General features: G+C 37.9%; 8 protein-coding genes, 1 non-coding gene and 1 pseudogene across 10 annotated transcripts; 4 read left to right on the top strand and 6 right to left on the bottom strand.

Moving 5' to 3' along the window:
- The first annotated feature begins 9,520 nt into the window (after positions 1-9,520).
- Positions 9,521-10,850, top strand: LOC125187913 (stemmadenine O-acetyltransferase-like). The gene has a single exon (XM_048084571.1). It carries the CDS (start codon positions 9,657-9,659, stop codon positions 10,731-10,733), a length of 1,077 nt encoding a protein of 358 aa, XP_047940528.1. The 5' UTR covers positions 9,521-9,656; the 3' UTR covers positions 10,734-10,850.
- An 870-nt stretch (positions 10,851-11,720) lies between these two features.
- Positions 11,721-11,871, top strand: LOC125191465. The gene has a single exon (XR_007171147.1). It is a non-coding gene; the product is annotated as a U4 spliceosomal RNA (small nuclear RNA).
- A 573-nt stretch (positions 11,872-12,444) lies between these two features.
- On the bottom strand, positions 12,445-14,089 carry LOC125191195 (stemmadenine O-acetyltransferase-like). Its single transcript, XM_048088704.1, has 2 exons — positions 13,688-14,089; positions 12,445-13,512 (listed from the first exon to the last, which is right to left on the bottom strand). Exons 1-2 carry the CDS (start codon positions 14,087-14,089, stop codon positions 12,646-12,648), a joined length of 1,269 nt encoding a protein of 422 aa, XP_047944661.1. The 3' UTR covers positions 12,445-12,645.
- A 7,226-nt stretch (positions 14,090-21,315) lies between these two features.
- Positions 21,316-22,379, top strand: LOC125186059 (annotated as a pseudogene).
- A 1,746-nt stretch (positions 22,380-24,125) lies between these two features.
- LOC125190838 (GRAS family protein RAD1-like) lies at positions 24,126-25,894 on the bottom strand. The gene has a single exon (XM_048088245.1). The coding sequence runs from the start codon at positions 25,735-25,737 to the stop codon at positions 24,268-24,270; it is 1,470 nt and encodes a 489-aa protein (XP_047944202.1). The 5' UTR covers positions 25,738-25,894; the 3' UTR covers positions 24,126-24,267.
- A 2,260-nt stretch (positions 25,895-28,154) lies between these two features.
- LOC125187653 (30S ribosomal protein S21, chloroplastic-like) lies at positions 28,155-29,614 on the bottom strand. Its single transcript, XM_048084282.1, has 2 exons — positions 29,165-29,614; positions 28,155-28,595 (listed from the first exon to the last, which is right to left on the bottom strand). Exons 1-2 carry the CDS (start codon positions 29,545-29,547, stop codon positions 28,484-28,486), a joined length of 495 nt encoding a protein of 164 aa, XP_047940239.1. The 5' UTR covers positions 29,548-29,614; the 3' UTR covers positions 28,155-28,483.
- A 4,721-nt stretch (positions 29,615-34,335) lies between these two features.
- Positions 34,336-37,832, bottom strand: LOC125189308. The gene is made up of 7 exons (XM_048086597.1): positions 37,785-37,832; positions 37,556-37,681; positions 35,198-36,215; positions 34,991-35,101; positions 34,809-34,886; positions 34,554-34,708; positions 34,336-34,413 (listed from the first exon to the last, which is right to left on the bottom strand). Exons 2-7 carry the CDS (start codon positions 37,679-37,681, stop codon positions 34,336-34,338), a joined length of 1,566 nt encoding a protein of 521 aa, XP_047942554.1. The 5' UTR covers positions 37,785-37,832.
- Positions 37,833-39,144: 1,312 nt separating this feature from the next.
- LOC125186547 (zinc finger CCCH domain-containing protein 67-like) lies at positions 39,145-44,303 on the bottom strand. Its single transcript, XM_048082930.1, has 6 exons — positions 43,508-44,303; positions 43,351-43,416; positions 42,840-42,959; positions 42,208-42,480; positions 39,708-39,983; positions 39,145-39,500 (listed from the first exon to the last, which is right to left on the bottom strand). The coding sequence occupies exons 1-6, from the start codon at positions 44,081-44,083 to the stop codon at positions 39,345-39,347; spliced, it is 1,467 nt and encodes a 488-aa protein (XP_047938887.1). The 5' UTR covers positions 44,084-44,303; the 3' UTR covers positions 39,145-39,344.
- A 4,840-nt stretch (positions 44,304-49,143) lies between these two features.
- Positions 49,144-54,286, bottom strand: LOC125191174. Of its 2 annotated transcripts, XM_048088665.1 has the most exons (3): positions 53,599-54,286; positions 51,590-53,451; positions 49,144-51,458 (listed from the first exon to the last, which is right to left on the bottom strand). In XM_048088665.1, exons 1-3 carry the CDS (start codon positions 54,197-54,199, stop codon positions 49,269-49,271), a joined length of 4,653 nt encoding a protein of 1,550 aa, XP_047944622.1. In that variant the 5' UTR covers positions 54,200-54,286; the 3' UTR covers positions 49,144-49,268. The 2 variants fall into 2 exon arrangements, with proteins under 2 accessions (XP_047944622.1, XP_047944621.1); XM_048088664.1 differs by having other exon boundaries at positions 51,590-54,286.
- A 1,089-nt stretch (positions 54,287-55,375) lies between these two features.
- LOC125186437 (non-specific lipid transfer protein GPI-anchored 9-like) lies at positions 55,376-56,626 on the top strand. Its single transcript, XM_048082802.1, has 3 exons — positions 55,376-55,829; positions 56,063-56,119; positions 56,309-56,626. Exons 1-3 carry the CDS (start codon positions 55,499-55,501, stop codon positions 56,422-56,424), a joined length of 504 nt encoding a protein of 167 aa, XP_047938759.1. The 5' UTR covers positions 55,376-55,498; the 3' UTR covers positions 56,425-56,626.
- The last annotated feature ends 3,920 nt before the right edge of the window (positions 56,627-60,546 follow it).

Here is a 60,546-nt window from a genome sequence, read left to right as displayed (position 1 = left end):
TGAATTAATATGCGAAAAAATCTTACAGATAATTTACACTAGTTTCTAGTACCATTTGCATTCTTTATAATTCATGTACTATTTCAAAATCTTCACTCTCATAGCATTTTAATCATATAATTAATTACCACTATTTCCAATATCGAATTATACGAAAAGAGTCTTGATTCTCCGGTTTCCTAAGCAGAAAATCAATTTCCGACTAAGGTCATTTTTCTTGGGTGTTACACCCACCCCTAGTCACGGTTTCCCGGCTTTGCTATCCTTAGCAAAGTGCGGTCGTGACAACTTTACTACTAAGAAATATATTGACTTTTACTAAAAGGATAAATGACTTCACTACTATGGAACGTACTAAACTAGAAAAATGACTCCACTACTACGAAATGGAAGGAGTATAATCTTATTCAGTTTAACGTGTAATATTTTAAATTAGTTTTGTTACAATTATAGCTGTAAAGTAGGTGAGAAGAAATGTGTTGACATTTTACTAAAAATAGAAATGTCTCCACTACTATGGAACGTACCAACGATACTATGAAATTATTTTGTTTATTTATTTGGCTGGCGAGTCTTTTTTATTTTGTTTACCAAGAGTAGAGAGTCCATATGCTGACAAATCAAATCTTGCAATGCATTAGTTATAACACACAAAAATCCACATAAATAATATAAACGTTATGGCACTAAATCAGAACAAATTATTCAATGCACTAGTTCCTACATATAGACGTTTTATTATGTCATTAACCCATTCTTGTTCTTGTGAATAAAAATCTATTATACCATGGTGATATCATTACTCCTCTTGTTGAGATTATAAAACAAAAAACCTAGAAATACTAGTGTCTCCAAATAATATAGAGATTAGAGTCAATGGCTTCACGATAGTAAAACTCAATTAAGAAGCTAATTATTCATCAAGCATTCATTGTTACGAACCAATGAATTCCACAAATGAATACGTATATAGAGGAGATTGCAAGACTTAGATTAAGCTCTAATTGAAACATACAATACAATGTAACACCCGACTTTTTCTACCTTATTAATTGTTCTTAAAATGACAGCGTTAGAGCACCTGGAAATTTTTCGTCTTTGTTTCTTCTGTCGAGAGGTGGATATATTATTTGGGCCTATAACATTTATTCTTTTACAAGTTGAATTATTTGTTTGCGGAAACCCATTTATTATTTTTGAGCCCGAAAATTATTTCTTGTTAGAGCCAAAGAGCCAACCGTCAGATTTTGTTCTAATTTCATGGGATTCTTCAAATTCTGCTCCACGACTGACGCTATAATACAACTCCCCACGACTCCTTGCTTTTCAGATTCACAATTAAATCCCCATCGATTTTGACAAGTCCTTTGATTTCTACAATCTTCTCCCCAAATTTCACAAATTCACATCCAAGATTCATACCTTTCTTTCGAAGAGGGAGAGATAGAAGATTGGGAATTCATTCACAATCTACATAGTTCACAATCAATGGGAAAGAAATACGAAGACAATCGACAGCTAGATCGTCTCTCTCAACCCCACGGTTTTGATGAGGAAATAAGGGCTGATCCGGCTGGGGCGCTCGGGAGATGGCCACGACAGCGGCTGCTCGGCGGCGACGACATCGACTGCACCGTGAGAGCAGCGGCGCTGCGTACTGACCGAGGGAAGTGCAGTCTTAGCGGCGAGTTTGAGAGAGATATGATAGTAAATTAGGACTGCTTGGTGGTGGAAGATTAAGAGAGATAGAGAGAGGATGCGAGGCAGGATGCGAGGCGGCGGAAATGCAGCGGCTGTACTGCGAGGGCAGCGACGGATAGCAGCCGTATGCAGCAGTTCAGCGACGGCTGCGTCGGACTTGGACGGCAGACAGCAGCCTTGTGCAACAGACCAGTGACGGCGAGAGAGAAGGCAGACGGAGTGGACATTTTCACATCCCATTTGGAGTTTACGTAATGAGAAAATGAGATGTGAGTATGACCCCTTGTTCTATTTAATGTTTTGGCCATAAGATTTGTTTCAAGCAATACTGATAAATATAGTTTAGGATCAGGAGATGTTGGTTTTAATTAGGAGGCTTGGGCTATTTGTTTATTTGAGTTAAACTGGAAATAGAATACAAGAATGATGAGAGCTCAAACGGAGTCAATAGAAGGATGAAAACGATGTGCTAGAGTCGCAAAAAATTTTATAATTTCCAAAGAGAGATTGAAGGGTAAGATTTATACATGCATGCTTTGTTTGAATTAAATTTATTTCTCTTAAAGTCTAATTTTTAGCATATTATGTTCTTTCAAAAAGGGGATGATTTTGCATGCTATTTGAGAACGGATAGAAAGACAAGTTGAGGATTTTAAGCGAACGAAGTGGGCTTTCTTTTTAAATAAGGGCAATGCCCTAAGTATATTTTTATGTGAAAATGAATATTTGTGATGCCGTGTTTTGTTTTATCTATGGAACCTATCTGATGTGGCTTTTGCCATCTATGGATAATCGAATTCGGGTCTGACTAGGGAGTGAGTCCCTACTCAGGCTAGTGTACACCAATGGGGATTGTGAGCCGTCTTTTGGGTCGGCCGGTTTAGTGACTTGGAATGTGGCCACATTCCTTGTCATTAATGGATCAGATATGGTAGACATCTATGGGAAAATGGTTGATCAACCGACTTTTACAATGGAAATGATTTTAGTGTCTCGGGCATTTTCAAAGTTAAAACCCCGAGGGCACTCAATGGTGGCATGATAAATACTTTGTATAAAATGTTTTCGGCATGAGTCCACTGAGTGCATCAAGTACTCAGCCCTGCATTTCTTTTTAAAAAATGTGCAGGTTAAGCTGCGACGAGCGCGGTGGGTGTTGAGCAGAGCTGGTGAAGATTTGTGTTTGCTTTTAAATGTTACGAATATATTATGTCTTCATACATAATATTATTCTTCTCTCGAATGCTTCCGCTGAATGTTGTTTCTTTTGAGATCATTTATTGATGAGATATTGTATCCCTTTGAGTTGTCAATTATTGAGATGATACTCTGATTTTATTCGAACTATTCTCATTTATATCAAGCTTTGGTCGAATTTTGTTGTTTTCCCTTTTCTTCTCCGCTTCTTTAAACCACCCCTAGTCGCGATCAACCGTGTTTTCTATCCTTAGAAAATGCGGTCGTGACATACACCCTTTAATTTGGGAAACCCCGAGGCCCCCCATATTCCCCTTTGTGGCTAAAATATTAATCCTTACCTACAACCCCCCAGGGGGTAGAAAATAAGTTTTCCAATGGAACGGCTTCGATGGCAACTGCCTTATCATTATTCCCCAACCCAGTTTGCTAGGGGATCCCCGGCCCCTCTGGGGACCGTCTAGATGTCCAAAATGTCCTTCCCCAAAAGATCCCCCCTGGACCTTAACACTTAAACCCAAGGGAAAAAAATTGAGATCTCCCAAAACCCTTATTTAATTCTGAAAAGTTTCTCTTCAAGCTCTCAATTTCTTCCAAGTCATCCCCGTGATAATCATTTTCCCCCGACGTAAAATCAAGCAAGTGATTTTACCCCTTTATTCTTAAAAGAGATGACCCGGAGTTGCCCCGGATACCCTTGATCATTCCCCGAGGCTTTAAAACCCATTTTTGGGGGCTTCAACCCAAATAGTTTTTTCCCTTAGCCTACATCCTTCCCTATCTTGAAGTCTTTTGAAAAATCGGAGGAGCCTCCAATATCCTTTTTTTCCCTTTTTCCCCCCCTCACCGGGGAAGAAAGGCATTCGTCACATGGGAATTGGGGGGCCAATCTCACTTGCCCGGATAATAAGACTCAATTGTGTTCATTTTGGGGTTCGGGGAGAAGGTTTCAATAGTCTACCCCATAATTGGAAACCCCCTTTCCCAACCCAAAATTTCTTTGACCTCTCAACCAAACCCCAAATTGGTTCCTCTTGATAGTGAAGACCCATCGACATCCTACGGTGCTTTTTTTTGGGTAAGATCCTTTTCTCAAGTGTTTTTTGGGCAGGGGTCTATTTTTTTTTTTGCATTGCCTCTCCCTGCTTATGTCTCATAGCCTTTCCCCCAAGACGGGATCTCTTCTTCCTCATACCCTTTTTTTCTCAAAAGCTTGGGCCATTTTCGATAGATGACTCGTAACTAGTCAAACCCCGGAGAAACGAGCCTTCCTTTACCCCTTTTGGTTTACCCTGTATCCCACGAAGACACACTTGATTATACAAGGGGAAAGTTTGGTTTGTTCATGTTTCGGGGTGTGAACAAAAACGGAGCACCCAAAGACTTGTGGTTCAAGAGTTAAGGGTGGTGGAATTTTGGTGAAGGAGGATAGGGCTTGGAGTGGTGTTTGGTGTTTGAGGATACTTGTGGGTAATCTGTTTAAGAGGTAGGCTGAGGTGGCAATAGCTTCTGGCCAGAAGTGTTTCGGGGCTTTTGACTCAATGAGCATAGAGCGGGTCATTTCTAGGAGGGAACGATTTTTTCTTTCGGCTACACCATTTTGTTCGGGAGTATAGGCACAACTTGTCACACCCCAACCCCTATGACTTATGCACTTACTATAAATAAATTAAAACTTTAAAACAAATAACTACACGTCAAGTACATAAAGCACACATATTATATAATTTCAAAAACCACTATTTTATCAAGTACATATTTTAAAACATTATGAAAAGCAGTGGGACCCTCTGACCATTCTATATACTATAAATTTATCTACAAGCAAAAATGATGAAGAGGAGAAGGTTGCCAAAATGCATCAGCCGCCGACCCTTATAATAACTGTAACTCACATCAACCCACACATCATTGATATCTTATTCCTGAAAAATGTTAGTGGTTTATATGAGCCACAACTCAGTGTATATAAATATTACCTTTAATTCCACATTCCAGATATCAATATATTCTTTAACCAATATATAAAACAATAATCAGCAAATATTAAAATTAATTCCATATACGTATGCATATGTCACTCTGTTCAGTTTATTATTCTGTGACAAATCAAGCCTGGCATCTGCCCGGGATTCCTCTATGACCCGAAGGTCCCTCTGTAATTGGACTCATAGGTCCCTCTGTATTTGACCCGAAGGTCCCTCTGTAATTGGACCCGAAGGTCCCTCTATGACCCGAAGGTCTCTCTATGTTTTTTTTTTCCAGATCCAGGGCAAGACCGTCACAGATCCTCTTTAATCACATGATTCATGTACTTTCAATACCACATCATATTCCACCATCAATATCAAATAACATATAACCATTTCAGGCTCATATCATATAACTAAAATATTTACTCCAATTTAACACATGACAATCAACCACATAAAATATGTAAAATTAAAAGTGTGATTTATACACACATGGTAACGATAGATAAACTTATCGAACTTCTGATTCGACTCTTGATTTATAACACTCGATACGAAACTTTTTTCTCAACTTCTGTTTTCCTTCTGAACCCTTTTTTTCAATAGGTATATGTATATATATTTGTACGTCGGCCATTTTGCCTGACTCATACCAATTAAATGAATGTTATAATTACAAGTGTCTTGCTCTTATCTAAAAATGCAGCATGTACGTCAACCACATAAATAATAATATAACAATGTAGTAATTATATTAACAAAACGTACATAGCAATTTATTTAATGCATGTAACCTTTTATCCAAAAGCATACATATATATTATATTATAAGTACGTATAAGTACTAGTACTATATACACATGCACATATATTTAAATAATTATAGCATATACGTTAATTTAATTACATACTATATACACACTCTTACTTAAAATTCTCCTGAATCAAAACTATCTATATATTCAACTATACCGAGTCAATCATAAAAATAAATATATTCTCTATGATACACTTCATATCTCTGTAGCATAAATGACAATATAATATGCAATATGATGATATGCAAAATAATGTAGATTTCGGGTTAGGGATGTCACACAACTGGTTTGATGAATCAGGCCATTTTTTTGAAAAAATTGTTTCATGGCCGAGTTAACGAATTCTCTCCCATTATCTGATCTTATGATTTTTATAGAGTGTTGGTACTGGGTTTTGATAAGGTTAAAAAAGTGTAAAAAATGTGTATAAACCTCAGATTTTTGTTTCATAAAGTATACCCAAGTCATGCAAGTGCAATCATCTACAAAAACTAAATAATATCTTGAAGGAACTGGCAGCGGAAGCGTTGCGACGGATTAACATAATTTAACAATTATTAATCGCACAAATAAATCACATAATAATCAGATCTATTTAGCAGATTATTTAGACAAAATCTATTCGCGTAATTCTCACATGTATCATGCTCATAACTTGAATTAATCATGCTTTTAGAATATTGAAACCTAAAACATACTTTTCTACGGAGCAGAAATAATACCTAATTAATTCTCCAAAGAATTGAAGATGGCTAGCAGCTTCTCCACGTGACGCTTTGAATACTAGACCACAGATCATCTCTCTGGTTCCCGAACTGTACTCCGATATCAGTGTAGGCTGATCTCACCAGAATACTAGGACTTAAATAAAGAAGACAGAAGAAATCCTTTTTGGAATAGGAGAAATTTCGAGCTCCTCTTAGACAGAGGGGGACGAAAATTATAGTATATAAAATTATTTTTTCTGTCTCCTTTATTCTCCTATTTATATTAAGTTCCTTTTGGGTTCAGACAGGGATCTATGGAAGGTTTTAGATATGGGCTCATCCAATTTGCTTTTTACTAATTAAATTGAACCCACAATTTAATATAAGCTATAATTGGAATATTACGAGCAACCACTACAGAAGTAATATTGAACTCTCCCCATCCAAATCCGAAATTATAAGTAATCCGGGTTTTCGTTTTAACTTTCATTTCCCGCGCTTAAGATAAAAATGTCCATTAATTAATTAATTTCTGCTATGAACTTAATTAATTAACTTCTTATTAATTCCAAGAGTGGACTTAGCATGAAACGCTTATTTATTATTCATAGAGTAATCAAACTCCAACTAGCTAGGTTCCGAACAATAAAACCTTGTTTCGCGCTCCTCTTGAGGACATTATCAAACGAGACTCACTCGCGCACGATTCAATATAATAGCAATCCTAGCACCGCTAGATATTAATCACCACTACCCAATATATCGGGATCATTGGGTTACGAAAAACCCGCACCATTTGATAAGTCAAAGTAATGCATAATCAATACCGTATGCTCAATGCTAACCTACATGGATTAAGAAACAAATATTTATCAAGACCTCGTCTTTCAGTAGATAGCCTAAGGACAAGTCTTGCTGTTAGATCCGTTCAGTGCTATACCACACCAATGTCATCTTATTTCAGTAAGGCTTAGAAATATGCGGACCGACATTGCAACCTTCCTCGATGGATAGTCTAATTCCAACTAGGTTGTGAAATTCTTCTTTTTCTTTATTTAGGACTGACCGTGTTACCTTAAAGTGGACGCCGCCCACAACCGGTCTACTAAAACAAAGACTTAGACTTTGTTAAGTTAACTTATACATTTAAACATGCATAAACATCCATTAAATGTAAAACATAACAACATTATGACAAAAATAACCTGTTTTATTCCTTGGAAAATAAAATAAGAGTTTTACAATATTCAATCACTCGAAACGTGATTTCTAGTATACAAACTCTAACATATCTAAGACCCTGTCCCCGGGTAAAAGGTGCGGGCCCCCAAACATCCGAGTGAATTAAGGAAAATGGGAAATCAACACGAGTATTATTCAAAGGATAAGAAGTTCGGTGGCTTTTGGTCAAAAAACAAGTTTCACAATACTCATCATGTTTAGAAACAAATTCGGAAAATAATAGTTTTAAGACTAGACACTTTCAGCACCCCTTTTTTAAATTTGCCTTTTTTTACCCCATTTGGGCATTTACGGGAAAATACAAGGGGATCGTTTGCACGAAATAGGAGTTTGGGGTCATTGGAAAAAATTTGGGGAAAAGGTAAATTATCAAAATTTTGGGTAATTTTGGGAATTTTTGTAGAGTTTGGGGTTTTTTAATAAAAGAACCCTAAAACCCTCCTCCCCCCCGGTCGCGTCCCCCCCCAATCCCCCAAATTTGCCCCCCGGGGCCGAATCAACGTCCCCCGGCAAAAGGGCGGCCCGTGTGTACCGGTTGTGCCCCCCATGCCGCCCGGTTTAGTGATTTCCCCTTGTTGCCCTCGTGGCGGGGGGAGGCCCCCCTCCATTCCCCGACGGCCGGCGGACCCCCGCGCCGGGGGCGTGCGGCGGGGGGGGGTTGAATTTTTGGCATGTTTTCCCCCCAATGGGGATACCCAATCAATTAAAACCGATTTTTTGTGTGTTTTTCTTTCAAAGAAAAAACCCCCGTTTTGTCCCCTTTCCCCGCGTTCCCCACCCCCACCCGTTCCGCCCCTCGGGGCCACCGGGGGTTTGACCTTCTCGGCGTGAGTCCCCGTGCCATCGCCATGTTTGCGGCCCCCTTTCCGAATCTGGGATCTTGTTTCTTGTTTGATCAAAATTTTACGCAAAATCCCCGGAAGGCTCCCTTTTAACTATCTCCTCTTTGTTGATTCGTTTTGCCATCAAAGGGGGAAAAAAATTAACAATTCTGTTTTGGGCCCATTATCGGTATTTCCATATCCTGGGTATTTTGGGTTTGTCCACTTTTGGTTTTGACATCCACAATCTTGTAGTCTCATCCCTTCCAACGATTGACTTTTTTTCCATTTGGGTTTGATGTGCGGGCGAAACGGGGTTTTTCCCTTCCCTAAGGGCCGAAAATCCCCTAAAAACTTTTCTTTTCTTCAACACCCGGGGCCAGGGGGGCTCGATATTTTGTCGGCCATTAGAAAACATAATTGAAAGGGAAGAAGAAAAGAGAACGGTTGTTTGGAATAGGATGATGATTTCATTGTATAAAGCACCCTTTAAATAGGGATTACAAACAAGTAAATATGGTGAAACTTGTGCTCCAAGTATTCTTGAGCACCAAGTATTATAATTTAATTACAAATCTAATCACAATCTTTCCTTTTCTAACACTGTACTTGTACAATGGGAAGCGAACTATGCCGACTGTTACCGACAGTGGCGAAACAGTTGTGTAGCACGGCTGAGAGGCGGCATGCATGGGATTGGGTTGAGGGAGAGTGAGTGAGAAATTATGGGTACGTGTGGACTTTGGTTTAATCAGAGTTTTATTAATGTTTTACTTTATTCTTAAAAGTTTTTTATTAGTGTTTCTCAATTCAATTAGATACACATTTACACATAGTAGTAATATAATTACTACTTAAATGTATAACTAGATAATACAAATTTAATTAATTATAAAAGAGATTTAGTTTACTATAAAAACATTTTAGTTCATAATACAATTTTTTAAAATGGAGTAAATATTGTAGTTCTCATTTTAAAATGGAGCACTACAACATTTGAATATGCCGTCCTAGCACTCTTATAGTTATACTATGCTTATTTTAAATCATTCTAGAAGTGACAAACAATAGCCTAAGGTGACCCTAGCTAGGCTGGAAGGATGTATAATGGCACAACTTTTACCCATAAATACCTATAGATTTTTTTGATGGATCCTCTATATCATACAAAAATCAAATCTGCAACAAAGAGGAACTATGGCGTTAGAGGTGGTGATGGTGATAATCTCAGATGAGATGATTAAGCCTTCATCTCCAACTCCAATCCATCTCAGAAATCTCAAACTCTCCGTCTTAGACCAAATCTCACCTCCCATATATGTTCCCCTCATTTTCTTCTACAACCATCATCAACTAGAGCTCAAGAAACTCCAAATATCATCAGGGGTAGATGAGAAGGTGATGCTGAAAGTGAAGATTTGTTTCTTCGAGTGCGGAGGGATTTCCGTCGCTATATCTCTCTCGCACAAAATTGCCGACGGAACATCTCTCGTTGCGTTTGTCAATGCATGGGCCGCTGCAACCCGCGGCGAAACTCTAGAGTTCAAGCCGTCCTTCGATTTCGCTTCCGTTTTCCCACCCCGAGACCTCTCCGTGTTGGAATCCACCCAGACAGTCGGCTGTACGCAGGAGAAAATCGTGACGAAAAGATTTGGTTTCGACAAGGAAGAGCTGACGAAGTTTAAGATGATCAACAGTAGTGGATCGCAAGTCAAGAATATTCCAACTAGAGTGGAAGCTGTTTCTTCCTACATCTGGCGACGCTTTATAGACGCTGCAAAAGCGAAAGAAAAAGGCAGCACCAAAACGACGTCGTTTGCTGCTGCTCACGCGGTGAACCTGAGGCCGAGAAAGAGTCCACCGTTTCTGCAGCACATGTTCGGAAACTGCTGGAGGCCCGCGATCGCACTGTCTGGACCGGAGGCGAGTGAGGCCGAGCTGGTGGGGAAATTGAGGGGTGCCATAACAAGAATGGATGGGGATTTTATTGGACAGATTGAGAATGAACTCTGTTTGAATGTTCTGAGTAGATCAGTTGAATTGTTCATCAAGGGTGGGTTGGAAAAATGCCTTTTCAGCAGTTGGTGTAGGTTTCCGGTGTACGAGGTGGATTTCGGGTGGGGGAAACCAGTGTGGGTTTGCACGACGACGCTGCCGTTCAAGAATTTAGTGATTTTGATGAGCACACCATGTGGTGAAGGAATTGAAGCGTGGGTTAATATTTTGGAGGAAGATATGAAAATGTTTGAACAAGGCCAGGAACTCAACATCTAATTATGTCAATGAGTGTTCTGCTTTTATTTCTACCATCTAAAGAATGTGCGATGAAGTAAGAAGTGGTATGTATTTTAGATTGTTTATTCAAGAATTAATATATTTTGTGTATGTATTGAGTAAGAAGTGGTGTTGTTGAGATTAAACCACAGTTGATCAAGAACAGGCTAAAAACCCTCTGCACTGTGTATGGCGGTGCCTTGGTAACTTGGTAACTTTTTAAGTATTCAAAAAGCACAATTAGCTAGTACTTAAAAAATCTTATAAGCTTAATACAAATCTTGATAGTTGTAAAACGTCATGTTGTAGGGCTTCCACAGAAAACAATTACTAGTTCCAAATCCACAACTGCTTCAGAAATATAATCAATATTTAAGTAACATTACACAAATATATGTTGTTTAAATAAATTTAGGTGGGATAAGCTTATGTAAGCTGCTTGTGGTTGGCTTTACATATACTATGCCGGCTGCATAGATGAAGTAAACTTTGTGGCGATCATTCGATAATCCATTCAGAAGAAACCGAAATCTGCAATTTATTTTGATTAATTAACAACATAAGCATGTATTGAGATTGTTTATTCAAGAATAATGGTTGAGCAAGAAGTGGTATGTATTGAGATTGTTTATTCAAGAAAAATATCAGCACCAGATAAAATAATCTTTCACATGTTTATTGGTGCTCATGTAATCAGTTATGGTGATTGAGTTTTCATATTCTTTGAAAATTTTGTCAGTTTTCACTTTTCTGTTGCATTAATAGCAGAGAAAAACACTAATAAGGAGATTATTTAAAACGCAATTTAATTGATTGGCAGTAGGAGTAGTAGTATTTTGGTGTATGACTTAATGCACTGTCTGGAGACTGAGACTAATGTAATGTGTATGAAGCAAATAGTTTAGTATTTGTACCACATCGAAGAATTGAACATAGCGAGGAATGAAACATGCATATAAAAAGTGAGGGTGGGTTTAATTGAAAACTATCTTTGCGCTTGGGGCAATGACGCAGCTAGTGAGGTTCTAACCGAGGCGCGTCTATTGCTGGTTGAAAACTATTTCCAAACCCCCTCTTCTGCCTAGGCTTGACTTGGGCAGTTGAGAATTTTTGGAAGGGCTTCCTTTTGGGTTAGGCCCTACAATTCTCAGTAAAAGTTTTTAATTGGGTTAATGTGTTGTTTAAATGCTGCATATTCTCTTTTAGTCAGAAACTGTTCTTGATTAACATTGATATCGTTCAAATGCCAAATCTGATAGAGGCCCAATTTGATAGATGGCCCATTTTGTCATCACGTGCTTGTGAGCAACTTTTTGTCAATTAATCTCGAACTATAAAGTACTCCTACGCCACTGTATTAATTCATCAATCTATTGCCTTAGTTTAACTTTTAAATTTTTTTGGCGAAATGGAATTCGGAAAACGAGGTTCATGAAATTTATAAAACCGAATATTCGACAGATGAGGCATTTTAACTTGTCCACAACTAATATTTTAATTTAAAATTGATAATGAAATTTAAATATAACACAATCATGGATTTATTTTACACTTTTTGAAAAATATTTGAGTCTAAAATTCCATTCTACAATAAAAAGGCTAAATGATCAATTTTCTATACCACCTTCATAAAGAAGATAAATTTAAGAGCTCAATTAAAATCAACTAAGCCTTCCACTGCAAAGAAATTAAAACTTGGAAATCAGACACTTTTCTTTATGTAAATATGCGATATATTTCATCGATTTTTCCTTTCCAACGCCACGTTTGCACATGATCTTACTAATTTACTAGCACACACTCTTTAGTGCATGTATATGCTTATTTTAGATCACGTGTATAATGCACGTGGCGTTGAAAAGGAAATAACGAAGAAAATACATGATGAAGGAGTAATAGTTTTTGGATGATATCAAGCAAAAGCCGAAGTAAAATGCAGGAAACTGAGATCCCCTTGAAGCCTCTCCATAGCTTGAGGAGTCAAGACAATCCAGGCCTCCACTCCTCCACGCTCCGTATCCACACTATCAAACAGAAACACACAGTTCTTATTCGGAACGCCCGCGTAGCTCACCCAAACCGGCTTCCCCCACCCGAAATCCGCTTCGTAAACTGGAAACCTACACATACTACTAAACCTAAACACATCCACATTCCCCTTCGCTAAAAGCTTGCTAATCTCCATGAAATTCTCCTTCGCCGCCTCGAACCCTCTCTCCCCCAACAGCCTCGCCACGTCCAGCGCCACGAAAGCCGACCTCAGCTTCTCCGCCAGCCCTATCCAGCTCGCTTCGCCGCGGCTCTCCGCGAAGACCATTTGGAAGAGGTTTCCGAATGAGTTTTCCGTTAGCGACGGAATTTTTCCTCTGATGTTGACAGGGTGGCACGCCACGGACGCGTCGGATCCGCAGGCGGCGGCGCAGCGGCTCCACAGGAACGCCGTCACGGCCTCGACTCGGCTAGGGTTTGCGATGGAGGCGGTGGCCGTGATTTCGAGTTTCAGCGCGGCTATTGCGGCCGGGGTGAAGAGGAATGTTTTCATTGTGACTTCTGCTGCTAATGGGTGGACCGACGGACTTTTCAGGTTTGGACGGAAATCGGGCGTGTTGCGCGGCGGAAACACTGCGGCGGAGTTGAAGACGGGGGAGATCAGCGAGGAGTCATCACGGCGGGCGATGGCCGCCCAGCACTTGGTGAATGAGCTGAGGCTGTAATGGTCGGCGATTCGGTGGGAAATGCACATCCCGATCGCGATCCCTCCGCACGTAAATGAGGTAATCTGTGTTGGCAAACGAAACAAAAATAACTATAACAATATCTCATATCGATATCTATGAAAAAAGGTTAACTGAAACCACCGTGTAAGTCTATCTACATCGATGTAAAAAGAAAACTAGCACAATTATATAAATCTAACCCTTGTAAAGAGAGAACTGAAACCACTAAATACTGACCTGAACTGCTAATGGCTCTTGAAGAGTAGAAAGAAAGCCAGTGGTGGGAAAAGGGGTGAGCTTGTCCAAAACATCTGATTCGGGAGATTTAATGATGTCCGAAATTCTGGCGTGGGCTTGAGCTTCGACGTACAAGATTCCGGCGTCATTGCAGTCGACGAAGATCTGGCCTTTCATCCGGCCAGCCAAAGGGTAGAACTCTACTAAAGCATCTGATAAAGAGGTTTTCAGCCGACCAACCATCTCATGTTGCTTCATGTTTTCATTTTTGTAGTAAATAATTAATGGGCTGTAAACGGTAGGGATTCTCTCATCAATAAAGGAGAGTTTGAAGTCTCTTAGATGAGTGGGTGTAGGGATAGAAGGCTTAATCGCTTCTTTACACACAATTTCAATCTTCATTATGCAGCTGCCATGAAACTAGGGGATGCAGGCAATGTGTTGACATATACTATATGACTCTGTCAAAACCAAATAAATTAACCAATAGTTGCAACAAGAGCATGTGACTAATGATAGTCAAACATAATTAAAAGTAAAATAGTCATAGACAATTTTTTAATGTTATCTTAAAAGGAAATAAAAAACGATCCTTTCACAGTAGTTTAACGTGGAAAATTCTAAATCTGGAGAAAATCGCTATCCATAAGGATAAATTTATGACTATATGATAATCAAATTTATCCCTGATAAATATGTTATACTAGTTGTTTTCTAATTTTGTAAGTACTCCGTATTTAATTTCTCTTATTTTAATTTGATATCCTTGGTCACAAGATATAACTATTTCTATATTCACTGTGAATTATGCATGTACTCGTACACATGAAATGGTTTGGAATTTTGGATAGCATACATAATTGTGCGTCCTTCGAAGTGTATCAATGAATGATGGTCATTTGATGGTGATTAGGACCGTGGTGGTTACAAAAAAGTGTCAATTGTCCGGTCCAAGATAAATTTATACGTTTTCGTAGATAAGTGACAAGTTTTGGCCTTTGCACATAAAAATTTTGTTGGATTTGCTTCTTAATTTGAATCAATATGACAAAAATTAGAATCAATGCCCAACTTGAGCATCTAATAAAATAGGTACACTCTACACATAACAATAATGGTCGGCCTTTCCGAAATTATTTTATAAATCTTCCCCCAAAACTTGAAAATGTACTCCCTATAAAATTTTTCAATTATTTCTATTTTCGTCCATCCTTAAAAAAATTTCACTTTTCACTTTTATCAACTTTAGTAGTGGACCCCACCTTCCACTAACTCATTATCACTCACATTTTATTATATAAAACTAATATATAAAAATAGGACTCATATTCTACTAACTTTTTCAACTCAGTTTATATTACATTTATTAAAACTCATGGTGGATCTTGGGACAAATTATAAGAAATGGATGAAGTACTATACTGCTTGAACATTGGCCTTTCTCCGTGTTCTAGGGGTAAATGAATAGAAATTGTAAAGGTCATATCATGATAGACTTGAATATCATGATAGACTTGAATATGAGACTTTTGCTTTAGGCATTTACCACTCCACCGTTAAGCAAACACACATATTCCTTCTCACCCTCTATCTATCTTGCAAGAACTCTTGGGAGATGAAGAACAAAATATATACTCCTTTGTTTGCATAATTTAAAAGTCTAATTAATAATCATATTCAAAAGATATGAGACATTTCGAGTGCAGCGGAGATAGAGTATCATTTGTAATAATCAATTTATATAACACATGCTTTGTTTGCATAATTGCATAGTCTAATTTGATAGAAAATACTAAATCTCTCTAGTATATTAAGGGCCTTGGTGACCGGGTCGAGTTAAGTGCGAAGCTCCCTCCCTTTCCATGCGGATGGAAGGACACTGCAGTACTCTCCCTTCTTCCCATTCTAAGTGGAGCATTTTTTTTACACGAAATTTTATATAGTATTGTTTGTGAATTAAGCTTAAGAGCATCCATAACGTTGCGGGTCGGACCACAGCCTGGCGCGTTGGAGGGGAGGGAGACGCGGTCTAAGCCGCGGCTAGGGACTGAGGAGAGGCCTGGGGCCGCGCCCGGTTGAGTCACGTCCCGGCGTTGTTGTTGCTGGGGCCGCGCCCAATTGCGGCCCATCCCGGCGTTGCGGGTGCACGGGCCAGACCCAGGCCTCAATTTTCTGATATTTTTTGCATTTGAAATATAGATCTAGAAGAAGAATGGAAGAGGATGAAGATGAAGAAGAGGGAGAGAGTGATACGAGGTGAACTCGTATCGGGGGATAAGGTGGTTCTGCCACCGAGAGGACGGAGGATTGCTCCGTCGAAGTTACGATAATCACACGCCAACGGTTTGGCGGTGGAAGAAACTTGCAGAAAAATAAAGAAGAAAAGATAAAAGAACGATAAAAGATAAATTGTTTTGATAATTCTTGAATTGATTCAGAAAATAACAATGTTCTCTTATTTATAATAGGAGTATTCAAACTTAATGAACAAGAAATAAACCTAACTTACCGAATAAGAAATAAATATTCTATAAAGATATGATAACTAAATTACTAATAAGATATGAGGGATATTCTTGAAGATATTCCCGTATCAACTCCCCCACCGTTGAAATTCACCTTGTCCTCAAGGTGGAAACCAAGAAACAAGAAGGCACTGCAACTCCGAAATTAGGTTATCATGGAACACTTCCTGACACTCATGATGCTGACGAGTCTCCATCATCGGGCTAGCAAGTTGCAGATACAACTGCACGGCATCTTCTGGCGCGATTATCAATCCCAATCTACTAAAAATCAAGTCGGCACCACTTGGCACAACCACTACATTAGCATCCTTGAGACTATAGTGCTTGCAAAAGGACTCAGCTTTAGCTAAGAAAAGTTTGAAAATAGTCCCTATCTCCTCAAACATATCATTTAGTGAAGTACATATAGCACTATGGTTAACAAGACCCATCCCCTCTGTTAATTCCTTGCTGCAAAGACGAAAAATCTCTTTATCAATTTCAATGACTATTTTCCCATCAAAGAAACCTCCCGCTTGATCCAACTCTATTCTTCGGTCAAGGTGCAACAATAACGCCTTAGCATTGACATCAAAAGGATGAACTCCAATAATTGTCACTTGTGGGAGCACCCGCAGAACGTAGGCTTCAATCTTCTTCCACTCCCGAGCAAAGTTTTGAGATGTACTCCCTCCTGGATCAAATGCACAAGACCCATGTTTTGCACTTAATTAACCGATTAGGCGAAAGCGAAACAATATTTTCCAGAGGAGCCGTGTCCACCTTTAGGCAGTTAATGTGGGCTCGTCGAGCTCCAGCGGTGTCGGGCAGCGGTGTGGCTAAGCAGTCAATAAATCCAATGCACGAAGGGATCAACCGTGCATCCGCGTCAAGGAAAGTTGATCGATGATCAATACCTAGAACATTACCAACATGCCAAACAACATATACACAAGGAATTACCTTCTTCACTTCCTCAATGGAACCATCTTCGTCCTCTTTCAACAAATAAGAATCAATCTTGTTGCTCAACATTGTAATATCCACCCTATTATGCGACTTATATCTCTCAATTCCGCTCTCTACCTTTTTGTCACTGAGCTCCTTAGATGCCTCAATAGCATGCAAGGAAAAGGAACCCTTAAGAATCTCTGCACCATGACTGACATCAGGGGTGCACGATGAGGAGATTGCGGCTTGTAGGAGTTGGTCACCGTCTAATAATTCTCCCTCATCTCCACTGATATTGGGGCTGCACGGAGGAGTTGGCGGGGGCAGATTTAAGAACGGAACAACAACTGCAGCAGGTATCGGGGCGGCTGTGGGGGAATGGCTTGTCGGACTCGTTGCGGCATGTGGATCGCCCCGGCAACGTTCGTTTGCATCTATCCGAGACGCCAAGTCTTTTACAATCGCAGTCAGATGCTCTAGCTGTGAAACCAAGGTTGTCAACGGTAGGTCCGATTCCAACTCCGGCGTCATCGGATATTGCGGCATGCCGAGAGGCTCTGTACCAGGATATGGCGGTGGCTCCGGCAAATCGAAGCCCATATAAGGTGGCTGCACAGGCAGCTGGTCAACAGCCCGTTGCTGGTACGCTTCTAGTCGGTAGTAAGGATTCAGGGTCAGCTCGTCAATATTAGGATTCGAATGCTCAGGTTGTTGATACCATCTGGAATGACCGGCGATGTGGGCGTCGTGAGCAAATTGATTCTGGACTAGTGGGGCTGATGCTCAAATTGGTGGCTATGATACTCTGATGTTTGATAGGGCTCCGGCAAGTCCCAGCAGGTAGATGGCCAGCCGGTTGGGGATTCTTGAACATATGATCTGTACTCGTGCTTCAAGTGATACCAAGGCGGGTACATAGATATCTTCAAGAATATCCCTCGTATCTTATTAGTAATTTAGTTATCATATCTTTATAGAATATTTATTTCTTATTCGGTAAGTTAGGTTTATTTCTTGTTCATTAAGTTTGAATACTCCTATTATAAATAAGAGAGCATTGTTATTTTCTGAATCAATTCATGAATTATCAAATCAATTTATCTTTTATCGTTCTTTTATGTTTTCTTCTTTATTTTTCTGCAAGTTTCTTCCACCGCCAAACCGTTGGCGTGTGATTATCGTAACTTCGACGGAGCAATCCTCCATCCTCTCGGTGGAAGAACCACCTTATCCCCCGATACGAGTTCACCTCGTATCAACTGGTGCTTTCATTGAGAGCCCAAACGGCTCGGAGTGGTGGCCGGGCAACGAACTCGCCGTGACCAACGAGTGCGTTTGGGGCCGACTCGGAGTGGTGACCCACAGAGTGGTGGCCGGGCAAAGAATCCGCCGTGACCAACGGGGAACTTGGAGTGGTGGCCCACGGAGTGGTGGCCTGCCAAAGAACCAGCCATGACCAACGAGGACGTTGGCCCTTAAAGGAGGGTCGAATGTTACGGACTCAATTCCCACATCGGTTGTGTGAACAACTGGTGTGGGGTATATAGACTAAATGGGCTCTCTCACCTAATAGACTAGTCTTTTGGGCTGAGTTCTCCTATTTGATCTGTATCAGAGAGGCGTGCACAGATGTTGGGAAGTGGAGATTATTTTGATTTTCTCATTTTCATTAGGAAGTGGAGATTATTTTGATTTTCTCAATTTCATTTTTTTTAGTTTATACTATAATTTATAATTATATGTTGGAAATCTGGAAGTGAAGCTTTTATTTTGATTTTCTTATTTTGTTAAATTTTTTTAATTTATAATTTATAATTTATAATTTTCAAATTAAAAATGATTTTTTCTTGTTATAATTGTTCAACGTTTTCAATTTATATAAGTAAAATAGGTAGTAGTTATGAATAGTGCAATTTAATAATTGAGACTTGGACGAGGCCTTCATGGTTATAGAAGTTATGGTTTGGGTTTGAAAATTGAGAAATAATGACGTGGAATAGACTGGGCTGGATGCTCTAAATGTAATACAGTAGGATAGAATGACTTTTGCACCTATTTCACAAAGAAGAAAAAATCAGAAAAAATTTAAAAATCACATGATCCTTCTTTTCCTGGAAAGAGAAAACTGCGAATGCAGAGACCACGTGAATTTTGTGATATTTGATTATTTTCCTTTTCAACGCAACGTTACGTACATCAAACTACTCTACTATATATTACTACTAATATGCCATACCATCCACAGTTCCACACATATACATCTTATTACAATATATGTATATGCCATACATACCAAACACTTATTATACTCCTTATTCCTCCAATATATAAATATGCCGTACCTAGCACACACACTTACTCCTTATTACAAATTAATCCATCAATCCTATAAATATATGTGCATTTTTTTATTTTATTCGTCTCATAGAAATATATGCATTTTATTTTTGAAAACTTATCCCAGTTTATTACCCCTATACCTAATTTATTTATAACTTATATCACTATTACACTATAAATAATATGCGTTTCACTATCCACTTACACTATTTTAATCACAGTCTTCTCTTACTTTACTAATTTTGTCATAATTCTCGTATAATATCAATTGCTTGTACTTTGATAAGACGGGAAGAGTACAGTATGCCATACCTAGCACACACTTATTATACTCCTTATTACAATATATAAATATGCCGTATCTAGCATGCACTCTTACTATTATATACTGTATGCTTTTTTTCTAAATCACTCTAGAAGTTGCAGGTGAGACGTGCATAGAGGGGCAAATATCGAAAATAATACTCCTTCCGTTTTTTATAGTTGAGTCATTTTTTCAATTCGGGAAGTTCCTTTATAATTGAGTCATTTCCATATATGGTAATTTTTTTCTCTTTCTTACTTTACTCTCTCTTACTTTATTCTCTCTACTTTATTCTCTCTACATTTTCCTCTCTCTTACTCCCTCCGTCCCACAAAGATTGTCCCATTTTGACCGGGCGCGAGTTTTAAGAAATGTAATGGAAAGTGAGTTGAAAAAGTTAGTGGGATGTGGGTCCTACTTTTATATATTAGTTTTATAATAAAATGTGAGTAGGAATGAGTTAGTGAAATATGGGGTGCACTACCAAAAATGGTAAAAAGTGAAATGGGACAATCTTTGTGGGACGGACCCAAATGAAAAAATGGGATAATCTTTGTGGGACCGAGAGAGTACTTTTTAATCTATTTATTTAACGCATCCAACATTCCTTTCTAAAACTACGCGCATAAAAGTTTCGCCTCATCTATGAAGAAACGGAGGGAGTATTTGACAGAAGCTCTATTACATTCCTATATTATACTCCCTATATTATTACTCAATAAATAAATAAATAATACTCCCTTCGTTTCTGTTCAAGTAATTGATTTCTTTTTTATAATTGTTTTCTGAAAATGATAATAAATTAGTTAAAATTGAAGAGAAAATAAAATAAAAGAGAGAGTTGTATTTGCATTATTCTCTTACTTATTTTATCTCTCCACTTTAATTATTTATGACTCCCAAATACATGCCCAAAGCAGTCATTCACTTGAGATGGGATGGAGGAGTAATAAGAACTAATACTATATTATTGTAGGAGTATTTTTTAGAATCGCATGTTATAAAAAAAGGAATTAAAATATAAAATTTCAATTAGCCAAAGTTGACCCTAGCTAGTATAATGGCTCGACTTTTACCCATAAATACCTAGAGATTTTTTTTGTGAATGCACTTTCATATAGTATCATACAAAAATCAAATCTGCAACAAAAAGGAATTATGGCGTTAGAGGTGGAGATAATCTCAGATGAAATGATTAAGCCTTCTTCTCCAACTCCAAACCATCTCAGAATCCTCAAACTCTCACTCTTAGACCAAATCTCACCTCCTGTTTATATTCCCCTCATTTTCTTCTACAACAATCTCCAAAATCTCAGCCACCGACAAATCTCAACGTTGCTCAAACAATCTCTCTCCAATATCCTAACTGATTTCTACCCCTTGGCAGGGAGGATTCATGATAACTCATCCATCAACTGCAACGATCTCGGCGCCGAGTTCGTCGAAGCTTGTGTTCACACCCAACTATCAGAAATCATACAGAATCCGAACATGGAAGAGCTCAAGAAACTCCAAATATCATCAGGGGGAAATGAGAAGGTGATACTAAGAGTGAAGATTTGTTTCTTCGACTGCGGAGGGATTTCCGTCGCCATATCTCTCTCGCACAAAATTGCCGACGGAACGTCCCTCATGGCGTTCGTCAATGCATGGGCCGCTGCATCCCGCGGCGAAACTCTAGATTTCCAACCGTCGTTCGATTTCGCTTCCGTTTTCCCACCCCGAGACCTCTCCGTGCTGGAATCCACCCAGACAGTCGGCATTACACGGGATAAAATCGCGACGATAAGATTGGTTTTCGACAAGGAACAGCTGGCTAAGCTGAAGATGATCAACAGTAGTGGATCGCAAGTCAAGAATATTCCAACTAGAGTCGAAGCTGTATCTTCCAACATCTGGCGACGCTTCATGGACGCAGCGAATGCGAAACACAACGCAACCAAAACGACGTCGTTTGTTTCTGCTCAAGCTGTGGACCTGAGGTCGAGAAAGAGTCCGCCGTTTGCGCAGCACATGTTCGGAAACTGCTCAGGACTTGCGGCCACACTGTTGGGACCGGAGGCGAGTGAGGCCGAGCTGGTGGGGAAATTTAGGGATGCGATAGCAAAAATCGATGGGGACTTTATTGGACAGATTGAGAATGGAGAGTATTTAAATATTGTGAGTAGAACATGGGATATGTTCAGGAAGAGTGGGGTGGAGTTCTGCATCTTCACCAGTTGGTGTAGGTTTCGGGTGTACGAGGTGGATTTCGGGTGGGGGAAGCCGGTCTGGGTTTGCACGACCACGGCTCTACACAAGAATAGAGTGGTTTTGATGAGCACACCATGTGGTGAAGGAATTGAAGCATGGGTTAACATTGTGGAGGAAGATATGAAAATGTTTGAATGAGTGTTCTGCGCAAGGGTGCTCATTTTTCTTTTATTTCATTGTATTTTTTTTTACTTTTCTTTTATAGCCTTAATTATTTCAACCATCTAAAGAATGTGTGACAGTGTCTGTATGTCTCTGACCAAGCACCAAGTGTTATGTATTGAGATTGTTTAAGTATAAATAATAGTAGTACTATATTTTGTACTACATGTATTGAGATTGTCGCTCCTTCAACGGAAGATTTTGGAGCTCTGGCACTGGCAGCATAGGTGTATATAACTAATTTCATATACTAGGAATGTTCTTGCAAACTTGATCTGATCATTTGGAGCTAGACTGACATGGTAGCTGATATGGAGTTGCAGCTAGCAGAGTAGTGATAGATTCAGATAACTAATTGGGACAGAGAAATAAAGTGGAGAGAGTAAAAAAAGAGAGAGGGAGTAAAGAGAGGAATAGAAATTTACCAAAAAAAGAAATAACTCAACTACTTTAGGACAAATAAAAAGGAGAACAAGACATTATATTTTCTAAATTCATTGCGAATTATCCATATATATAAATGATTACATAATCACTTGTGTGTCCTTTGATATGTGGTCACGAGTTCACATCTCGCTATCCGCTTAGAGACTTTCGACCTTAATCTATCAAACTGATCGAGCAAATTTAGTCAGATTTCGCCAAAGGTGTGTTCGGTATACATGTGGTCAAAACAAAAAAAATGGTGATTTGGACTTAGGAGCATGGTAGTTACGACCTCCATCCCGCAATAAGAGTCACACTTTACCATTTGGGTCCGTCCCACAATAAGAGGCACACTATATTTTTACCATAAATGGTAAGTAGGTACGACATTTCACTAACTCACACTTCGCTCACATTTTATTATAGGGAAATTGGTCTCTAAAATCATGAACTTTGCTTAAAATTTGGTATTTCCCATGAACTTTGAAATTGGTATATAATATCACGAACGTTGCATTTTGTTTGGTATTTCCCACGGCATGTTTATTGCTATATTTGACTAACTTACGAGGCTTTTTTATCATACTTGACACAATTAAATCAACGTAGTTTTCAACGTGACTTTTTATGCTACATGTTATGAACTTAAAAAGTGGTTTCAAATATTATAAAACATATCAAGGTTGTCTATATTAAATAAGATTTTGATGAAAATATCTTATTTGAGTGAGTTTGGGAAATACCAAACAAAATGCAAAGTTCGTGATATTATATACCAATTTCAAAGTTCATGGGAAATACCAAATTTTAGGCAAAGTTCATGATTTTAGAGACCAATTATAAAACTAATATAAGAAAAAGTAAGTCTCATATTTCACTAACTTTAACGGCTCACTATTTTTTTGTCTTTCTCAAATCTCGTGCCCACAGTAAAATAAAAGTAGCTCCCAGGAAGGAGGGAGCACAATAAAGTGTCAATCACTCAATTGTCCGGTACAAGATAGATTTGTACGTTTATTAGTAAAGTGACAAGTTTTGTGGCGTTTGCACACTTCTTGAACCGATAAGCCAAAATTTTGAATCAATATATGCAAGTCCCGAATTGAGCATCTAATAAATTAGGTACAAATACCTACCAATCAAACTAATCTTAATTCTATAGGTTGAATAAAAATTCAGTTGACCTTTTAATATAATTGCCATGCTTATTGTGTGACTCACATACAGGTCGGCCAGCAGAGATTTTTTTAAAAGCGTCAAAACTTAAGATAGGCTATTAGAGAATGGTTTAAAGAAATCAAGAATAGGTAGACGCTTTAAAAAACAAGTATAGTCAACTTCATTACAATTTGGAAAGAAGAAATACAACCTAAGCTCCAACTAAGTGTCATCATCATCACTAGGAAAGAATCAAAGAAATGTTAAAAATCCACCACCGCCGTGGATCATATTTTTTGCACACCAAATCAACATTAAAAAATAAAAAAGGAAAGCAAAATCCAAATCCTGAAGACTACTAATACATGAAACAGTGATCCCAGGATTCCACCTTATTTTTCACTACTCCAAAGCATCCTCATCAAATGCATTATTGAATCCATGGAGGAATTAATTACCACAAATTAAAACCCCATATTTCAGCATTTCCAGCACGAAGCAGCAATAATAGGCTTAGATTTCCACCCCAAAACAACACACCCTTTCTCCTCCACAGTGGTGTATCCCTCCCCAGCATTGATGCTGCTCAGCCACTGCTTCGCCTGCGCCGCTATCTTCAGCGGCACGGGCTGGAACCCCGCGCGGCTCATCCTCCTCCGCCACTGGTCCACCCTCTCGTGCCTCTCCACCCTCGCCGGCCCCTCGCAGCTCACAATGTTCTTGATCTCCTCCGCGAAGTAGAACTGCTCCATTTTAGCCCGCCTGGTGTCGTACTTGGGCAGCACCGCGTCCAGCGAGTCGAATATGGCGGAGTAGTAATGCAGCGCCTCCATGAACCTCCCCAGGAAGAAGGGCCCGTTGTGGCTCGAGTCCTGCTCCACCACCACCATCACCTTCGGCGCCAGCTCGTGCACGATCTGCAGCACCGAGTTCAGCGCGCCGCGGCTCTCCTTCACCACGCAATGCAGCTGCAGGATCGTGTTCACCACCACCACCTCCCCAATCTCCACCTTCACATCCTCCGGCTTCAAGCTCTCCAAATTGCTGTGCACAACGGAGAACTCGAATTCCACCCCTGCCTCCGCCGCGCACGCCTCCAGCTCCTCCCCAATCGCGATAAATTTGTCGCGGGAGAGGCCGACAGCGGTGATGCGGAGGCGCGCGGGGGGCGCGCCTGGCCTTTTGGCCAGGCTATGAATTAGGTTTCGCCATTGGTGGCCATGGGGAAGACCCAGCGTCATCCCCAAATCCACCACATGAACTAATCTCTCTCCCTCAAAGGCTTCCAGTATCGCAGAATTCGCCACGAAATGGCCGAATTGGATGTAGGGGCATATGTCGTAGACGAGGCGGAGCGCCTCCTCCTTCTTCTCCGACGCCGCGTCCATGATGTTCATCTTCGGCGCGGTCGGGTACCCGGCGGCGCCGAGAGGCTGCACCATGGCGAGGCGGTCGGCGAGGCCCTGCACGAAGCAGGACGCGACGCGCTGGAAGGCCGAGCCGAAGACGAGCGCCTTGGCGCGGAGGTCGGAGAGGAGGAGGGAGGCGTGGGCGCGGTCGCGGCAGGCGACGGCCTCGGCGCAGGAGATGAGCTGCTGGACGAGCTTCATCTCGTCGGCATTTCCCTCGGCGCCGTCGCCGCCGGGGCCGTCCAGAGCCTCCGCCTCCTGGTAGAGCTTCCTGTACGACTTGATGCGGTCGCGGATTTGCGGGCCGCTGCTGCTCAAGCTGGCGAAGCTGCTGTTGCGCGGGATGAAGTTGTTGGTGGTGCTGCTGCTGTCGCTGAGCTCGCTCAAGCTCGGGGTTTTCTTAAGGCGCTTGAAGTCGCCGGCGGCGTCGTGCAAGGTGGGAAGCCAGATGGCGCCGATGACGTCATCCAAAATGGGGAAATTTTTGAAGTCGTTGTCATCAAAGGAATCTTGAGGTAGGACACTATAAGTATAAGCCATGAAGTTAAATATGTTGCGATCAAAGTTTATGCGCTCCAAATCTGCAGCAAAGCTCTTGAAAGAACCGCTTAAACGAAGAAGTGGCTTATATAGAATGAAAGAGTGGGCCCACCAATTTCTTGTGTTCGTGGATAACAATGATTTTGGCGACGGGCGAATTTTAAATTGTTTGTATAAATGGCTGTCACCTGTCAGGGAATTTTTATGCAAGTAGTATATAGCATAGCTCAATGATATTTATTCTACCTTTTTGTGTATTATAAGGTTTACGGTTTTGGTTTGTTGCGATTTGGAGTCGTATAAACATAGTATCCTCCTATGGTAGCACGCATATTTTGTGGATTCAAACCGTAAACTTGTAGGTTGTTAATTCCTAAGCTACTCGATCAATACTTTACTTTTATTTCTCTGAGAAGAGATGCTGCTCTGTGTTTAATTAAACGTCCATATTGTTCTTCATTTAGTTAGGCCTGCAAATACGGATGTAGGATGTCAAATAATACCCAATCATACTTGATACCCGATATCTGCAAATGGAAATCATGGTATTTATTGTACGTGGAATGTTAATCATTGGGATACCTTCGTCAGACTGTACAAATCTATCAGTAGAAACAACGCTTATTGTAATTGGTTACACCACAATATTCTTACCTATATTTGGAGTTAAACATACATTTTACATAATGATCATTTGATTAATCAGCAATGAGCCAGTGAGCATTTGATTTGGAACTTGGAAGTACGATCCCCACATTTACAATATGGCGGCTCATTTCTAGCCTACAGTTTGCACATTCCAGTTGTTTACAGACAGACACATCTATATACGCATACACTATGGTTCATGAGCAAGAAGATGCATCAACCAAAAATCATACACCACCTAAGGCACCAACCATGCTGAGTGAGTCAAGAAAAAGAAGAAATAATTAATTGAAATTGCAGGCAGTGAGTGAGGGTGATTCATTTTTCTTTACTAGTACTATAATTTGCCTGATAAAGTAGATCAGTTTTGAAGGTATGAGAGTATTTTGTTTTGCATCACATTCTGGAAAATACATGAACGGTTGCATTAGCATGCATGCTCGGATTAAATTGTGGCATATAAAAGTTTATTAATTAAATTTTTTTATTTTACTACTATTAATCTATACTAATTATATTTATTTCATAATTTAGAATCAATTATGAATATATAAATAGAAAGAATGGGGCACGGTCGAGCCCGGGTGCACCCATGAATCCGAAACCACCTTTTTTGTGCTCTAAATTTTTAATGTGTAGCAATAAATAAAATCGGTATAGTAAATCAATAATATTACTATGTTAACTTTATGATGATTTTAACAAAATTCTAATTGAATATGTTATATGAAGAAATTTGAATAGTCGCTATGCATTGTGATCTAATCAAAGGAAAAATACTACTTGTACTAACATAAGATTTTATACAATGTGATCCAGGTCATGCTTTACATGTAAAGTGATATTCTATGTTGGCGTTCGGTTGTCATGACTAATAATCATGAGACTATTCATCTAAGATTACGTTGTGGGATTATTTTAGTTGGAGGGGGGGAGGCTATGACTAATTATCATGAGACTATCCATCTAGGATTAAGTTGAGGGGGTCAATCTTATGAACCAAACATGATACATATTTAATCATGAGATTTAGTCTTGTCAACCGAACACCCCCTATCCCCTATGATCATTTCTTATAGCATTAGATTGATGTCCGTGTAGTAGAAGATGGTAGCAATAAAATCAAATTTCATAGCTGAGAAAAAAGGGAATTACCATAACTAATTTTGTATTAAAATTAGTTACATAGCATTATTCATATACATCAGATTGGCATTTCATCTATGTGGCTCTCATGTGATAACACGATAGCACTAGGCTAAAAACACTCTCTTAATTAGATGATAATACAACTACTAATTTGAATCATTAAATTCGAAACCTAATGGCCATGATCATAACAGATATTATCAACACGTTAGCATATGATCATTACAATTCCGCCATGGATTAGAGGTGTATAGATAAGCAAAATGAATACCACATATATGACGTAGCAATGATATCATAGTTCTGTCAGCTACCTCGTCTATGAAAAGAAGCTTCTTTAACGCAAATTAACTATTGGAGAATTAGTCATGTTTATGTTGTTAATTAATCAAAATAAAATGCAGATTTGGATTCTTCTGAATGGAATATCGAATGATCGTCACAAAGTTTACTCTTCGTCTATGCAGTCGGCATAGTATATCTAAAGCCAACCACAAGCATCTTACTTAAACTTTTTTTTTTCTCTATTTTATAAGAGGAACAATAATATTATAATGGTGTTCCCCATTACAAGCGATCATTCACATCTGAAAATATAATAGGCAGCTGGATAGAAATTATGCAAAAATAAAGCAATACTTGGCCATAAACATGGTAATCCCCTAAAATGAAGAGTTCATGCAAAATCATAGAGTGATGAAGGAGCAAATTACATCAGAGATCAGTACTACACGACCACAACGAGTTAGCAAGCACATTTTCAACTCTCAGAAACGAAGACGCCAACAAAGTACATTTTCTCATAGCAGAATTTGTTTGATTTCATAAACAAGTTATCAACATATAATGCCTTGAGTTAACACGGTTGTGGTAGTTACCAGCGAAGTCTCTGCCCTTTCGACAAAAACACGAGCAGTTCCAGTTGCACCTTTGATTTGCAGAGTAGAAGTCAACAATAGGGTAAATCTATGTCAAAAAACTCCCAGTTATCATCATCGTCATTGGTATCTTGTGTCTTCTTGTTTGAAGTCTCTGCTTTGGCCTTTGGCTGCTGTGGCCGCCTGATCACAGACAAGTTCGGGATTTTAAAGAACTAATGACATTCAATATATCGGAGACGTACAATACAGAGTGAACTAAATAAGAATACTAAAGGTCCATTCTAAAATTGTTTCCTCATGTTTGCTACCTATCCTTTTTTAGTTTAGCATAAGAAAAGGGCAAATATGGAGTATATACATAGGGGAAGTTAAAAGCAAGAGATAAATAACAAAACTAATCATGTAAAGTTCTTAGCCATAGAATTAACCAATAATCCTCAAACAGCCATTACCAGATCAAGCAATTTGGTTGTAAAATTGATAAGTTACTCAAGGGTGCCATGTAACTGTATCACTCTATTGAATATAACTCATATGGTAACAGAGTGATGTTTACCCATTTAAATTCTAGGATCAGAATCCAAAATTCTAGCAGCCAAATTAAACCTTGACAAAATTCACAAACAACAAATTTATGTAAAAGAAATCAACTACTGTTCGATATTAAATCGACAAAACCAATACAATTAAAAAAATTTAACATTTGAATCAATTAACAGAACCAAACAAGAAATCGGAACCAAGCGAACCTTTTCCGGTTGCGACGCGCCGCCTCGCGCGACTTCCGCTTGCGCTTGTCTTGGCTGCACTCGAAAAAGCGGCGGCGTCTGCACTCCCGGAGCACGCCTGCTTTGAGAACCTCACGGCGGAAGCGGCCGATCAGCTTCTCTTCGTGCTCATCTTCACCCACGACCAGCGTAACGTTGGAAGCGAAGAAAAGGGTGTTGGAGAATGCGAGCGCGGGGAAAGCCACCGAGAGAGAATGGTTTAGTTGTTGATTTTGGTGTTTGAGAGAGAGAATTGAGGGGTCTTTCAAGGGGAGGAGAGGAAGATTTGATTTTGGGGGTCGATTGGTTTCAGTTGGATTGTGAGGGGAAACCCAGAAGATGTGATCGAGCTTGGAAACCGCCATTCATTCCGATCGTTGTTTCCCATGAAAATATAAGTACTTTCAAATTAGGGAAGCTGGAGTAGCCAAATTCGATTTTTAGATACTTTTATTTGGATAAACATATGATTGAGTTGATCTTATGATGGCAGTATTGTTAAATTATTTAACTTAAATATGTTAATACTACGTAAGAGCATCCACAATAGCGGCTAGCCGAACTATTGCAACCGGCCAGCTGAGAATCGGCGAGAAAATTGACGTGGGCTAGCCGATTTGAGGGCGGCGCCGCCATTGTGGCGTGCCGATTGGCCAGCGATCGGCCAGCGCCAATTTTCGTTTTCTTTTTTTTAAAATTTTTTGAAAACCTATATATACGCGATTTTAGTTTCATTTTCATTTGCACCACTTGTTTTAACGCGAGTTCTCTCTCTCTAAATTTGGGGGGAACCGGGCGGGATGCCGTGGGGGATGCCGGGCGGGGTGCGGAATGAGCGGCGGGCGGCGAGCGCCGGGGTGGGGAGGTATGCCCCGGATGCAGCGAAAGATGATGCAGCAGATGATGGAGATGATGTGGCGGGGAGGGATGCGGCCGATATGCATCCGCAGGATGCAGGGGGACCCTTGGGGGGACACGGTCTATCGTCCCTCTCTTGATTTTTGACGGCCGTTTCACACGTCGACCCAGTGGAGACGCGGTTCACTAGCGATGACCTTTTGTCATTGCATGAGATGAGGATCGATCTCGGGGAGCCGGAAACTTCCCGTTCCAGGAGTCGGGCAGCGCCGAAGAAGAAGAAGGCCAAGGGGAAGGGGAAGGTGGTCGGCGAGTCGTCGCACCCGACGACCCCCCCGCGGGAGGAAGTGGACGGAGGATGAGTACGCCGGCGTGGCCAAGGCGTGGTTGTCGGTTTGCGACGATCCGCTGGTTGCGAACAATCAGCGGATCGTCAACATGTGGGCGAAGATTAGAGCGGCCTACGAGAGGAACTGCCCACACGGGAAGGACTATAGCGGGGAAGAGTCCGGAAGGGGTGGGAACGGATCGGGCCGCGGTCGGCCAATTTTCGGGGTTGTACGCCAACGTCCTCCCGCCAGCGAACTAGTGGGCAGAATGAGGAGGATACCCGGAGGATAGCGGAGAGTCGGTTCCCCTTGCCGGGGAAGTATAAGGAGTTCACCTTTTGGGAATAATATGTGTTGCTGAAAGACTCCGAGAAGTTCCGGGCGGGGTGCGACGCTGGGTGACCGAAGAAGCAGATGCTTGAACTATTCCGGTGACTACAGCGGCAGCTAGCGGCGGATCTCACGACCTCCCCCCGGATGCTGAGGAGTTTTCGTCCCCTCCGTCCTCTACTCGTCGCCCTCACCCGGTTGACCAAAAGCGGGCGCAACGGGCAGCGAGGGGAGGATCCCCCTATCGCCCCAGGAGGTCATCTCGGCACCCCCCCACGCGCGTACACCTTTTTCTCGCGTGCAAAAACAGAGGAACGGATGTTCGCGGTCTTCCAAGAGTGGAAGGCCGCAACCGACTCCACGGAGAAGAGGTTTTTCTACTCGATGCTCGAGAACATGCGGGTGGATTTGGATGCCTTGAGGGCACCGGTAGGGGGTTCAGACGCTGGCTCGAGATATGCCCCTGGTGGCGGCGGCGGGACGGCGGCGGCGGCGACGAGTAGTAGAGAAATGGCAGGGCTCGTGTGTGGAAGCCCTTTTTTTTAAAAAAAAAATCATGCATTTTTTTTTATCTATGTACCTTTTTTTTAATGAAATGAATGAATTTTCCCATATATGTCTCGTAAATTTAATTCTGTAATTTAATCATAAATTTAATTCCGTAAATGTAGTTGTTTTTGAATTATTTTTATTACGGCTGGCTTATGGCTGACCTATTTGAGTAAATGCTGATGTGACAGGTGAATTTTTAGTGCTGCTGATATGACAGGGAGAGAAAATGACTAGCTTATAGCTGGACTATTCTTACTGTGGATTGCTCTAAGAAAATGTGAATTAAAAGTAATTAATGTAAATTACACTGAATATTGTTAAAATGAAATGGAGCATATAATAATGGACATCCTAAAATAATACGGCAAAGGAACATACATTTTTAATTTTGTAACTAGTAGGAGTACTTAAAATAAGACAAAGTTAACACATTTGCACAGTAGAACGATATCATACAATAGAGTAAGGTCAAAATTGGTCTTAAACTTTTGGATTTTATGGTTCTGAATATATGGTAATTTGATCATTTTGGTCCTCTGTTAACATTTACGTTAGAACAACGGATTTAAATCCGATTTTGACCAAATTTAAGTTTTAATCTGTTTTTTTATTCCTTAATTATAAACACTAACTATTACTCCCTCCGTCCCAAATAATTCGACCTAATATTCCATTTCGGGTTGTCCCACATAATTTGTCCCACTTCACTTTTACCATTTTTGATAGTGGACCTCATATTCCACTAACTCATTCATACTCACATTTTATTATAAAACTAATACTCCATCCGTCCCAAGGAAGATGACTCCTTTTTGGGCGGCATGAGATTTTATGCAACTTTATTTTGTGTGTGAAATGAAGAGAGTAAAGTAAGAGAGAGGGGATAAAGTAGAGATAAAGAGGTTTCCATTTTAAGTAATGAGTCATCTTGATTGGGACAAATAAAAAAGGAAAGTGAGTCATCTTTAATGGGACGGGTGGAGTATTTTAAAAGTATGACTCACATCTCACCAACTTTTTCAACTCACTTTTCATTAGATTTCTTAAAACCCGTGCCGGGTCAAAGTGCCGGGACGGAGGGAGTATTAAAAATATTCTTTTAAATATAATTAGAAATTAATTATTCAGGAATATTTTGAATATTTTGAATATTCAAAATATTTTTTATTGACGGATTTGCAGTTAATCTGAACCCAAAATTATTTTAAGTTTAATTGACGGATCTGAACCCAAAAAATATTTTGAATATTTTGAATATTCAAAATAGAAAATGACTGAAGTTTAATTGACGGATTCGCTACCTCGACGGACGTGGTGAAGAAGGCGGAGGGGAATGCGAATCTGTGGAAGAGGAGATTTAACGGGGCGCCGATTCAGACATTGCAGATCGGAAAGACTGATATTGCTGTTTCTCTACCGCCGACTCTGACTCCGTGTAGAAAGAATTCGAGGTGATAATCACCTCTAATTAATGAAGATGTAAATGGATTCAACAAATTTAGATTCCTTTTATTTTTTTATTTATTACTTATGATTTTAGATTATGCTATTGTCCCATTTTCGCAATCATAGTGCAGTAAAAATTTTTTTTATGAATTTGTAGCTAGTACGCGATATTGAAGCTAGTTGAAATATCAAAAATATATTTTTGCAAATTACTTAGTATTTTCATATATTCACCACCAATTAGTTTTTCAACTAATTTTATGGAAGACTAAAAATGAAATACCCAAGATCATTTAGTTTAGTTCTTAGTTATGAGAGTTTGACGATGATTTATCGTGATATATATGTTGGATTAATGAGGTTATTTTTGTTCCCAATTATGAAATTTATTTGAGTAGGAAATCTGTGTTATTTTGTTCCAAATGAAAAATAGTAGTAGTAATTTGTACTAGCATCTAATTAGTGAAGTTGAAGAGTTTAATATAGTGATGACGAAAAATTAACGATAAATATTCAAAATATTTAATAGTAATCTGCAGTTAATCTGAACCCAAAAAATATTTTGAATATTCAAAACATTCCGGAATAATTAATATCTAATTATATTTAAAAGAATATTTTTAGTAATAGTTAGGGTTTTTAATTAAGGAATAAAAAAACAGAATTAAAACTTAAATTTGGTCAAATTCGGATTTAAATCCATTGATCGTTCCATATGTTCAGGACCACAAAATCCAAAAAATAATGTTTAGGACCAAAAAACGTAAAATGATCATATATTCAGGACCAATTTTGACTTTTACTCTTTACAATATTCATTTAAACAAACCATAGCAGAGTTTCGTGGACTCTTTATTTCTATTTCATGCGTCTATTTCCTCTTTGTTTTTAACTAAAATAAAGTAAATGAGAAATATGAAAATAAATGCATAGCCCTTGTGTCTAATCATCTCACGTAGAAAAAGGGCATACACATTACACAGATAAGTATGGACCAGTCCAAAATATCGACACAGTAGCATCACCAAATATCAGGGAATCAGGTGCACTAAGAAAAAGTTGCTACAAGATCCGCATTGCTTCATCTAGTACTTCAACTTCTAAAGGCTAAGTTAGCTGCACAAGCAGCTCTGCATCACTCAGGATTCAACCAGATCCATGTGTCACGTCGACTCTAAAGACACACAATGAACTATCTTCAACTTGAAACCGGCATTTGTCCCCAGGCTTAATGTTGTTTTGCTCGCAGAAGTTAGTCCAAGATATAACAGAGCTGATCCGAAATAACAGTACTGAATACCCATCTAACTTCTATCTGCAGTTTGGCGTGGTTTTCAACAACGCAGCATAAGTGGCTCAATGATGATGATACTATCACTAATAAATTGCAACTGATGTGAGTCGGAGCACCAGAGCAAAAACTTTAATTTTGTTGTTTGTACAAAGCCAAATTTCAATGCTACAAATAGGGACTATTTCACATCATAAATATTATGATCAGAGGTATGCAATGTCTATGTAAGACGATAACAAATACCAAGGGAGTTAAATGCAGTTCAGAATACCACAAGATATAACTATATTTAAACCAAACTTTTTAGAGAAATACTATCTCAAGAGAGTTTTCCGCAATTATCCTCAAGGATCATAAATGCTTTTTAGAGGTTGCAATTTAAGAAATATGATAAGCCCAATATACACATCTTTCACCATCATCTATCGATTATATATAGCGCTAATGATAAGGAGCAATCAGGGGAGAAGCCATGATGAGGCGAAGCCATCGATGCATTTATATGGGTATTAATAGCAATCCACAATCAATACGAAAGGAAAGGATGACAAAAGCAGAATACCAGGTATAGTTTGCTCTCTATTTCAGCTGAAAATGGAGGTAAAAAGGGATTGGTAGTATCCAATTGGTCTGTTTCATATGGCAGATCAGGTTCAGTTTTTACTACTAGTGGAGAAATCATCTGGGGTTCGTTCCATGTCATTGGTGGCTCCTTTCCTGCAGCTCATGGAAAAAATGTACAGACCACATAGAACATATATGCAAATACATAGAAAAAAACATTACATAATTAAAATGTGAGAAGACTAGAACGCACCACCACTTGGTAATTGAGGAAACACATTGTCTTTGTCCTCCATCTTGATACCTTTCGTAATAGTAGTAGCATGTAGTCCTGTATTGTGTATACTGTTATTAAACCAGTAAATGCAACTTAAGACATCTCTTCATAAAATGAGACATGTATCATTTCTCTAGTAAGTGAAACAGAGGACAAACCTAATGGATTTTTGACAGTTGAAGTGGAGACGGAAGCATGTTCCCTTTTTGCAATCTTTATGAAAGGAGATTTGCTTATGGGTTGTGCTTTGTCTAGTGCAACAGGTATCACTGCTCAAGGAAGAATATCATAAGACATTAATTGTATATTATAATATGTTAAAAACAGAATGAACCTGAGTCTAGTCTAAGCACAAGTTGCCCTACCATCTTGGAAACTGCAAACATTATCCAACTCGCCCTTCTTCATTTTTCTGTTATCAGAAGTTTTCTCATAAAACTTGTTCTTGAAATCACCACCAGACTGGCCACCCTCTTGATGTGAATGCGGAGCCATTTGAGTGTCATCCACATTCTCTTTAATCTCATTTCCATTTACTGTATGAGAAAGGGCTGTTTTCACATGCAAAGCTTTCACCAACTTGTCACTAGAAAGTTCAGCACTGTTACTTGTGATAAGAGTTTCCTTGTTCACAGCCACTTCAGCATTCTCTGCATATGTCTTAGTCTGCTCCGCTTGAGCTGGGTTGGTCAGTTCCAGAACCTGATTATAAGAAAGGGATAATTTTGGGCCTGATGCATTATCTAAGTTGGCATCATGCTGTTCAGTTTCAGTATGAGGGTCTAACATTGTGATTACAGCTCTCTCACATTCCTTTGCATCTGATGTTTTGTATTCCATCTCAAAGCTTAAGTCATATAAGGAATTCCTATGTTCTTCGTGATACCAATCACTATTGTTGATTATACAAATTGGATCCTCAATGTCCACAGGTATCGGAAGAAGTTCTGAAACCCCCAAGCCAGCACTTTTAACCACATGCATGGTTTTACGGTTTTGAAATTCATCTCCAGTGATCGAGATTAATTCATCGCTTGAATTTACACCAACTATCCCACATGATTCATCTTCTGAAGCTGTTCCAGGGTCTCTTCCACGTTTTTTGCCCTGGCGAGCCATGTTATAACTGAAGTTTGTTCTCTCACGGGCGCTTTTTCCATAGATTTGAACAATAAAATCACTTTCCCCATAGTACTCAAATACCAAGAACTCTCCTGCTTTGAGACCGTGGTCTTGAAAAAACTTTTGCCAACCCCTTTTAAATGCAAGGGAGCCTTTGACAAGGGAAAGTGTTACAGACCATTTCTGCCCATTTACATCCACAATTTGTGTTTCCTGATTAGTCAAGTGCTTCATTATTTTTGCAGATCCCGGAGGCAAGCACTGCAAAAGTTAAGAACTTTATTTGTTCGTTTCAACAAAAAGCTCACATTCAAAATGCAAGATTAAGCCCGTAAGGGCAGTACAAAGTAATCCTTTTTAGACTCTAAAAGATTCATAGATTTTAATCTGTGTGGGATAGGCATGGACATGGCAAAAGTATCTTGCATAGCACAGTAGACACAGTTCTCAACCATGCAACCTATTTAAATGTGATCGCATGACCGGACTAGCATCATTAATAATTGAGATACGGAGCCCTTAAAGTTTACAATGATTCTCAAATGCACCTTAAGTTTGTGCTGGGCCAAAAAAAGTCCAAACCTTTACATTAATACTAGAATTACACCAAAAAGTTGACTGGTGCAAATGGCCAATAAATTCAAATTTTTGGAGTTCTTTATTGGATTATAGAATTTAAAGCATGTATTTTTGGAAAAGCTCGAGACCGAAGATACGCACTTTGTAGATACATGTCAATATGTAATCTTTTATATTTCCCCATGCTCTAACATATTGAAATCAAGCAGTAAAAAAATTGTGATAATAGATACTTAGGGCTTTTGCTGATAAGCTAAATGGACAATGGGATTATGGGAGATGCTTTTAACATGAGGTAGCCCCAAATATAAAAATGTAAGTCACATGCAAGATCCACAACTCATTTAACTAGTAATAAAGTCAGTATTTTAATAACTTATCAAATTCATGGCAACAATAATAAGCCGATAAATAAGCCAGTAAATAGGAGATTACAACCAGCCATGCAGGGGTAAAAGTAGAACCAACGCAAATACTTATTTGATTGTGCTAAGTAAGTTCACATTAAACTGTGTGCAATAGAACATATTTAAACATAATGCATTGATGGTCTCTCTCTATAGAGAACGCAAAATAACATACTCACAAAAGCACATAATATAAAACAGAATCACATAAGATCCTTAATACCCTCAGTCCCAGTTTGGAATGATACACTTTTCCATTTTAGAATGTTTCACATTCCACTAAATTAATGGAGTACATTCAAAGTGACACATTTTCGGATTTTCCTTTTCGGTAGTAGTATAGCACATTCGAAGTGAATCATTTCAAAAAACAGAAACATCAATCTCCCCACTTTATTCTCTACAGCTGAAAAAAGAAATGATCCACTTTAAATGGGATAGAGGGAGTGTAAAAGTAGAGCTCAAGCTTCAATTATTTTTTCCACTTACTTTCTTTTTGTTATCTAAAATCGCACTCAAACTTCAACAATTTTATCCATCCACTTTTATTTTACATTTCTTAAAACTGAATCAAAGTGAAAGGGACATATTAATAGTGTGTGTGTGTTTTAGTACCAGAAATTGTGAGCAGTCTTTGCCGAACATGATTTTAAAGAAGCGGTCGATAAGTGTTGGCTGCTTCCCGTGAGATCTCTCGCATTTGATGGTGCAGTCAACACATGCTATGCCTCTTGAAACCATCTTCTTCTTAAAATAACACATTGTTAAATTGTTAGCTATCACATTCCCATCCTACACTGTACAGCAAAGTTGGAAAGTAAAACAAAAATCTCAACAGACTCACCGTTATCCGGCGACGACTTCTGGGATGTTCTGCCTGCACCGGTGACGTGACAGGTGGATTGAAATGGGGGAGTGTACAGCTGTAGTCGCTAAAACTTAGATTGGGGTAAAAAGTAAAAAAGTTAATTTGGGCTCTTCGTAAATTTGGCGTGTCAAACAAATCAAACGTTTTCCCTCTAAACTGTATAATAAATCTTGAATGGATTACTTATTTTAGAAATCAAGATCATTAAATGTCATGAGCTTGGAGAAATTATAATTTTTATCATATTGAACTACTCCCTTCGTCGCGAAGAGTTGAAAAAGTTAACTGAATATAAGGTCAACTATAGTGAAATATGACAAATTTCGTAGAACGGACGGAAATGGAAAAATGGAATAAATTTTTTGGGAGGCACGAAAATGAAAAAATAGGACAATCTTTGTGGTATTCTTTGTGGTATTACTCTATGTTTGAATCAACCCAGAGTAGTGTAATACTCCCTCTGTCCGCGAATAGGAGTCTCGTTTTTTCATTTTAATCTATCCGCGAAAATGAGTCCCGGTTTATTTTTACCATAAATGGTAATAAGGTCCCACCTTTCACTAACTCATTCTACTCACATTTCAGCCTTTATTCCACTCATTTTTTTTCACCTGCTTTTCTTAACATTTCTTAAAACTCGTGACGCTCATAAATGCGACTTTTAATAGCGGATGGAGGGAATATTTTATTAGTAATCAAATTTTGTACTTATATGCCACTCTATCTATAGCATTTGATATTATCATTAGATCATTTGAGAAAGAAGATAATCCTTCTCTTCAAGCTAAGATGACACTATTTATTAGCTGCAGAAATTATCAATAGTCTTTGCATATATCTCAAAATTCCAATCCATACCCACCATCCCCAAAACTTACACATTTGTCTTACACACGTTTTAAGAAAATAAATAGTTGATGGATATGTTTTGAGTGGTTAAAGATTATTAGCAAGAAAATGTGTGATTTTATTTTGTGAACAAGAGATGCTTTTAAAGTTAAAATATTGAGTACTAGGCCATGATTTAAATGAAAGATGTTATACTACTCCGTTTCCGAGGAACATCAAATGTATACTCCCGAGGAGTATAATTTTCAGAGACAGCCTAACCCTATAATTTTATCAAGTTATTCGGCTCGAACCCTATAATTTTATCAAGTTATTCGGGTCAACCGATGGATTTCAAGCTATAATTTTATCCAGTTATTCGGACAACAAAATCTACATTTCTTGTTTCAGTAACATCTTTCTTTATCTTTTGGATTCAGGCCAAATCATCATTAACTGCAAACATTCACCGTACTTGGGGTTGGTTCATAATCTCACAAGGCTAAGATACACGGTGCAAAGTTATTCTGTTCATAGTAAAAGTCAGAACCAAGATCAAATATGAAGTGTTGGTGGTCACTACAAAACTGTATCTAGGTAATAACACAGTCAAGCAGAAGTTGCATGTCCAAAGTTTAAAATCTAGTGTGACATGAAAGGATTAAATTAAGACGTGACAAAAAGAGTGGATAGTTCTCTAAGTTAGGCTCAAGCTTCTAAGCTTTCATTTCCTTGCTCCAGCATTACAGCCGGTTGATCAAAGGGAGTCGGCAAGATGGCAAAGTTTGATGGGTGATCATATTTACAAGCTGGTCCATACTTGCAAATCCCGTAGCGGTGATAGTGCGTGCAGATGGGCTGATCCTGCATTGTTAACAAGAGCAATCAAAAGTATTTTCAGATAATGATATTATCAGCAAGCTCCGTCATCAGTTGGAGATAATGAGAAAGATGCTTCCAACAAAACCTAACTTCTAGTTTTCATCTTGGATGACGGTTGTTAAAGGCACAAGAAAGCTTTGCTTAGTGTGCCCCTAAATGGAAAATTCAATTGAACATAAAAAATCTTACAGGTCTAAGAGGCAAGCCTTTGTCGCTGAGAGTGTAAGTGTTTGGTTTTCCCTTGATCACACGGCTTTTTGGGTGATGAAATTTGCAATTTGATCGGAATTTGCAGTCGCCAGTTTTTATGAAGAAACTGCATTCTGGTTCACCAGGACGCTCTGGATATTCTTCAACTAGAATATCAGGCTGACGACGCATGGGGAAGTTTATCTCAGCTGGTAGATTGTTCAGGGCAAAGGCTGGGGGTGTTGGCAGGCCCTCAGATGCGGAGTAGGTTGCAGCCTCAAACAAATCAAGAATGAAATGGAAGCAGATAAGACAGAGCTAAAGGGGGCATTATACGGATAAGCTATAAAACTTTAAAATAAACCAACTGGCCACCACACACAATCACATAAAACACATAAAAAATTAGTACTATCATTCAGTCAATAGTCCTATCACCTTCAAGGGAGAGATTAGGAGAGGCGACATATACCATCTAATCTTTATCTATAATTCATAATATTGTGGAGTGAACTCCTAAGTTAAGACCATTTATTGAAGAATCATTAATTATCTTTTCATCTAACAAATGGCCCTCTGTTTTACATCGACAAATACTGCTTTAATCTTTTACCTGATTGTGGACTCTTCAGTTAACACCATTTTCAAATCTAACTCAGAAGGTATTTTCACTGAAATCCAGGTGACACAAAATGACAAAATAATCAAAATAAAGAAATCTGACACCATGTTTAAGTTTCAAACTCATCCATCAACCTTTACAATAGGCTTATAGGAGCTTAGTGCTTACTGAGAGCGTGAAAGAAAACTAGACTATATAGACTTCACCAATGAATCAACCACAAGAACTGTATTTCCACTAAATAGTACTCCCTCCGTCCCCGATTAAGAGTCACACTTTTCCATTTCGGTCCGTCCCCAATTAAGAGTCACACTTCATTTTTACCATAAATAGTAAGTAGGTCCCACATTCCACTAACTCAATACACTCACATTTTATTATAAAACCAATATAAATAAATGGGTCCCACATTCTACTAACTTTTTCAACCAACTTTTCTTTACATTTCTTAAAACCCGTACCCGGTCAAAGTGTGACTCCTAATGGGGGACGGAGGGAGTACTCCCTAATAAACATATTCACTTTGTTTTTCCCTATTCTGCTGACTACATTCCAGAGACTCTAGGAAGACTCACTTGTGTATCTAGAGCATATTGCCATATTCTACCAAACAAACCATGTACTAGTACTACTAACAAATGGAATAACAATCTTGTTTCACTTCAACAATAAGGAAATTAGATATTGTAGGAGAAACCAAAATAACAAAACATATGGATAGCAATTCTGGTTATTTGTGATACCAAACCTACTTTCCGGTAGACTTTCATACTATTCATAAAATTAACTTACATCACTTTTATGCACTCAATTCTTAATAGATAAAATACTGGTATATATATTGAAACTAAGTAAGTAAACTAGATCAAGCAGAACTGAAACTATATTGTTTCCATTTAGCTATAAATAATTTCTAGATTCCAAAAATGGCCCACCAAGGTGACTTTAAAAGCTAACAAAAAATTATTACAAATAAAATAGAACAGATATTTTATTCTTGACGATCTCTACTTTGCTAAATACAGCAACTAGGTGTTTTTTGGAGCTAAGTGAGCCACTCATTTGCTAGAGCGTTACGGCACACCAACAGATATAAAAGCAGACCAGCCAGAGTATGCATATCTACTAGGAATGAAGGCAACACAACAGATTCCTAACTTCTGCATAAATTATCGCTTACAAAGGACATCCGGATAATACTCGTAACTCCTTAATGAGGTAGACTACACTATTTACTAAACTCTTGCTGATAGAACTAAGTAGCATTGGGAATATCAATCCCACCTACCACAAATGTTTTCAGCAATTCAACCAAAGAACAACAATAATATTCCATACATGACTTTGACTATCCAAGAAACAGGCCTTTTTTTAGAAATTAATGAGGTCAGTTAAGAACCAAGTACCACTTGTTTGATGGAAAGAGGGATCGATTACTTTGTGTGAGTTTAAAGAACACAACCACAACAGACACAGTAACAGAGAGTTTTACACTCCCTGACCTTGACAAGAACTGCAATTTTTACACTACCATCTAAATAGTACTCCCTCCGTCCCACAAAAGATGTCACACTTGAGGGACGGCACGGGATTTTAGGAGGTTTTATTTTGTGTGTTAAATGGAGAGAGAAAATATTGTTTTTATATTCATGTGAGAAAGAACTTTTTCCAAAAATGGAAATGTGACATCTTTTGTGGGACAAACTAAAAAAGGGAAGTGTGACATCTTTTGTGGGACGGAGGGAGTAAATATCTTACCAAATAATTGAAACAAAAGTAGTGGGTGGTTATCTGAAAATAGTATCTGCGCAAGGTTTAAAGAAAATAGAAGACATATACCAAAATACTGAACCATGTAGGATGATAAGCAAAAGTTACCTGATACCCGTTCCAATCCTGGTTTGAAGTAGGAGCACCTGGGGATGGTGGAAACATAACTGGTACGAATGGAGAATTCTCATTAAATGCTCTTGGTGAAGACCATGAAGTGGGAGATGATGAGGAAACAAATTGTGATGGAAAAGAACCCCCATTTCCATATCCAGAAGAGGAATCACCACCAACAGTGACTGGTTCAGGATGATGAAATCTGCAATTCAATCCATATTTGCAGGACCCAGTGCGCATGTAGTAGGGACACTCCTTTTCTCCCTGTAATGAAGATTACTATTACCAACAGACTGAGTCGAGCCAAAAGAAACTAGTCAAACTTTGCTTTGGATATTGCTTAAAGTTCTCCATAGCATCACAACTAGATATGTCAGTCGAATTTTTCCCGTGCCTAGCTACTAGGAACTAACAGCGAACTCTAAATTTTTAAGTGCCTAATTTAACGAAACTCAACATTTTCAGCTTTAATTAGCTGCATTCCCTATTGATCCTGATTCCTGAATATATCTATGAACCAATCAAATGCCACTAATTCGTTTAAATCAAACCAAAGCCTAGATTAAGGTAACAAAATCCAAATATGCATGAAGAACATTTCAAATTCTGCAGAAGAGACATACAATTCGAATTGGCAACCCTAAGAAGTTGAGCTCTGGTGTTTGGCTTGTCGAGCTTCTGTCTGAACCATGAGAGTATTTACAGTCCTTTCCATATTTGCAACCCGCTGATGTCAGATAATACTGCATTACATACAAATAAATTGCCACATCAGATAACAAATTACAGGGAAAACTCAACCTGTGTATAATAGAAAAAAATATCATCAATATAAAGCCTCATGCATCAGGCAAGAAAATAGATAATGGCTAAGAGAAAATTTTATGTTCGATTATAAATGAACCAAACCTATGCTGTATATTATTCTAAAAAGCTTTGTCTTGGTAGCAAGATGAAAAGACTCAGACTATCACACTGTACATCTAGTGTCCAAATGGCAAGAAGTTATCAGGAGCCATATTAAAGAAATCAAATTTACATGGGCCCTGTCAGGAATTAAGATCACATCCACTTGAAAAGCAGATAAAGCATTTTCCACAAAAGTTAAAAAAGAAAAGAATAACTTTTAATAACCTTGCACTCAGTCTGCCCTCCCCTCCCTGAGTTCTCTTCCCTGTGATTTGTTCTCTCCTTAACATTCTGCAAAAAAGTAAACATATTTATGATTATAATGAACGGTATATTAAACATTATTGGCATGATGTGGTCTAATCCAACTACACAAACAGACCTGGTTCTTTCTCCTAGGAGGATGATTAAACTTGCAATTCAACCCAAATTTACACGACCCAAATTTCATATAAAAGGAGCAATCCTCTGCATCAGGCCTCATAGGATAGTTAATCCTCCTTCGGCTATTGTTCTGATTAAATCTCCCAAACTTGGACGCTCCATCACCAAAATTAACAGCTACATTACCCTCCTTATCCGCATCACCTTCATCAATATCATTTCCACCTTCGAAGCTCTCCGAATCGTTGCCATCCTTTTGTTTTCCAGCATCATCCCCTTCGATGCCCTCCAATATCACGCTAACCCCCTCGATGTGGGCTTGCTGGATAGTAAGCTCAGACAGCTCTCTCTCAATTGCATTTAGAAATTCCATCTCTTCATCGAGGGAGGCGGTTTCATCAAACACCTCCTCCCGCTCCGCCTTCGGCGGATCACTCCCTCCACCAGGGGCATTTTCAGGAATTTCAGGCTCGGGATTGATCGGATCGGACAGAGGCGCATCTTCGAGCAAAAACCCTAACCCTACCTTCTGGATTGGGGGTTTTTCAGAGGTTGATGGTGGTGATTCAGCCATGGCGGCCCCTCCGCATGTCAAACCCTGGATCAAACGCCTCTCGCTCCAATTCGAGTGATGAATTGATCGAGAAAAGTCAATAAACCGAGTGAGAATGCGCGTTGAATGGAAATATAAGTGTGGAGTACAGTATTTACTGACTGGGGACGGAGCTTAAGCCTTTAATGGAAGAGACTCAAGCTTCCACTTTCTTCTCGCTCTACACATATAACCTATGAGTAATTTTCTGGTTTTATGGGTATAAATATTCGTAATTTGAGGTTTTATGGGATAATTACAGATGAGAGACATTACGTGTCATTAATTCCCAACTAAATATTAACTAACCTTTATCTACACTTTCTTAAAAAAATTAGTGTTATTTGTATTGTAAAGGGCGAAATGATTATTAGTATTTTATTGTGAGTAGTGTCAAAGTAGAAAAATAAGGGGTAAAGCTAATTTTCTAGAATGGACAAAAGGAAAGTGTTCATAATTTTTTATGAACGAAATGGATACTGTGGAAAATAGATTTCTTTAACTATTCTTTACAAAAAATCTATTGTTGACAAAATTCATTATATGAGATTTTCCTATTATTTTGAAAGCTTGTGAGTTATTTCAAGTTTTGTTAGTTAGTAGGAGTATTTATTAGTCCCTTTGCAAACGAGAAAATGTTCTATTTTGTCATGAATGATGCTTTTCTTTTTCGTTAAGTAGATTACTCAAATTTAGAACTTAAGCTTCATGCAGATGGCATGTAATCTTAATCATTCCAAAGCTAAAATCGTTTAACCACAAATAATTAATTCCATAGTCATTTTATTATTCGGACCACGGTCTACTTATTTAAAACGTAAATTAAGTTTATCATATGCAAAAATGCACAGAAACTAAAATTAAGTATATAGAGAAGACAAAGATAACTTGCAAAATTAAATGTGAGAAGAGAGAAGAAGTACTCCGCGTAAACTTTAAAACGATACTAATTTACTGCAAGATTGGTAAAGTAAAAAAATAAAAAGAAAATATATTTCAATAAAAAATGAATTCCATCTTATTAAAAATAAAAAGTTTTTAATTTTAAGAAATAAACAAAAAATTTATAGTTTCTATTTGCATATGATAGGTTTTCGAGGGAATGCAAGTGCAAATATTAAAGTTTATTTTATGCTGTAATTTTTCATGAAATGAAAGTTTAACTCGTGAACATCGAATTTAATCTGAGTATTTTAACCTCAAACTTCAGTTGGGGTTGGGTTTTCAATTTTGGTTCGGATTGAATCCAAACCCAACTGATTTAAACACAGTATTTTGGTAGAAGTCGCCACTCTACCTCATCACCTGCACTTTCTCCGGCGGGCGCCGCCGCCTGCTCCATTGAAGCCGATTCCACATCCCTGCACCTTCTCTGCCGTGGGGCCGCACTCCGCCCCGTTCTTACCGATTCGGTACTGTTCTTTCGTTTTGTATTTCAAGTTGTGTGTTTGTTAGTGAGAAAATGTGGAAAGATTCAAACTTCTGCTGAGTGTTGTCTTGATTCGTGAAACATATGAATGTTTTCGGTTAAAATTACTAATGTCTCATCTCGAAACTTCTTTACTCAATTGAGAAGGCCTGTAGATGTTTTTAGATAACTATACCTAAACTTATTAGAGAGTGGAAGGCCTGGGAACCACCTAGATAGATGGACTCATCGTGATTTTGCTTGAACTGCTTGTTGAGAGGCTACATAGTAGAACTGGCATCTTATTCAAAACAAAGTGAAAAACATAATCTCCCATGACTTATCAGAAATAGTTTAATTATCAAGCAGCAGATTCCAACATCTTATAATTGAAGGCATAGTTCTGCTTGATAATTGAAATTTAAAAACATAACCCCCCTTATCATAGGCAAAGGAATAGTTCTGCTTAATGACTGAAAATTTTATATATTTTTCAAAACCGAAGTATATTTGTCAATAAGTTTTTTTTGCCTAAGATACATGTAATTCAGTGAAAGTAAACACCAAATATAGTGATGCACATTAGGGCAACTAAATTTTATTTCACAAAACTGTGTGGAGTGATATTAGTTTGATGTTAAATCAAATTTCAGTATCTCATTTTGTGATTTTGTGCAAATGGTTTTAATGTTAGTATGATAGACTCCTGAAGAAACGTGGGTTGGCCATTTCTCAAAGTAAGGACAAACATGCAATAGTATTTGGCATACCTTAATCTGAATTTTCTTTTTGACATGTTATAGCCACGTCTGTGGGCTTGACACACCTTTTATTAGATAAGATAAAAATGATGTTAGCTTATCAGCAAGACTCCATTACTGGACGTTTAAATTGATACCAAAATGCAGGCCATAGTGTTCTGTGCTCAATATGATGGTTGTACCTTAATCTGAATTTTCCTCTTTTATGACTTATTTTTTCCCTTGTATCCCTTCAGTTTTGCTTCATCAGATGCATCACACAAAATCTGTTTTTGTATTTTTTTTCTGGCTTAGTTATATTGTGTATACCATGATTATGGCTTTCTGAAAATGCCAGCCTCCGGATTCATGAATGTGAAAAAAATCCTATTTTTGGCTCCATGTGTTTCGAGTTAGTTTTAGTTGACCATGGTCTTTTGTCACCTCTGTCTGCTGGTCCTTATTGCATGTCCGGTTTCATGAAAGAATTATTGGCTTAAAATAATTGAATTGTAAATGTTCTATTTTTTTTTTTTTTATATTTTTGAAGTCCTCTTATAATTGATTCAGTTTCTTTTCTGCATGCAGATTGGTTTTTGCTGATTTTATTTAGAGATTTTGCTATTAAAATCTCAAATAGTTTTGTCAGAGATGTATAGGAAGATACACTACCATATCTTTTAACTTCTTTTGTTTGAAAGAAATTAGTACTAGTATTAATTTTCAAGGACAAGCTCTCAGTTTACACTTGGAAAGTGATTACGCTTTTAGTTGCCGCTCAGTTTTGGAGCTAGAATTCACTCTTTATTTGCATTCCATCATTCATTGGTTCACATAAGGAAAACTCTTTCCTTATATCATGTAGTTAAGAAGCAGTCCGGGAGTCTGAAATGTGTAATAAATCAAAGAAGCTGACCTACGCTGTGAGTTGTACGCTTTATTTCACTTCTTTATATGGTTTACAAATTTGATTATTTTATTAGTTATTTATTTATGTTAACTATTCTTTTGTTTCATTTGTATAGTGAATCTGTATAGCTGACTTATCGTTGTAAAGTCGTATTTAGTTACTATGCTATAGTTTACTACACTTTATTATGATTAATGGTGTTCTGAGTTGATTAATTTATTATAGTTCTGCACTTCTGCTTTAGTTTCATTTGTGGACCTGACATGCTTTATAACTCTTTTCATATTTCGCCTTCAGATTCATGGACAACAAAGAGCATATTGAGAAGTTCAAGAAGTATGAGGCTGAATCTAAACAGTATTTGATGTCAAAATACTTCTCAGACAAGACTATTTTTGGAGGTAAATATTGATGCAACTAATAATAGATAGAGACCTTGATTGTAAATGGAAGTATGCATTAGATACAATTAGAAATAGTAGAGGAAGCCACTTAGTGCTATTTGTTGCAATGTCTGCTCTTACACACTTGATCTTATCTGATAAATCTCTTGTTGACATGATAAACGAGGCAAGAAGTAAGGACTTTTACCAATACATATCACAACCTTCAATTTCCTTGTTATCTTAAGTTATCCTCTAGCTCTCTGTTTACGTTTTTTGATTTCATGATTGTCGTCCCTTATATTTTAAGTGTTGGAATTTTAAATGCTAGACTTAAAATATACATCAGCTAGTTAAAAGATAAGCACAACGAAAGGGTGATGGTTAAAAGAAGACATGAATGCAGAATGATGTAGAAGGCCCATGATAACTTCTATGTTAACTGGGTTCTTTCTGTACATAATCTATTTCATTTCATGAATGGTGTTTAAGTTTTAATCTTAAGGAAGAAAAATCATTTTTATACATACTTTTTTGCTGACCCAGTAAAATCCGAAAGTAATTTCATTGTCGGAATATTATTGACATTATTATTAGTGCTACGAGTAATCAGTTTGTTGTCTGCAGGCAATATATTCGATGTGAAGATGAATATAGATGGACAAACTATTACTGCTAGCAGGTAGAAAGGACTATCTTTCCCATTCCAATACCTTAATTTATGTTGATTTTTGCTAAGTTTATTGTCTGTGGTGTAGGTTGCCACCATACCAATCTTATCTCGATCCTGCGACTTTTGATGAAATGATAAACAAAGGGTCAAGTTCTTCAGCAGAAACTCCAACAACTAGTACTTCAAATGGGAAGCCTTTGACCTAAGGTCACTTACATCTAACTTCTTGTATCCTGTAGTTGATTTAAAATGGATATTGTAGCAATGTTTGTGAATGTTGTTCTGGTTGCTTATGTGAAGCTTATTGTTTTTAAGCAAACTCATGCGAAGTTGTTTTCACGTATGTGATGATACAGTCTCTATCTTTGCAACTAATTACTTGTGCTAAATGTGCAAAATCCGTCTTATGTTCATGTCATGATATTGGTATGAAAGCGTATGGTCGAACCAAGAATTTTGTATTTCGATTGAGATAATGCTGGAAGGGTCTTTCTACCTTTCACAGACAAGGGAATAGAAAGGAGACGTGGCTTGTATAGATACTGGACTAGAACATGGTTTCTAATGTTGGAATATGATTCCTTTTCCTAGGTGCATTTATTTGACCAATAATTCTGGCATATCCATCTTTCGTCTGTATTATTGTTGATATGCCTTCTGTATGTAAGAAATGGGCTCATCGAAGTATAAGTATCCTTGGCTGGGCAAAAGTTATTAGTCTAGACTCCATTTCGTTAGAAGTGTATCATTATTCTTGTCCTTTTCCCCCTCAAATAACTAGTTGTGACCATAGATCTTGGAAATCCTTAAGGGGTGACATACTGACATTGGAATATTCAGCAGATCTATTTATCTAAGAAGAAAGACTAATTTCTTCGAAAAAAGAGAGACTAATTAATTCGATGAACAAGAATACAAAAATAGAAAATTGAACTCAAGTGCAGTGTAACTTAGAAAGAAGAGAGGGAAATGAAATGAATTATATTTGTAATAGCAAAAGCTACTTCCTAGTTGAGAGGAATCTAGAGAAGGAGAAGCAACATTCCCCAGCTATCACTCTGCGCTGGGATTAATTATGAGCTTAAATCGATCACTTTTGGTCCGTAGTTGTCCTTGCTTCTCCAGCTCCATCTTCCGGGCAATGGCAACCACATATTCAGAAACACGATCAATCTCCAGTACCTCAAGGCTTTTCACCAGTACATATGGAATTTCTTCAAGCTCCTTGCACTTCTTAAGCACGAGGCATTTGAGCTTAGGAAGAGGATTGCCTGACGCTGTCCAAACCTCTAAGTCCGTGCATTGAATGTGCAAGAATTGAAGAGAAGGGAAGCTGCTGCCAACTGCATCCCACAACTTACCCACGAATGCATTTTCTTTCAACTTGAGCACCTCAAGATAACGAAGCTCCCCCAAAGTGGACATATGCTTCCAATCCAGAAATGTGGATGACAATTTCAAGAATTTTAGATTAGGAGGGAATCTGTCTGCTCGAGGAAGACGAGGCAATGGTTTCAAATAGTTCATCTCAGGATAAACATCATGTACCAGCCTCAACTTTTGAAGAGAAGTTAACTGTTTTAGATTAGTTTCTAAAACAATGCTTAGTTGCCCACGAATCCCCAAATCCTTCAGGTTTAAGGCCCTGTTGAACACATCCTCTGTGCAACATTGGGCCGACAACAGACTGAGTGTCTGTAGATTCTTTCCAGCTTCACCTTTCACTTCCTTATCAATAACAATGGCTGCTTTCGTCTTCAAATGCCTTAGCTGCATCATATTCCATATGTCTGCTTCTATATCAAGTGTACGCGACATTGTATCAACTCTTATAGTCTGTAGATTCCAAAGCTCAAACACAGCACTAGGAAGTGCGGTGAAGTTGTCACCACATAGAGAAATGTACTTTAATTGAGTTAGCTGAGTAAGCTTAAAGGGAAATTTGGTGAACTTGATGGGGTTCACATCTAACACCCTCAGCAGATTGAATGAATCAGGAATCGATGAAGTGTACTCTGGTGGTAACGTGATAGTTTCCTTGGAAAAACACAAAAATGACACAACCCATGGGCCTTTTGGCCTTTTACGGAGGAAGTCGACCACATTGGAATGGATACATAGACGATGATAGTTCCTTATTTCAGAAACAGATGGATTGAAGACTCCTTCACTTGATTTTTCAACCTCTTGGAACAAATTGTGTTTGGTAATGGCAGCCTCATTTTTGCAGAACTCACGTATCATATCATGAACACGACATGTTTTGACATCGCCATTGGCCGCTGTCTTATCAACAATGACTAAGTTTCTCTTTATAAGGTCCTTAAGATTGTCCTCTGCCAATTCTTCCAAGGTTTTCTCTGTATTTTTCTGTATGAATCCTTCTGCAACCCACAGACGAATGAGTTTCCAAGTCGGGATATCTGCATTTTCAGGAAACATACCTAAATAGAGAAAGCAATTTCTCAAGTAACGAGGTAGCTGATCGTAACTCAATGCAATGATATTCTCAACAATACTGTCATACTTGAAGTACATACTCAAACTAGCTGATATATTCTCCCACTGAATTTTCATATCACTAGTTTTCGGGTATTTTTCAACAAGAATTCCTGCTATAATGATTATTGCAAGCGGGATTCCTTCGCATTGCTTGGCTATAATACTCCCAATCTCTTCCAACTCTGGTGGGCACTCATCAAGCTTACCAAACACTTTTAGCTGGAGAAGCTCCCAACTTTCTTTGGAATCTTGGACGCGTAGCTTGTGGGGTTCCCTCAAGTGATTTGCTTGCCTAGCTACTTTCTCATCGCGACTTGTTATCAAAACTTTTCCCATTCCATTACTCCTTGGCAATGAATTTTCAATAGTTTTCCAGATCTCAGCTGTCCAAACATCATCCATGAACAACAAGAAATTTTGCTTCTCGAGATAGAACTGAACCTTCTGAGCTAACTCACCTTCAGTTAAAACAGACATGTCTAGCTCAGTGAACCTTTCTAGAATGGTAAGAAACACTTTCTTCATGCTGAACTCTTGGGAAACGTTAACCCAAATCAGAGTTGAGAACTTATACTGAATTCTTGGATCCCGATAAATCTTCCATGCGAGAGTTGTCTTCCCGAAACCAGGCATCCCAATGATAGATATAACTTCAAGCTTCTCCGATTCTTCATTGAGATATCTGATGAGAGTGTCTGCCTCATCTTCAAAACCAACTACATTTTCTTGGCTCCAGGAAATCTATGTAAGAAGCAGAATCATATGTCAGAAACTAATGTAACTGATTGTCACCTATTCCTATTGTACTGAAATGAAAAAGGAAAAGGATAGACAAAAGCTGTACTCATGTATATGTTTTTCATCTTTCTCACCTCTGAAGGATTTAATCGAAGTTGAAAGTCATCATATCCAAGGCTCTCCCGTTCCTCTGATATTTTTTCTGCTGATATCTCCAGAGAACTACTACAGTATTTCAAGTCAATAACTTGAAGAGTTAATATCTCGGCAAAAGCCATTGGAAGCTCCTTCAGCTTTAAGCGTCTGAGATGTAAGTGCTGAAGAACTGGAAAATGGGTATGTTCTGCTTCCCAAATCTCCAACTCACATCCATGAACCAATAGGAACTTCAGTCGACAAAACTCTCCTTCAACTGGATTCCATTCTTGGCCCTTGGCAGCATTAGTCCTCAACTTGAGAACTTCAAGATTAGGCAACAAACCAATCATGGACATATCTTCCCAGGGAATGAAGCAATTTTCCAGAGTCAACTTTCTAAGGGAACCTGGGAAGTCAATGTTCCCAGATAACTTCTCATGACCTCTGATGCCAAGTGATTCGAGTCTATCAAGATGGACAAGATTGCGCAGGTAATGTGTTCCGAAGCCATTGGTTCTATAACCATAAGTAACCCTCAGTTTCTTCAAATTTGGGATTCTTTGAATTATCTGGTCAGTGCATCTGAAGTTTAGGACTGTCGAAAGTGTTTGTAGGTTCTCAAGAACTACAAAACTTTGGTCATCCATTTGGGCATTTGGAGGGTCATTGAGGATGATTCTTTCCATCTTCAGATGTCTAAGCTGTGCCATCTGCCAGAATTGAGGAGGTAGAAAGACTTCTCTATCAATAACTAAAGTTTCCAGATTCCAAAGTCGGGATATAGATTTCCAGAGAGAAAAATTCCTTAATGACATATCCATGGCACAAGCAACATATCTTGTGTTGATCAGGTGTAAAATCTCATCAATGGAGTAGAAGTCAACTACATCAAGTACCCGTAGCAAACGATACTTACGAGTAATTTTTCTGGATTCCCAATATAAGCTGCTTAACAATGATCTGTTAAGAGGAGCCAGTAGCAAGGGAACATTTAACTTCTCTTTCCTTCTACAGGGCTGAATACTGATGCGGCGCTCTCTTTCAATATGTGGTGAGATATTCAGTTTATCAAACTTTTCAATATGCAGAAAGTTGTCTTTGTGAGCTTCCCTCGTGCAGAGGTCCCATATCATATGATGAATGCTGCAGCTCTTCAACTTTCCGCTACTTCCTCGCTCACAAACCAAAACAAGATTTCTGTTGATCAACTCCTCCAAATACTCCTTTGCGGTCTCCTCTAAGGTCTTATTGCTAGTCGCTCTAATGAATCCTTCAGCAACCCACAGTTTGACGAGCTTGGACACTTTAACTGCCAAATCAGCTGGAAACACAGAGAGATAAAGAAAGCATGGCTTTATATATATAGGCAAGTGACTATAACTCAATGATAATATCTTCATGCATTGGTCATCATTTCCATGGTTTATGGCAGAAGCCACATCTGCATCAACAGATTCCCAATATTCTCTAGTCATTTTAGAGTTTGCAAGAAGCCCACCAATGACAACTATGGCTAGAGGTAGTCCACCACATTTTTTCGCAATACTTTTTCCAACTTCCTCCATTTCAACAGGGCAGCCATATTTTGCAAAAACCTTTTCACAAAGTAAATCCCAGCTTTGTGCATCATCTAGAAACTTCATTTCATAAGGGCTGCAACTCCCAAAATATACCGCCAAGTTCGACAGCCTTGTGGTTATCAAGACTCGACTTCCATCATTACTTGGTGGAAGGAACCTCTTTATGTTGTCCCAAGCCTCAATATCCCACACATCATCCATAACTATCAAATGCTTCCTCCCAAAAAGCTCTTTATACAGTAACTCTCCTAGTTGCTCATCACTCCTCTTCTGCTCATCTGCATAAATATTACAAATGTGATGCAGAAGGCCTAGAAGAATCTCTCTTGCAGTATAAACCTGGGACACCGTTATCCAAGCACGTATAGGGAAGTAATCTCTGATAGTAGGATTGTTGAATACATTTGTAGCGAGAGTGGTCTTACCAATGCCTCCCATTCCAACAATCGGGATGATCAGGCGATTCAGTTCGTACGTGGTGATTGCACTCATAACTTGCAACAACTGCTCATTGAATCCAACCATGGTCTCCTCCCTACTCAAGGGAGGCCGTGGGGATGAGGTAGCCATGCGGGAGTTATTCGAATGCAAATCTTCAACGCCTTTCTTGTCTATGATCCTGACCACCTCTTTCTCGAGTGAATGAAACTTCTTTATCACCCTTGGTATCTGATTCTTGTAGTTGATCTTCCCCAACTTTTTCACCATTGCATGAAGACCTTTAACTCCATTCAGGCCACGGGAACTCTCTGCTCTATGGATGGGATACTTGTCTCGGATTTGGGTGACCACATGAGATTCAATGATATCTTCAGCTGCATAAGCAGCTTCTGCAATCTTCTTCTCCAACTCCCGAATTCCTACTTCCCTGGAATAAGTTTGAAGAGAATCCAACAAGAAACAAACTTTGTGCTGTAGAGACTCGATCTGGTCTGTAGGAATGATGATCTGATTGAGAGGAGGTGGATGCAGAATTTGGTGTAGAACATGAGTGAGAGAAACTAAAGCTGCGTAAGCAGCCGCCATCACCGGATTATGAGAGTTTTCAGATCAATACAGATGGTGTAGAAGACTAGACTGTAGCCACAAGAAATATGTTAGATGAATTGTTTCTGGTCAGTGGTAGGACTTGTTTAACAAGTGGTCGTCGCGTTGCCAGATCAGCTACTGCTGAGTGAAACAAAATGTTGAGTGGTAATTCACTATTGATTCACTATTAACATTATTTGATACTATAATTAAGATAACATTGCAGCTGTGTTGATAAGATTACTGAAAACTAATTTTAAATCTATAATGATAATTTATCTTTACTGAATTTATATCTAGGTCAACCCAAAATCCTAATCCCAATTCCCAAGCAAAAAAAATTCTCCATTATAAAATAAAGACCACCAATTCATCAGAATGGTCTGCAATCCGGCAAATATTCCGGTTATGCTTTTGGGTTATAAAAATTAATTATACTCCGGAGTAATATTTTTTATTGATTTATTAGGCTAATAGTAGTATGTAAACTTCAGTTGAATTGACATCCTTATTATTATTATTATTATTATTATTAATATTATTAATATACATATAATAAAGCTAGAAATGACAATGTTTGCAACTATGGCATTAATTCGAACATTATGGCCTAATAGTATACTTGGTTTTATTAAAATGAATGACCAATATTTGTAGCCGTCTCAATCAATGAATGACAATATTTGTAATCGTTATTTCCCCCATATTTAGATCATCCAATAAAGCAAATTGCAACGAAATGAAGAAGAGCATTTCACGTAATCAATCTACACCCCTAAATTCCGCATCAAATTTCTAGACTTAAAAGGGAAAAAAAAAATAAAGGAAGTTTGGCTCGGATAATTTTGTTGAAAATTAGATTTACAAAAAGCCTCCAAATAAAGAATCGTAACTGCTAACTCAAACAGGGTTGTAATTACGTTTGCGATCAATTATTTCCCAAAACTCTTGATACGCAGATATATATAATGTGCACTTTCATAACAAATATATACGCTATTATAATTAACAACCATCCATTTACGGCAATCATCAAATTTTTACATTATAGTAATTCAAGCTTGATTTATTCTTTCATTCCAAGTTAAAGTAAAATAAGATTAATAAACCGAGCTTTTATCACTATATATATCTAATTTGAAGATTTAAAAATCCCAAATATACTTTATGATGTACTATAAACTTAAAAAAAATACGTATCAAGAAGGATTTTTCGAATAAAAATTCACATATAATTACCGTATATATAGAGAGAGACTCCAAATTCTCTCAAATATACAGATAGTATTAATTTCGATGGAAATTTCGAAATTATTATTGTTAAACTTTTTGGTGATATGTTGTTTAGGTTTGAGGGGATATTGTGAAGTAAGCGGCGGTGGAGAGCAGCTGCCATGCATTCAGAAACTGTTGCCCTGCCAGGCGTATCTGAAGGGATCGGCGTGTCTGTCGCCGGCGTCGGCGTGCTGCGTGCCGCTGAAGGAGATGGCGAGCAGCGACGCCCATTGCCTCTGCGCCGTCTTCAACAATCAGGCCTTCTTGAAAAAACTCAATGTCACGCAGGAAGATGCTCTCAATCTTGTTAAATCTTGTGGTGCCAATGCTGATATATCCATTTGCTCTAAAGGTTTTTTTCCCCCCATTTTCATGATAATTTAGTAAAAAATTTGCTTTCATTTTTGTATAAATGTGAATAATAGTACCACCAAATTGCTAAACTTGTGGTTCTTACCTAAAATATTTTATGTCACAGGGAACTTTTTACAATTTTTAATCTCGTCAAGTGAATGCTTATCTTGTCAAGTTGAGTTCACTTACTAGAAACAAAAATTCACTTCCTTTTTTTGTGATATTTGTCAGAGGCTGCACCACCTTCTGGTCCACCATCATCTATTCCATCTGCACCTTCTTCAAATAGTAAGTTTTTAAGTAATTTGTTAATTTGTTTAGTGGATTCATATATTTCTACAATCGCAAATAGATGACAATTATTTGTTACTACGATTTGCTCCATGGAAAAATAGATGCTTATACATTTATTTACAATATGAAATGGTATACAAAACTAGGTTTGGTAAGCAATAAATCTGCATAAATTATGTGTAGGTTCGGGAACGAGTGGGCCGCCAAATCAAAATGCAGGCATCACCACTGTATCTCATGCTGGAGGATCTCTATTGTTGCTGCCCTCCATTTTCGGTATTATTGTTTCTCTATTTTAGAGATATTTTTAACAGTTGAGAACTGGGTATAGCAATGCGATTCTTCATGACTGTAACATTTCTCTTCTCCAATTAGTCAACCTTTTTCTTGAGGGCGACCGTAATCAACTTTAATTGCACTTTACTACTCCTACTAATATAGTAGTAGTAGTAGTAGTATAAGTTAAAATTCCTTTGATTGGTTGTTTCAATTAAGAAAGTCTATCAAATAACAGTGAAACGTACATAATACTATTGTTCAAATTTGATCTTTTTCGGTGGGGAAATAGTAGTGATTTAATTCAAATTATAAACCAATTTCTGAAAAAATCAATTGACCTAGTGTTAATTGACAAAATTCAGTAAAAATTGGTTAATCGAACCCATTGAAAATAAAATGTAATCTTTTAGGCACTTTTATTTAATTCTAAATCATTTTCATTTTTGTTTTATGAATATATATCAATTTTATGAAATTGTGACGATATTATTAGGGCTCGTTTGTTTGTGACGAATTGCATTTGCATTAAATAATTCTGCGAAGAAATGTATGTGGTTGGTCCCACCGGTTGGTATTATTTGTTGGCGTTTGCTTTACAGTTTACACTAATTGCACGTCTGTTGACCAAATATGTGCACGTGGTTGGACATTTATGTCCTCCATATTTTTTACAAATTCCACCTGCTACCCCCAACACATTAGACGCGGCAAAACCTGAAAAGAGTTGAATTTCATTTACCCACCAAATTTGGTATATGTTCACGGCAAGAACTTGGTTTAAATACACTCCAAACATCCAATACATAGCTTGCTACAAGTTGATGTCGCTGGAGTTTTTTCCCACTATGGATCTAACGAATTAGACATACTAACCTTAGAAAGTCAGACCTCATATAACCAAGACAACCGTGTTGGGGGGAGACAGAAACAACAATACCTTCGTCGTTTGAAGAAGATGACGACGAAATATAGGCCCAGGACGGCGACAAAGCTCTCGATGTTCAGCACGCAGACCACAACTCTCTCTAGATTTCCGACTAGAGTGAGAGTCTTCACTAAATGCACTTTTCAAAATGACGACCCATTTTGGTGAAGGAGGGAATTCGAAATTTTCAACGACAATTTGGTAAACTCATGCTCAATTCTCGATCACTGTAGCGGACAAGAAATACAATATCGAGTCTGTCGGCAGAATTGTTTCACACCAAAGCATTGCCGAACAGTGCGGGCCTGGGGGTTAAATGAGAATCACCGAACTAGCATAAATGCCATGTTTTTAAGCCATTTCTGCCCATTTAATGAACACCGAACGAGCCCTTAATGATAATAGTATAATCTTATTCACCTTAACGTGTCATATTCAGCTTCCTTTGATATGCCATGTTTTTGGGTCATTTCTTTGCAAAATCATGTGTTCAGTGTTCATGATCCATTTCTGCCAGGCCCAAGATTTGGGGTCCAACCCTCACTATTTATTCAACAATTCCCATGAATTAAAACAAAACAAAATCGCAGTATTCAAATCTGGTTGGACTGTTGATCCAGAATTGGTGGTGCAAATGACTAATTTATCCCTCCAAAAATCAAATTACTCCCAAAATTGAACAATTTAGGGAGATTTTTGTCCACTCACGTGAAAAGGGAGAAGTTGCAATTCTCCAATTCTTGCCTAGTAATACTATATACTTCCTCCGTCCCAAGATATTAGACCTTTATTCTTTTTTGGGGTGTCCTACCATATTTGAGTCATTTCTATTTATGGTAAAAATTTACTTCACTATTAACTCCACTTACACTACTAAACAACATCTTCTAAATTCTTGTATCCAAAAGAAAGTGCTCTAATATCTTAGAACGGTTAGAACGGAGGGAGTATGATGGTGTAAAAAAAGGTGAACGGATAAAATTAGTTTTGTTTGAATTGTAGTTTATCAAGAAAGGTATGCATTGCTTTCAAAAGAAAATTATGCGTCAGTTTTGAATTAAAAAAATGTTGTTTAATAAAAATATTATGCATCAGCTTTGGAGATAGTGTTTGTTCTTCTCGTTGTAATTTTCTTTTATTTTATTGATTCTTTTCTAACTACTTTATTTATTTTTTTTATTATTGATTTGTTCTTTACGTTGTAATTTTCTTTTATTTTCTTGATTCTTTTCTAACTACTTTAATTTTCTTTTATTTTATTGATTCTTTTCTAACTACTCCATAGAGTATTGTTTGTACACAATTTTGTCATTCCATCTCAATTCGTGTGATCAAATACTAACTAAGTTACAGTAATAACTAATAACTAATATCAATTTTGATTGTTAAAAATATAAACACAAAGACATAAATTTATCAATCTTCTTGTGTTGATAAACTTATGTCTTTGTGTTGATATTTAAATTTACATGTTGTATTGATATAATTATATTTTTGTATTAATAATTTTAATACACAAAATTGAAAGTTATTAGTTATTACTGTAAATTAGTTAGCACACTAACGCAAACCCTTACATATGGCTATATATATATATAGAGAGAGTCCTATTATCCACAAATCCACTCTTAAAGACCGAACCACCGAACCCTACCAAATTAGGGCTTTTAGATCAAGTTTTTTTTATGGATAAGATACAAAAATTTATAAATTATTTTCTCCTTCATCACGAGCCTATTTTAATTCATCTGAAGGTAAATACGTCATACAAACATGTTACGAAGATTTAACTTCGTTCCAGAATATATTACTTCATTCTAGTAGGTTTTTACTTCATTCCAGTACGTAAATGTGGTTTCACCGTCGCGTGCCGTTCTTTCTCTCTACAATATCTATCACCAACGCCATGGCGCTAATATGGTTTAATAAACACATGGAATAATGTAATAAATTATTGGAATGAAGTATGTGTAGAAGCATTTGAAGTACAGAATGAAGTAATAAACCTATATAATGAAGTAAAATGGGTTTGTAATGAAGCCGAAAAAATTTTCACAGCAGCACATCTCATCAAAAAAACTAGATCTAATGGCCCAGATTTGGTCTCTAGTTCGGTCTTTAAAATTGGTTCGACATTGATCACAACTCTATATATATATATATATATGTGTAGGGATGAATTCAAACCCTTAATGATATATATATATATATATATATGTTAATATAATGTTAAGTGTAATGTATTTTAAATTTAATAATTATTAATTAAATTAAAAGGGTATTAATGTCAAATCTCATATGTAGTAATTATAACTAGCTAACTACTTTCTCTCTCCTTTAAAATCATCTCAAATCTTTAAATTTAAGTAACTCTCTCAATTTAAATTATTTTTTCGCTAAAAATATATCAAATAAAAGATAATTTTATTATAAGGATTCCAACGAGATCTCACTTGTATATGTTCCAATATGTTCGGGTGATGAAATTTGATAAATTATATTTCAATTTTCGTACATGTTGTAAGCAGCCTATTTTTAACAAATGCAACAAAAAATCTCAATATATTATAGGCAAAATCCCAATATTATGCATGTCCAATTTCAATAAAAATGTGTTGATATTTTCTTATCCTGTTGATATTTGTAATGTCATAATGTTGATATAAAAAAACATTCACTAAAATTATCATATGATAACATAATGACGATATTATCTTTTTGTTGATATTTTGTCTACTATTTATTGAGATTTTGTGAGCTTTAATCTCATCCACTCATTTTAAAATCCAAGGGTGGAAATTTAGTCTTGATTTTGGATTAGGGTGCTATAAGCATTAGAATAGGACCATATATATATATATATATATAGGGAGATGATCAAAATAAGAATGCATTTAACATATATATATATAAATCTTGGCCCTAAGATTAGATGATCTAATGGTCAATAATTAACTCAAAAATACATAAGGTCATAATTAAGTAGTTTTAGGTCATATTATAATATTTGGGTTTATGTCATGTTAAGATCATTTTAGGTCATGCTTTGTTAGCATGACCTAAAAATAAACTAACTATGACCAAAAAATGTCTTACGTATGACCATGTTCTGCGTTTCTGTATTTAAATCTGGTCTTCATAGATCAAAACTCTCTCTATATATATATATAGAGTCCCATTATCCACAAATCCACTTAAACACCCAAAAACCACCAAA

This window comes from Salvia hispanica, chromosome 5 (assembly GCF_023119035.1).
Source record: "Salvia hispanica cultivar TCC Black 2014 chromosome 5, UniMelb_Shisp_WGS_1.0, whole genome shotgun sequence".
Lineage (NCBI taxonomy): Eukaryota > Viridiplantae > Streptophyta > Magnoliopsida > Lamiales > Lamiaceae > Salvia > Salvia hispanica.
This window is presented reverse-complemented; position numbering and strand designations above follow the sequence as displayed.

Bases quoted from the DNA above. Each gene is read 5' to 3' on its own strand.
- LOC125187913 (XM_048084571.1), top strand. From the start codon at position 9,657: ATGGCGTTAGAGGTGGTGATGGTGATAATCTCAGATGAGATGATTAAG.
- LOC125191195 (XM_048088704.1), bottom strand. From the start codon at position 14,089: ATGAAGATTGAAATTGTGTGTAAAGAAGCGATTAAGCCTTCTATCCCT. The intron at 13,513-13,687 runs GTCAGTATTTAG...TTGCCAACACAG, and splicing joins AAGAGCCATTAGCAGTTCAG to ATTACCTCATTTACGTGCGG.
- LOC125190838 (XM_048088245.1), bottom strand. From the start codon at position 25,737: ATGGCTTATACTTATAGTGTCCTACCTCAAGATTCCTTTGATGACAAC.
- LOC125187653 (XM_048084282.1), bottom strand. From the start codon at position 29,547: ATGGCGGTTTCCAAGCTCGATCACATCTTCTGGGTTTCCCCTCACAAT. The intron at 28,596-29,164 runs GTTCGCTTGGTT...GTCTGTGATCAG, and splicing joins GCGCGTCGCAACCGGAAAAG to GCGGCCACAGCAGCCAAAGG.
- LOC125189308 (XM_048086597.1), bottom strand. From the start codon at position 37,681: ATGGTTTCAAGAGGCATAGCATGTGTTGACTGCACCATCAAATGCGAG. The intron at 35,102-35,197 runs GTAGGGCAACTT...TTCCTTGAGCAG, and splicing joins TGTTTGCAGTTTCCAAGATG to TGATACCTGTTGCACTAGAC. The intron at 34,887-34,990 runs GTTTGTCCTCTG...TACACAATACAG, and splicing joins AACTGTCAAAAATCCATTAG to GACTACATGCTACTACTATT.
- LOC125186547 (XM_048082930.1), bottom strand. From the start codon at position 44,083: ATGGCTGAATCACCACCATCAACCTCTGAAAAACCCCCAATCCAGAAG. The intron at 42,960-43,350 runs GTTATTAAAAGT...TATGTAATGCAG, and splicing joins GAGGGCAGACTGAGTGCAAG to TATTATCTGACATCAGCGGG. The intron at 39,984-42,207 runs GTAACTTTTGCT...GATTTGTTTGAG, and splicing joins AGGATTGGAACGGGTATCAG to GCTGCAACCTACTCCGCATC.
- LOC125191174 (XM_048088664.1), bottom strand. From the start codon at position 54,199: ATGGCGGCTGCTTACGCAGCTTTAGTTTCTCTCACTCATGTTCTACAC. The intron at 51,459-51,589 runs GTGAGAAAGATG...CTTCTTACATAG, and splicing joins TTCGATTAAATCCTTCAGAG to ATTTCCTGGAGCCAAGAAAA.
- LOC125186437 (XM_048082802.1), top strand. From the start codon at position 55,499: ATGGAAATTTCGAAATTATTATTGTTAAACTTTTTGGTGATATGTTGT. The intron at 55,830-56,062 runs GTTTTTTTCCCC...GATATTTGTCAG, and splicing joins TATATCCATTTGCTCTAAAG to AGGCTGCACCACCTTCTGGT. The intron at 56,120-56,308 runs GTAAGTTTTTAA...AATTATGTGTAG, and splicing joins ATCTGCACCTTCTTCAAATA to GTTCGGGAACGAGTGGGCCG.